The sequence below is a fragment of the Ictalurus furcatus genome, chromosome 12 (genome assembly GCF_023375685.1).
Source record: "Ictalurus furcatus strain D&B chromosome 12, Billie_1.0, whole genome shotgun sequence".
NCBI classification, from domain to species: domain Eukaryota; kingdom Metazoa; phylum Chordata; class Actinopteri; order Siluriformes; family Ictaluridae; genus Ictalurus; species Ictalurus furcatus.
In genome coordinates, this window is record NC_071266.1 from 17299650 (window position 1) to 17371738 (window position 72089).

The 72089-nt window shown below is 37.9% G+C and overlaps 1 protein-coding gene across 11 annotated transcripts; it reads right to left on the bottom strand.

Moving 5' to 3' along the window:
* Nucleotides 1-1356: 1356 nt before the first annotated feature.
* phactr4a (phosphatase and actin regulator 4a) lies at nt 1357-56636 on the bottom strand. Of its 11 annotated transcripts, XM_053637412.1 has the most exons (18): nt 56596-56636; nt 56366-56467; nt 37414-37453; nt 37042-37096; nt 20404-20448; nt 17399-17575; nt 15658-15738; nt 14269-15117; nt 13058-13522; nt 10645-10770; nt 9022-9496; nt 8686-8903; nt 7901-8057; nt 7706-7761; nt 6117-6178; nt 5884-6021; nt 3385-3461; nt 1357-3199 (listed from the first exon to the last, which is right to left on the bottom strand). In XM_053637412.1, exons 2-18 carry the CDS (start codon nt 56371-56373, stop codon nt 3184-3186), a joined length of 3045 nt encoding a protein of 1014 aa, XP_053493387.1. In that variant the 5' UTR covers nt 56374-56467; nt 56596-56636; the 3' UTR covers nt 1357-3183. The 11 variants fall into 11 exon arrangements, with proteins under 11 accessions (XP_053493387.1, XP_053493388.1, XP_053493390.1 ...); XM_053637413.1 differs by lacking the exon at nt 20404-20448 and having other exon boundaries at nt 56366-56619; XM_053637415.1 differs by lacking the exon at nt 37042-37096 and having other exon boundaries at nt 56366-56618.
* Nucleotides 56637-72089: the final 15453 nt, after the last annotated feature.

The window sequence follows — 72089 nt, forward strand, 5'->3', positions numbered from 1 at the left end:
TGAACTATTCAAATATTAGGCTCATTATTCAAATGTGTACAGTCATTTATTTTCTGCCTGTTTATTAGAGCTTTTTATTCCTGAACTTTCCATTGAGGTCCAAGTTGGCAATATTTATAGTGCTACTTGTTTTTCAGTTATTAAGCTTTGGATTAAACCTATTTAATTCAAGCCACTAGGCAGATAATCTAATAACTATAACAACATAATAATAAATACAGCTTATGATAATGATGAATTGTGATTTCAGTTGTAACAAAATTAAACAAAATCCCAGACACCCTGGATTTTCTTCCCAGATCCCAACTTGAGAGCCACGGTTTTAAACAAAAACCAGAAAACACATTTATATCAGAAGATGCAGCAGCGGCTCATGACCATAGATTTTGGTTGGGCAGGATGACTTTAATAAAGACATAGCCTCAGACAAAATTAAGTCGAGAGTCTATAAACTAGCAGTTAGTGAATTTTTGGAGTAATCCAGTAATAAGCAGTTGAGAGTTAACTACATCCAGAATACAGTACAGCTCACTGTAAGCTGTTTTAGATGTACATTTGTTTGAGGTAATATCATTGACCAAGTGTGACAGGTTTTCCAGCCCAACTACATTACAAGAAATAAATAAATAAAAAAAAATCAAACAAAATGCCTGAAACTATCTCTTTTTTTCCAGTGTGATGTACTTTCCCCCCCACACATTTCTGATGTACAGACATTACTAACTATCCCCATTTCCCTCTCTAGGTGTTTGCAATATATCTTACAACAGAAATGGTTCTGTGCATCATAGACACACTGTCTGCAATTAATCTTTATTTGTTTTGTGAAAATGTATAATATTTTTTTTCTGATTATTTGTTATGAGACAAGATATTGGCATCATGGAGTATTTTAAAACTTGCCCAATTTGGCAACCTTGTCATTAACCATCTAGTACCGCTGATCCTCCTCCAGTGAAAAGCAACTGTGGGGCAGCGTGATTCCCTCCCCAATGGACCTCTATTGCAACAAGTTGCAGTAATAACTTTATGGAGCTAAATAGGGCAGTGAGTACGCTGCCCTGTGACTGCACAACATCTAGAAAGTTTAATATAATGTCAGCCAAACAGAATGTCTGTCAAACAGTGGCACTTTTGCAAATCGTTGGTCATGCAAAAAGACTTAAGTATTTAATGGGAGTTCAAAATGTATGGAGAACGTCATAAAGAGTAGTGGACATGCTGCCACTAAGTAGAAGTCTACATGAATAAACAAGTTTGAAGAAGAAATTTGCCCACCAGACGGCACAAAAACTCAGATATACCAATTTAAGTGCACTTTCTCAAAGACTAATAAACACAATTTGACAAAAAAGGTATCAGAAATTAAGAGTTTTAATCAACTTATGAAGTGAATTATGAACATCAGTCTTTTTTCACCATAAAAAATTACTAGAATAAAAGTTTGAGTACCATTTCGCACTACTTACATATACGTATATACGTACACACACAATATAACCTTTGTGCCTTATACACAATCTTTTAGTAATACCGTAATTACAATTAAAACATCTTTTAAACATTTGGAAGACAAAATTATACAATTATCAGAACAGTATATATCTGTACAAAAGAGGCCTACTAACAGCCTTGAACAGTGTCATAAAATCAACTTGGACCAAAAAAAGCATATAAATGTACAAAAAAACAAAAAGTGTGCATCATTTTGTCATTTTTAGGTTCACGAACAGTTTGCTTGTAACAACAATTTTAACAGTTCTCTTTACACTAAAGATCTATATTGCATTTAAGCTCATTTCATCTCTGGAGAAGTGCCATGTTGCTGTTTGGAAGCAAAGACAAAAAAATGAACACCCTTGTCAGACAGTGTTACACAAATATGAAATAAAAGGAATAACAGTAAAATGCACATTGAGAGAAGATGGTACCCTTGAGTACTAATCCTGAGATTCATATGGATGTATGTATGATAAACAGCAGTGGTAAATATAATGTCATTATTTTACATAACTTTCTCTCTATTGATTTTTTTTTTTTTTGTGGGCACCAGTATTTATCTCAGCATTTATAAGGCAGAATGTTACAGCATGTGCAGATACACACTCGTCTCACACATGTACACACATACACACATGCACACACACACCTAAGGGACTGCATAAAGTAGCTGACTAATACATTCAATAGTCACACTGTAGGGATGCCAATTAGTCAAGAAAAACCACATCACTAATATCAAATGTATATTTAAATGTAGAGCTGTGTGCAGGATTATTTAATCCCACACCGTTGTCCTTTAAATCTAATTAAAATTTAAACAAAATATCTGTATCCCACTTAACTATTGCATCATCCAGACTCTTCTTTGAACGTTACTTTGAACTTGTGCATCACTGTGAGACTGGAAAGCTGCTGTATGCTCTGGTGATGGACATGAGCTTCAGTGCTACGTGCTCTCAATTTCAGAATCAACAATTCAGCTGAACAGACAGGTTGGTCCTAAAAAGCTGGGAATTGAATTTATAGCCCATGTATGGCTGTTAACTGAAGCTCAGTTTATAACACATTCTTCTTGGGTTTTTTTTTAGCATCTAACTGCACTAATAAAATAAAAAAAATCACTAGTCAACTTTTTTTTTAAATTACCAGGCGACTAGCAAAAATGAATCATCATGCAAGCCCTAACACACACAATGCCATGATGTCACCGTCACATTTTGTTCATAGTACAAAGATCACAGTGCCATCCTTAACATAAATTAAAAAAAAAATCTCGATATATTGCATATAGATACCGGATTACGAAAAAAAAAAACAGTGCTGCTTCTGTTTCTGCATCACCAAAACCACCAATAAAGGCTGTTTGGGTGGTGCAATCAGCAGACAGGGACCAGGAGCTGTGTGCACCATGAGGCCAGTCAGAATTCCAGAGAGCTCTGTGCAGCTCATGCCTGGATGCCTGCTGTCTTAAGGCCTAGCACCAACTGATATGAACTCAGCAGAAATCAAAGAGCCCATGGTAGCTTAGTTCCTACTGGATTGGCACTGCACTCCAATCCTCAACAAACAAAAATTAGATACATCAGCGTCTTGTACAGCTTGTATGGCTTCCATGGCTCCACTGGATTTCCAAAACTTTGTACTCTCGCTTCCGCGTTGTCTTCTCTCTGGCGGTGTCGACTAAGGACGATGAAACCTGTAACATAGAGGAGTCAAGGGATCAATTAAAAAAAACTGAACAGAGAATCAAGTGGATGAACTAAACAAAAGACGGTTTCTAATGTTAATGGCGCACAGTGTTGCTTCTGAAGCAAGAAAAAAAAAAGCTCACTTTTGTATTACAAATAGGATTGAATGTAAATATATGTGTAGATGATTTACCTGGTGTACATCCTGCTGTCCTCATGAACGTCCATCTCCGAACTCTTAAACTCATTCAGCTCCTTTCTGATGGCAGCCTGCAGTAAAAAAAAAAAAAAAAAAAAAAAAAAAAAAAAGGGGGGGGGGTTGGGGGGCAAAAACAAAGTGAAAAAACAAATATCCTAAGTAAACAAACTGACACGCAAACCAAGAGACATATTAAGAAAAGTAAAGATTCATATTCAGTGGAGAGTTCAGCCTGGCTTATCCTATGTTCACACAAGCACGCGACTAAGTCATTATCTATACGAAAGTGCATGGATCTTTGATTTCAGCGACAGGTTTTCTCAATTCTACATATGATTCCTCAGACCAATCCTGTGACGCATGTGGTCCAACATTTCTTCATTTTCACTCTCAAACCTTCAGCTCCTACAGCAGATTAGCTCCCATTTACTGTTTGATGCACAGAAGAACTCCCATTAAATGCAGACTTTACAAAGAAATATATAGCTTGGAAGGAAGAGATCTGGGCTGACTCAGGTACATAGCATATGTAGCTAGTACATTTAGTTTGCTTTGATAATCTGCCAACAATGATAGTACAAAGCCTGACACGTTACATTTAAAACAAACAAGCAATTCTCACACTGATTAGTGCTTCATATGTGCTTAACAGAGCCTTAGAAGATATATGTCACTACTATAGTTTCTCATCGAATCTAAAACACCCCAAAGAAACCAAAAAAAAAACAACAACAACTACTATGGACTCCTGTGACTAATTAGCGCACAACACTATTTTAAATTTATTTACTTATTATAATAAGTGTAAGTAAGAATTTGTGCCACAAGTTCTATGTATAATGACTAATACAACAATAACTACTGTGATACACAGTCCCCTCTGAAAGTATTGGAACAGCAAGGCCAATTCAATTTTTTTCACTATACATTGAAGGCATTTCGGTTTTGAGATAAAAGATGAATACGAGACAACTGATCAGAATTTCTGCTTTCATTTCTTCATATTTACATCTAGATGTGCTAAACCTTTTGTTTGAACCCACCCTTTATTTTGTCCTCAAGCAATCAAAAATACTGGAACATGCGAATGACAGATGTTTCTTGCTGCCCAGGTGTACCCTGTTAAATTGACTTTCAAGAATTAATAGCTCTGAATCTCTACTTTTGGTTTGAGCCCTAGGTTTCAGCTGTGAAGACTGCAATAGTAGTTAAAAAGTATAAACCAACATGAAGACCAGAGAGCTGTCTATGGGAGAAATACAAGCCATTTTGAAGCTGAGGGGAAAAAAAAAAAAGGAAAATCTATCAGAGCCATTGCACAAGCATTGGGTGTAGCCAATATAACAATTTGCAATGTCCTGAAAAAGCTGTGGTCTGATATGCAACCAAATATTAAGCGTCATTTACTTTAAGACTATCTGTTCCTATACGTTTGCTCACCTAAAAATTGGATGGTTTGCCATCAAAGGTGCCATGTTTTAAGTCAACACATAGATAAACATGAGGAAATGAAAGCTGAAATTATGATCCATCGTCTCATGCTCATTTTTTGATCTCAAACCCAAATGTATTCAGTGTATAGTGAAAACAACAGAATTGCCGCTGCTGTTCAAAGACTTTCAGAGGGGACTGTAACTGGGAATATGTGCAATAACCATGTGATACAACAATAACTTATATATATATATATATATATATATATATATATATATATATATATATACACACACATACACACACATAAAAATAATGGACGGAATAGAGCAACAATACAGAACGTGGAATAACAAAAAATCTTGCATGTGCAATATATGGGCAATATGCGCAAAAAATATAATATATTGTGATGAGACATATGAATGCATGCAAGACATGTCGTTATTCAACTCAAATGCCAGACAAGTCTCCAATTTCTGTTTGAAATGTGCCTGTGGCTCGTAGAATGAACTTGAGTATGTATGGGGAGGCTACTGTGTTTTGTTGGCCACTGAAAGTAGGTCTGACAGAGATGAGCTAAATCTGCGCTAGTCACACGAAATCAACTTATGAGCCACTGATGATCACAAGTTCCTGCGCTCCTTAAAAACACATTCCTCCCTGCATAAAGCCATGTGTGCAAAATCTTCAAGCAAGACATCACGGCAAACGACCTGCAGAGGCACCTTTAATGGGATTTTACTTCACACTATAATCTCTTAACTGTCTGCACCTTTTAGAATCAGCTTGGAGTGAATGAGCTTTTCTACCACTAGGCATGTCTGTATGCACACGAATACAAGTAATTCTAAACATACACACATCCTCACACACAAGAATAACCCGCTAAAGTACATACTACAAGTAGAAATGTGCCTACGTACTGTTTACACACAAAACTACGAATAAGAACCGATGATATACGAGAGCCCTAGATGAACTGCATCTGATAAGCGTTAAAACTAAACTGTGCAAATTGGGAATCCCTGGACAATTGTGATGTGAACTGTTCTGTACCTTATCAGCAGGTGTAAGTTTAGTCCAGGGTTTATCTGCACGCCGGTCATAGTCTTCAGCGTGTGTGCACTCCACATACTCGTGGAAGCGTAGAATCTTTCTCGCCTGGAGCTCAGCTACTGTGGGCCTCTGAGACAACTGCAGCAACAAAAAAAGTTACATGAATACACTCCTCTAGCAATATACATGAAAGGGACTTTTTTTTTGAGAGAGAGAGAATGAGAATGTCCAACCTTTCTTGTAAGTCTGCGTTTGATCTCGCTTCTCTCAGCTCGTCTGTCTGCCTCATTCTTGGCTAGAACAAGAAGCAAATAGTTTGTTTAGCTGAGAAACATGTGAATGGTCTCCCCTCTCTCTCTCATATACACACAAAAAGAGCTCTGCAGAGATTCATCTAAAGAGCTGTCTGCCATACAGGTGTGTGTATTTAGACTCCACACAAGGCATCTTTTCCACTAGCCATTTTCTCCCACTATCGAGTGAAATGATTCTGAGCTAGAAGAAACTAAAATTCAGATGGAATTTCCACATGCTGAATGGAAATGTTTTATCTAACTGTACTCGACTTGCCAAAACCATACTGATGAGATGGTGTGTACTGGTAGGTTTGCTAGGCAAGACCGTAACTACTGTGAATGATGAGCATTAACCTTTAATCATTCGGCTTTTCGGTTGACCGCTGCCTCAAAAGGATGCCTATATTCTGCTATTAATTTTAGAGGAACTATGCTAATCAATCTCAAGAAAATCAGACCCTACCTCACCGAACAGGCTCTTGTTATCTCAAAACTAGACTACTGCAATGCACTACTCTCGGGTCTCCCAGCCAGCTCCATCAAACCCCTTCAGATGATTCAGAATGTAGCAGCACGTCTCGTCTTCAACCAGCTCAAAAGAGCCCATGTCACACCCCTCTTCATCTCCCTCCACTGGCTTCCTGTAGCCGCCCGCATCAAATTCAAGGCCTTGATGTTCACCTACAAGACCTTGTCTGGAACAGCACCCTCCTACCTCAACTCTCTCCTGAAGGCTTATGTTCCCTTACGCAATCTGCAATCAATTAATGACCGACGCTCAGTAGTGCCTACTCAGCGTGGCTCAAGGTCCCTTTCCAGAACCTTCACACTAACTGTCCCTCAGTGGTGGAAAAAACTTCCAACCTCAATCCGGACCGCAGAATCTGTCACTATCTTCAAAAAACAGCTAAAGACCCACCTATTCCGTGAGCACTTAACTAACCCCTAAAATGCCAACCCCACATTATCCTTAAAAAACAAACAAAAAAACCCCACATACTCTGGCACTTACACCTCTACTCTGCGCACTTGGCTTTTCTAGAACTCAATTAATGGATCTTGTATGGTAGCACTACTTGCATTGTTCTCCACTTGATATATCACTTTGCTTGCATTTCCTCATTTGTAAGTCGCTTTGGATAAAAGCGTCTGCTAAATGAATAAATGTAAAATGAATAAATGTAAAATGAATAAATGTAAATGAGCAGCACGTAACACAGAAAAAGCAACTGTAATCATGTTTTCACAAGCCGGCACCTTTCAAACATGGCAGCTCTAAGTATTTGGCCATACAGTGCAAAAACAGGCTTTTATTTCACTTACGCAACTCTCCTTACGGAGTATGGATATAAAAAAAGGCTTTTTTTGTGAAGCTTTATAAATAATCAAAGCACATTATGAAAATGTATAGCTGGAAAGGTGGAGGTGTGGTATTTTTACGATGCACTTTAAAAGGGCAAAAAAAGAAGTGTGTTTTCTTTGAGGAAATTATAAGTCTGGCACTGGAGCGTGTTGTAAATACTGACCTTGCAGAATGTTTCTTTGTTCAAGTTCTTCTGGTGTTGGTCTCTGACTCAATCTCCTAAAATGATACAATATCAAACTTTTAATGTGTAATAGTGCTGTTGATTGACTCGGACAGGTAAAAAATAAATAAATAAAATAAAATAAAAAAAAAAGATTACAAAAAACACTACACACACACACACACACACACACACCGTGTGAGGGTGGTGCCAATCTTGTTGCGCATGGCCTCCCACTGTTCCCGGTTCCTCCAGGTGCTGTTCTCTTGTCCCTGCTTCTCCTCTCTTTCCTGCTGTTTCTCCAGCTTTAGAGCCAGAGTGTCCTTCCGTTTCACTTTGCCGGCCAGACCAGCTAAAAGAGATAAAAATTATTATTTTTTTTTAAATCAGGAAAAAAATAACTATTTTCCATCTTCATTAAGTCTGGTACAATCCATCCCACACCTCATAGCTTTGTTGTGTTTCACTCATCCAGTGTGTCATTCCCTAACAGATGGTGAAGCTTTTCAGATATTCAGATCACTAAGAATGGTCATCTCTCCACTCATAAGAGCGCTTACACACCTATTAGTCCATTTGCGGAGTCTGAATTAAAGCAAAATTGATAATTTTTTGTTCGGGTTGTTTTCACACTGCATATATTTACACAAACAAATAATAATAATAAAAAAACACCCATTGGTTAGGGGGCATGTATTGCTGAAAATGTACTCGCAAAACTCTTTCATTCATTTGTGCACAAAAAATCACCCAAGCATGGAGCCCACTGACCTAACTCTCAATAAATTACTTGATATAAATAACTACTATATAGCATAACATTTTGTCCATGCATCCACAATTTATCTTCTCTTTTTGTCCGTTGGTCCAAATATCCAGAACACGTGGCATTTCTGCAGTACTACAGCTGTCTTTTGGCATGAAAAAATGTGTAATGCAATCTACTCAAAAGTTAATAAAGTCGAATTAGAGCGTCATACTTAAGGGCACATCCTCTTCATCATCCTCATCAGCATCATCTCTGTAGAGAATAGGTCCATCTGAGTCGTTATCCTCCTCTTGCTCACTGTCCGAGTCCTCAAAGATAACCATGGGGTCTCCCACAAATCCCCACCTGCTCCCGGCCTCCAGCTCTTGCCGAGGAGGAGGGTGCAGCTTTTGCAGCTCTTCCTCCATGTCAAAATCATCATCCTCAGGCCTAAGAGAACCAGAAAGACAGTGTGTGATAAAGAAAGTCTTCAGCTTATAAGTGTAATAGATAAAATACTGCTTCAATTCAAATTTTTTTATGCATAAAGTTAATAAAAAGGTCTCACAGTCTGAGCGGCTCGATGGTGACAGGAAGCGAATGTCGTCCACTCGTCTCGACCTCTGTGACCTCTGGGGGCATCTCAAACAGCATAGAGTGAGCTCTATGATTGCCATCTGGGTTGGGCTCTACAGGGCCAGGGCTGTTGAGTGCACGCTGGATCAGGATGTGCAAAGGTATGGATGGAGGATGGCTCGGAGGCTCAGTGGTGGGGCTCGAAGGCTCCACAGTAATACCTGGTGGAGACGGAGGGATATGGCTAGGTGGTGGAGAGACCGTTCCAGCCGTAGAGCTGGGGTGTTTGCTGTCTTCTGACTGGGAGGGGGGAGGGTTGGGGGAAGAACTTCTGGCAGGAGGCTCAGCCTGATTGGATGAGGGGTCCCCCAAGTTGCGTTTAGTGACTGGCGTCATCCTTGCAGGAGGAATCGGAGGAGAGCGCTTTGAAGGAACTGGGTTCGAGACTACCAGGGGCGGGGGTACATCTGCTATGATAAAGCAAATAGGAATCAAATAAAGATATATTAGATATTTTAAAGGAAGGTACGAAAATACGACTTGACATCGATGACACTGGGTCACACCATTAGGGCTGCAACGATTAGTCAACACAAAGCAGGAACACATTTCGTGGCATCAGATCTGTGAAAACATTTTAAACAAAAGATCCTGCTTGGTAAGTGAAAGATGACACGCATCAAGCTCATGTTACAAAAAGTTTTATGGACGTGGTTTGGTATTTTTGAGTAGCAGTAAAATACGTAAATAGTAAACAGTAAATAATTAATGGCAAGGTTATGTCCATGTGTAGGATACTGATTTACCAGCATTTAGATACAGATCCATTTCAACCTTAACTTGCTTTAAAGTTTCGTTTGAAATTAGAACAGCAAAAGATCTTAGATATTTGTTGCAGCCCTAACTGACATCATAACTACTGTTAAGTAATGAACAAAACATTCTAGCTAAATAATTAACAATGTACATGTTAGTACCTAGGATATGTATTCAAATGCAAATAACAAACAAACAGAGCAATGATTTATGCAGTAAATAAAGTTTATGTAGTGGTGTACTGTACTCTTTAGTCAATGTCGATTACATGGGATTAAAGTAGAAGTGAACATTATGGTCTAGCATATTTTTAGGTTTCATTTACATTTATTCACTTAGCAGACGCTTTTATCCAAAGCGACTTACAAATGAGAAAGATACAAGCAAAAGGTTTCATGCATGAAACTGATTGGTATCATACCATGCCGGGCACATCCGATGACAAATAATGAGGCACAGAATTACATAAAATGTAGTGATGAGGGTAAATATGGGTGCAGTTTCAGCTGTGGATGATCATGGTGTGTTAGTTCAGTCTCACATCTAGGTCTTATTCCAATGCAAAAGAAGTTCCTGGCACCTGTCCTGTACAAGCTTTCTGCAAATTCATATGAAAATGATCCAACCCTATGCAACTATTTAAAACTGCATGAATTTCGCAAGAATTAACAGAACTTCTTGTGCGTTTTGGAACAGGACCACAGAGACAAACCACATGCATGATCCAGGTCTGGATATGAGTATTGCACTTTTAGGTGTTAATTAACTGGCATGGGGAGGCACAGAGGACAGGGGGCACCTGGATAAGGCTGGGGGCGACAGAGATAGCTGGGTAGACAGGGGTAAGCACCATGTTCAGTCTGCCATCTCCTGCTGGTCCAGTGCAGAGGAGTCTGAGAGTTAGCATGCCTGGGTAATGTTGTGACTAAGAGAAATACATCAAGGCAGTTCAATTAACTTCTAAGCTGCGCACTACTCACTTACAGGTAACACGGGCTTCACAAAGTTTCACATTATATTTGTATTTTCAACCAATTTGACAATGGGCCATCAACTCCCCTATCTCCCAGGAAACCTTCTCACCACACCCAGTCCCACTGTACACGATCACCTCCATATGACAGTGACCATCAGCAGATCCCAGCAGATCTACACTGGTCCCCACAGACAGTCCTTCACACCTGACTAGGTGAAAAGTGTCCAGCTGTGTGAAGTCTTACAGTACAGCCAGTTGAAAGGGTCTTGTTGCTTTGGTTCCTGTACCCATGAACAAGAACTCTAGGGATCCAAATAGCTACATACCTGTAGCATTAACATCCCAGCTGACAAAGTCCCTTCAAAGACTTGTTCTAGGTCACCTCAGGCACATGTGGTCATGGTAATAGAGCCCTTACAGTTTGCATACCAACCATGTGGGGGTGGAAGACACAGTTATGTACCTGGTGTACAAAGCATATCACAGGGAGGTCTGTGAGAGTCATGTTATTTGACTTCTCAAGTGGTTCTGGCACCATACAGCCCATACTGGTGGGTGATACTGCCCTGGTGTCCTGGATCACTGAATACCAGACAAAGAACTGCATGCCTCAGTAGACTGTGACGCATGGGCTGTTCACAGGGACTGTTCTTGCTCCTTTCCTTTTCACCTTGTACATCTCTGCTTCAGGTATAAATCTGAGAAATGGCATCTACAACATGATGTAAAAAAATGTGATTCATCAGACCAGGCCACCTTCTTCCATGCTCCAGTTCTGATGCTCATGTGCCCATCACCCCGTTGCTGGTTCAGGGGTTGTCCTTCCTTTGACCAATTTTGTTAGGTACTAACCACTGCATACCGGGAACACCTCACAAGCTGCTCTGACCCAGTCATCTAGCCATCACAATTTGGCCCTTATCGAAGTCGCTCAGATCCTTACGCCTGCCCATTGAGAGACAGTTTCCAACACATCAACATCGAGAACTGACTGTTCAATTGCTGCCTAATATATCCCATCCCTTGACCAGTGCCATTGAGCTAATCAATTTTATTCACTCCACTTGAATTTTACCTATGCTGACTGGTGGATTTTGGAGGTTTTTGTGTTTGAATTTCGACTGGGCATTGTTTGTGTGTAAGCAAAACTATTTTTGCAGCTGTCCTGGTTTCAACCTCCTGTATGACACGCTCACATGCACACAATTAGCAGGTGTATATAAAAGATGTGTGCTTCTCTGTGAGAGCTATGCCAATCGTTCATCAGCACAAACATGCCAGAGACAAGCCCATACCTGCCCTCACACACACACACACACACACACACACACACACACACACACACACCTGTATTGTTCTCTGCAGATGGTTAACTATGCATTCATGCCTTGTAGAAATATGCATCCTATGTCTCAAGCAAGCATTTCCAGTTCTGGAGAGCCTCTAATGAATCATCAAAGAACAAGTTACATTGTCTGTACAAGTGGAACTCAACAACACATTTCTGTGATGTGTACTTAAAGATTAAAGAGCAAGAATCAGTGTTCACAGAAAGCCTGAATTAATCACAAGAATTCTAATGAACACACACTACACTGGAAAAACACACAACAATAATTAACCGGACGTTTTCAAAGACAGGAAGGAACGAGAGAGTGTGTATTCATCCTGACAGCACTAGCAGACAAGAATATCTAGGCTAATGCTGGATTCACTTTATTTCAACATCAGAGTGGGAATTACTACTAGGAATTTTGGGAGCATTCACACAGACAATGGGAGTTAACTGCCTACATAAGCATGTGATGGAAATAGTCCTAAAATAGGAATTTGTGTGTATATTTCAGCATCTAACAAATTACAGCTGCATCCAAGTCAGTTCTAATTAATGTTAAGGAAAATATTTGGCCAAATGTTTAACGTGAACACAGCCAGCTAGCAAATATTAAATAAAAAAAACCCCAAATTTTTATTTAGTAAACACAATGGCGATGTGTGAATACTTTTACTATTCTGACTGTTTTATGTCGGAATAACATTATGTGATTATCCCGTCCTCCTGTATTCTCCAGGGCCTGAATGTAGTGCTAGTTCCTCAAAAGAACATAGCCTTAAGGTCATCTTAAGTGCTCTAACCTCTTACATTGGTTTTAGTACACACTGGAAGAAAAATTTCATCATTTGTAGGTTTTGAGCAACCCCTGAGGGAATGCAGCATAAAGCAGACATGGCTCACCTTGCAGTATTAATGTACTATTACGGTTGGTGGGTTTGGGAGGGGGAACAGGTGGCATTTTAGCAGGTACAGGGGCATCAGAGGTGGTGGGAGGTGCAGCAGGAGCAGGTGTGGGAGCAGCAGCAGCAGGAGCAGGAGTGTGAGCAGGAGCAGGGGCGGGAGGGGCAGAATGATCCGGAACAACAGGCGGGTTGTCCTGGTTTCTTATTGAAACCACGGGTACAGAACTCTGACGAGACGAGTCATCCACCAATAGAGAGGCAGTGCGAGGAGGGGGCTTAGCAATGGGTGGAGCTGAGGATGAGGAGGATGACGATAGTGAGGAGGAGGAGGAGGAGGATGATGATGAGGCCTGACCAGATTCGGTGGAGGACATCAGCCATTTTGGGGGAAGTATGGCCTGTTTGGGTGGAGGCTGCTGCTCCTTTGACTCAGGGGCAGGAGTGAAGCGCACGCCCACAGAGCCTAATTAGTTAATGCACAAACACACAAACATGTACACAGACACATGGACAGGTAACAAAAATTAGTGAGCTACATTAACTATGCATTAATAATTCATTTAATTAAATTTATTAGGTTTGTTTGGTACTATTGCATGAAAATATGCATCAAACGAAAAATGTGCAACGTAATGTGACGTGAAACATTATGAAAGTGATGCATATGCTCGGCACAAAGATGATTATTATTAACAAATACCAAATTGTGGGGGATCGCATACAAACTGGAAACCCAGAGAAAGTTGCTGCTACCCTAACATGGTTAGAGACGATTTCTGAAGGAAACTTCTTGTTTTTTTTGTTGTTGTTGTTTTAACCATTATATCTAAATTTTATTTAAATTTAAGTGATTGATGATCAAGTAGTATGTTTTGAAACGTATATCCAATTTTCATTATACTTCTAACATTTGGTGCATTCCTAAAAACATAATACAAATGAGCAGCATGTGTAGCACATTGAAAAGAGAAAGCGTAACAGTAGATATGTAAGCAGTGTGTTAATATAGAGAATGCATGCGTCTGAGAGCATATACACACACATGTACACAAACATGTCGTTCTTCATGATCATATAATCTAGTCTGCACTATTGCCTGGTTTGCTAAGTAATACATTTTTGCTCCATCGCCTGTGTAAAATAATAGAGGCATGGAAAAAAAGAAAAAAAAACCCCACAAAAAACAAAACATTGTGTGTGGTGCTTCACCTGTGCGTGCCCTGGGGTCATCCTGAGTGTGTGAATATCGCGGCAGTGTGCTCCTGTGGTCAATTTCAGAGACAGGCCGGATTTTCTGGCCCACGTCAGACGAACTGCTTCTCATATCCATCTCAGATTGAGGCCTGATCAGCTTTGGCAGCTCAAGCTTCCTCCCGGCTTTCCTCGCAATGTCATCTCTGTTTCTTTCTCGGTCCTCCCTTCTCACCTTGTCATCTTTCCTTTCTCTGTCATCCCTCCTCTCGCTTTCAGGCCTCCTCTCTCTATCGTCGCGGCGAAGAGGTTCTTCCTTTTTGTTGTGATCATCCCTTCGCTCTTTTATATCTTTCCTTTCCCTGTCCTCTCGCTTTTCTCTTTCATCCCGGTCATCCCGTTTTTGGTCCCTGTCCACTTTCCCGTCTTTATCTACTCTGACGTCTCGTCTCTCTTCTCTCCTGTCCTTCCGTTCTCTTTCTTCTCGCCAATCTGCTCTCGAATCCCGCTCCTCTCGCCTATCTCGCTTCTCCCGGTCCTCTTTGTCATCCCTTCTCCCGCGTTCGTCTCTCTCGTCCCTGCGTTCTCTGTTCTCATCCCTCCGTTCGCGGTGTCTTGCATCGTCTCGCTCTCGTTTCTCGGAGTCTGATGGGATGCGTGTGCGGGCATCCACGTCCAGAGGCTGCCGGTTACGGGTCACATCTGACGGTATCCGGCTTCGCCGCTCAGGCTCGGGTGCCAATAAGCTCTTTCGTTCCTCGCCGTGTGGCCTGCTCTTGACCTCTGACCCTGCTTCTGACCCCTGGTCCCCGGATACAGGCAGCGTGTGGCCATTCTTTACTGAGGGAGCTTTCACATTATTACTCTCTGCAACACACAGAGTAAAACATGAGTGAATATTAAACAATACTGTCTGATATTTACTGTAGATTCTACAGTACACAAGGTTACAATTAGTGGATAAGAGTGAAAAAATGATCAGAATGAATAAATTCTGTATCTGAAGTCTATCATTAAAGTTATTATTATATAGAATTATCAAACTAATATGCCTTTCCCGCCAAGAGAATCTTATTTATGTTCGGTCTGACTGCTGCTTTAGTTGAGAAAGCATAAACATGTAGCATGGCACTGCATTTTTCCCCACATGGAGCATGGCAGTTATTTATTTATTTATTTTTACATGTAGCATGGCTAGGTAAAAACAGAAATACTTATGAAAAACTGCAAATTATTAAAGCCTCGAGTGTCTACTTTCTATCGTGGGGTGTGACATCTCAAATATCTTCAATGCTGAATACGGCCACCCCCGAAACAGGAGGAAATTCCATTTTTTTAACCACTGGTAAAAAGAGTATGAATGATCTTATGGTCATGTATATGCGTGTCTCCTGAAAGCTGCTGTACCATTCTCAGAGATTTCCTTTAGTACTCCTTTGTCTATCAGCTCCTGCCGGGGTCTCCTCAATGAAATTTTCCTCTCCAGGACTGATAACACAGACAAGACAAATAAGATAAATAAGATAGGAGCAAGTGAGAGAGAGAGCACACCTTTTGAACTTAACCTGTGAAAGACATTGTTCCATCAATGAACGATCGTCAGCTCAGCTAACGTGGTATTTGTGAATAACCAAATTGATTAATTTTAAAAATCTCATTTGAATATGTTTTGATACATTTAATAATATCCATCCACATACATACATACATACATACACACACACTATATTATATATATATATATATATATATATATATATATATATATATATATACACATATATATATATATATATATATATATATATACACATATACATTATATATATAAACATATACACATATACACATATAACATATACATTTTATATATTTTAAACATTTTTAAAACTTTCCTACAGACCCCCTGCAATTACATCACTGACCACCAGGGGTCTGCGGACCCCGGTTGAGAAACACTGCACTAAACGGTAGTGCATAGTGTAAGTGTAGAGTATGTCATTGGGGACACAACTTTAGTATTTACTCTCCGAAGCGTGTTTTCGGAACAGACGTAACGTAATGAGTAAATGTACCACGCAGACCAACTAACTGATAATGAGATTCGTTGACAATGATTTTCATAATCAATCATTATCGATTAGTTGTTGCAGCACTAATTTGATTGCATATTTTCATTTGTTTGATGGCATTATTATTTTTACTTATCCGATATTTTGGGTACAATTTTATTTATATTTTGCTTCTACAAGATGATGCACTTTAAGGACCAGTCTAATCTGATGCAAAGATTTGTACATTAGCAGGGATGTAGCACAACATGGAGGTGAAAGCAGCTGTCTCTTTATTTAAATGTGAAAGTGCAATAAATATATGTTGTCCCTAAAATCAATAAATAATCGTGATATTTGTGATCTCAATATTGATCAAAAATAATCGTGATATCATTTTGACCATAATCGTGCAGCCCTACCTGTTCTTTAAATAAAACAGGGTGCTCACCTCACACCTGATTGTCAACCCCTTGATTGAAAACACCTGATTCTAATTTCACTTTCAAATTAACTGCTAATTCTAGAGGTTCACATACTTTGGCCACTCACCAGATATGTATATTGGATTATTTTTCCTCAGTAAATTAATTACCAAGTATAATCTTTTTGTCTCATTTGTTTAATTGGGTTCTCTTTATCTACTTTTAGGAAAATCTGATGTTTTAGGTCATATTTTTGCAGATATACAGAAAACTTTCACGCACCACTGTACACTAAGAGAAAATGTATAATGATGTATACTAAGAGAAGATGTATAAGTAAAGGATAATCCACAGCTAGCTGTGCATTACTTGATTTTAATGGTTCTTGGCCTCAGATCCTCTAAATGTTGTTCTTTCTTTGAAAAATATTTTTGAGAACCACTTTGGATATTTTTAGCTAGCTTGTTAACAGACCAGTGTGCGAATAAGCTATGGTGCTAACAAGCTAACATAAAGCAATGAAGTTTATTGGCACAGTGGTGGATTCAGGGCACTGCGGCATTCTTTAAGACAGCGATGGCGAAATGGTGAGAGAGCTGCAAAGTATTGGAAACCTAGGAAAATCTAAAGGGTTTAAGTAGTTAGGTTTGAACTACAATAAGAAATCCATACCCTCCGACGTCTCCTTGAACTTCTCGCTGCTTTCCTTCTTCTTCCTCCATTTCCAGGGCTTGAAGATCTTACCCAGGTTGGAGAACTTCCCCTTCTGTTTGGACGGAGGCGTGTCTCTGCCAGAGCTTGGGTTGTCATTCCCTATCGTGCTGTTCTGCTGGTTGTCAACGTCATCATCTAGAGAGGAAGAATGTGAAAGATGGAGCGTTATCAGAAGTAAATTCTGACAAGGAAAATAGTTTTATCTCCATCTCTGTAAGCTTGTAGAAGGGAATGTTCTACATGGCTTTCAACACTGGAAAAGTGTGTGTTCTATGTGTATGAGTGAAACTATAATAGTATGAAACTATCATACTATCAGTAGACTGAATCAGTAGCTACACAGATTGCAAAGTATCCATCAGAATTAGGAGACAGTCTTGACTGAGTTTAACTTAGTGCTACATTCATCTCATACAGTAAAAACACATGTTAAATCACATAAGCATCACAACTGTAGCACTGGGATTAATTACGGTAAAGAAATTTGCTTTGTCTGGCTAATATAAACCACTACTTCATTTCTTTTACAGAGACCAAACACTGACCAAACCTAGCAAAATAAAATGCAGCACAACATGCAGTCACCACATGGTTACACATAAGAGAAAATAAAAACAAGACAGATTTATAGTTTTTATGTGCGATTTCAGGACAGAACACCACAGCTCATAACTGAAAAGCTTCACCTTTTTGTGTTACGACGTGCTGTATCTATGAATGCATTTAACTAGCAACCTTGCCATATGTTTTTATACTATGTTAGCTACCACTTTGTCACCTAGTTCATTAGGTTTCTGGTAGGCTTGAGTTTGTGTGTAATATCGTGCCACTAACGGTCTCCGGTTGCTGACAGGATTCGCCTGTGGATGCTGAGGGAAGGAAAAAAGGGGTGTGGCCAGACATACACAATGCGTGTTTTGTAAGTATTGCATGATTACAGCAAAAAAAAAAAATAAATCAGAAGCTCGTTACAAGCTGGCTGTAGATGCTAGTATTGCTGCTATGCGTGCATGTGAACAGCAGCAGAGTACTTATTGAATTCTTGCATAGTGAAGTCGCCCTGATAAACAACTCACTGTTTCAATGTCTTAATCTGAACCCCCGTTCATGTTCTGTTAGTCTAAGACATTCACAACTTTATCAGTTCAACAGCACGGACAAGGGAAGATAAGCTGCATCAGCAAAAGATGCTTTGTTGCGCTGCTCTGACGTCAGACGGCGGGTTATTAGGAGTTCGTATAAGACTACAAAACAAACGAAAAGCTTTTACAGACACCATGTTTTCAAACAGACATTTAAAACTTGATAGCAGTCAATCGATAGATTCAATCATCCCAAGCCTAGTTTCCAGGCAGCTGAAACATGGGACTGTGCAGCACACAGGAAGTTAACTAAATAATTTATGATTTGTTCACCCCTGCACTGTGAACAATTTTGACTAATTTTCTTTTTCCCCGCTCAAGTTTTTCCTAGATGGCGCATTTTCAAAACAACAGCCGACAAGCCAATTTTTAAGAAAACATTGGAAAAAGCACACAGTCTACATGTCGGCGGACCATTCTGGATTCGGAGAGCAAAAATATAAGTGTGTAGTAGTGGGAAAAGGTCAGTTGTATCTCTTACAGGCAACGGAGCCAAAATAAAAACAGCAGCACATTACAGTCATAACAATCTCTCGCTCTCTCTCTTTTCATTTATAAAAAGACAGATTGTTTTGGCAAGGAAGCCAATGAAAATGGAGTTGACTTACAGCAACTTTTTTAAAACTTTATATTTACAATAATGTGGCACTGTGCCTCCATGTACTCCGGTTTCCACCCCCCCCAGTCTAAATACATGCGTTGTAGGTATTTCCAAACTGTCGATAGTGTACCCCCACCCCCAGGGTGTCCCCCACCTTGTGCCCAGAGTTTCCTGGGATAGTCTCTGTATAGGACAAGTAGTACAGGAGATGGACGGATGACCTTTTCTTGCCTATTCTGGCTAGCTGTAATTTGGTATTAGTCTGTATTGTACAAATACTGACCATTTGTATTGTGCACTGTCCAATTATATCATTTCCATGTTTATTAGAATAAATTTGACCTAGGCTCCTGAGTGGCGCAAAAGAAAAGCGTTCTCCTTATTGTCCGGAGATGGCAATTTCCAATCTAAAAGACGATGCCGCAACGATTTATGGCTGGGAGTCCAAGCGAGAGCAAAATTGGGCATGCTGTCTGGGTGGGAGGGATGGCATACTCTCTCTACTTTATCAATCACAGCAACACTATTCAATCACAGGCTCATGCATGCCGAAAATGCATTACACCACCCCGTGATGGAGCAGTTTGAATAGATGATGTTATGACGTTCTTGGAGAAAGCTTTTGTTAGCCTTTTGGTAGCCATTTGGAGGTGGGGAGAGCTGGCTGGTGGGTTGGAATTGGCTAAGACTAAATTTTTGAGGGAAAAACAAACTTTACTGGCAATTTCCTATACTATCCATCTCAGTCACACATTTGTAACTCGTCAGCTAATGAGGCTGAAACCACAGTACTAGAGCAAATATAACAAATGTTCACTACAGAGCACGTTGCACGGCTTTGAAATGAAGGCAGAGCAGTAAGAAGTCGGAAAAGGTTTCTGTTTTCCTTCTTCTCGCCGTGTGACAGATTGTATACGCCACAAAGGGAAACACACAGGATTTTGGAAGCAGTCCTGCTTAACTGTGCAGTGTAGTACGCAAGCTGTGCCGTTCACTTTGCAAAGGGCATTTGCTTTAAATAAATTAATAATGCACAAAAGAGGGGAAGAGAGTGAGAGAGAAGCCAAACTGGTCTGAGACACATGATGAGGCAAGTCTTGCAGGACCGCTCCAGCAAGGTGTGTGTGTGTTGATATCCGGGAAATGGAGTTGCTTCAGTGTTTACCCTAGGCAAAAGAGCTTCAGGAAGAGTAGTAAGACATGTGCAAAAAAGCACTCACCGTTAGCAAATTGAGAATTCTTGGCACCTTTTATTTTCTTTTGTCCTGAATATGTAGACAAAACAATGAGAAAGTTACATGGACACTTCAGCAGAGCCTACATAATACAGCTTTACTTTTAACAGAATGGATTAGTCATAGTGTAAAATGGCCTATGGCGTGATGGAAAGTTGGTTGTTCGTAAATGTACTATGAGCGGACTGGATTAGATGTAGAGTGTGTATAGACTGCTGATGGATTGAAGCCAGTGCTAGCTCATTGGTTAAGATGGTGATCGTTGATCGGAAGGTCATGAGTTCAAATCAAAGCCATTAACCCTCAAGTGCACAGTTGTATAAATGAGACAAATGTAAGTGGCTCTGGATAAGGGTATCCGCCAAATGCCATAAAATGTAATGTAATGTAAATGAAGCCTTTATGGGTGCAAGGTACAGTGTTGCTCTCTACATTAATGGCTGCCCACATGTTTACCAGGCACACGTGTGTGTGGGGGAATAAAGGAAGGCGTGATGTCAGAGACTACAGTGCAGCCTGTTTCCATGGCACCATTACAGGATGTGTTACAACAGAGAGCGTGGCATGTGACCAGGTGAGTATCGGTGTACACACGCAGTAGAGTACATTCATAGATCCTTAATCAAGTGAGGACAGAGATACATGCAGTTGGCATGATTGATAGAAGCACACAAATACCATTTTAAGTGTTCATGCACACAAGATACCAAACTATGGCTGTTGCAAACATACTCAAAGTGGCTCAAAGTTAAAGACTGGCACACGCCAACAGGAAGCTAACTACAAGACCTCAAATAGCCACTCTTTACGACCGTGGTGAGCAGAAAATCTTCTCAGAACGCATGACAAGCTGAGCCTTGAGGTGGATGTTCTACAACAGCAGGATACCACATCGGGATGCACTCCTATCAGCCAAGAACAGCAATCTGAGGCTACAATGGTGCCTGAAACTTGACAGTTGAACATAAAAAAACTAGGTGATGTTTTCCTCATTTTCTTTCCACTTTCAGTGAGTCTACATATAGACAATATTTTAAAAGAGATGTGGACGCTTCTGGATGTTTTAGGCAAGTTATTGTAGCCATAGCACAGGTAACACCTACATACAGTGCATGTTATGATCATGTGACCTACTAATGATCTCGCAACTTTCAGGGCCATGTGCAACTTCAACAAGCACTTATAATAAAGGTCAAAGCGATCAGCTTGTATTAAAATGAGGTTCATGAAGCCTGGAATTTTTAATGTGACATCCATGCATACATCATTAAGACACAAAGACATCCCTTATCCGGTGCAAATCCTACAGACATTCTAAAGGAACGTTGCATTGTCAGAAATTTGATTACAACAGAGTTACAACTGATATGCTACAAAATATATTACTGGGCATAACAATTATTAGAGAAAGTGTACTAAATAATTAACTATGTGTACTAAGTGATAACGTAATACAATTTTTGGTATTGTTCTGAAAATGTAAAAATCCTAAATTTGTGATATCTAATACACCCAGTCCCTGATTTCCTGACGGTTTGCATCTGTGAAACCTCTCAAAACCTACTATAAACTTGCAAGCTGATCAGTCCCTTCAGGCTTTCGCGATGTCGTGATCGTAGAAATTAATGCAAAATCAAGCAAACTCCACAATATTCGGGGGAGCCTGTGATTTGGAAAAAAGCGCTATATAAGTGCAGACCATTCTCAAAATTACCGCAGATTTTCCCCAGACTTGGGCCAAGATGTGTCATGTGACATCATCACAACTTACATTCAGCCAAAGCCCTCTTTGATGAGTACAGCTAAAAGGTCTCATTTACCAACAAACATCACTGCAAAAGACAGTACAAAGCAATATCGTGCAATTAAAATAGTTTTCCATCACAAATTTTGAACAAAGCCGCAAAAAATCAAGCATTTTTGGCCTTAACAATCACAAAAAAAACCTTCACGAAACCCTGTACGGACTGATTTTCTAACAGGTCTATAAAGAATTCCATATTTTAACAGGGGACTGTTTTCATGCAACTAAAGGAGCAAAACAGATAAAAAAAAATAATAATAATTTTATATATATATATATATATATATATATATATATATATATATATATATATATATATATATATTACTGTTATAACACTATGTGACTAAATATGCCTGTAACAATAATAGCGTGTTAAATTTATATCATGGAAGGGCAAGTATTAAAATGGACTGTAAAAGAAATGTGTTGCTTAACAAAGATGTATAACATTTGAAATGGTGAAGCTTTCTGTAATGAGACATTTAGTTATCATTTATGGAAGGAGTCTGCCTTCAGACACAGGAATGTCATCAGGATGGAGGACTTTGTACGTCCCGGTTTCTCAGTAACTTACTGCTTCTTTTTTTTCCCTTATTAACTACAAACGAGAGGAAAAAAAGTGACTAGTGAATGAATCTTATGTAATTATAACTGAATAAACATGCAATGTCACAAGATTATTTTCCTTTAATAGTACACCCTGCCATGATTAATTCCTTTATTACCTAATTAACAGAACATACATTTTATTCATATTGTACTGTATTTTATACAGGGTTATTTATTTATTTTTTAAAATCTACTTAAAATCAGCACACAATTATACATATGTGTGACAAGTTTCACTCATAAGAAATCTCTGAGATCTCTGGCATCTATACCAATTAACATTAAAAAAAGTAAGTTGCTATACATTGACTTCCTTGGTATTCCTCATTTTGAAGGGTTGATACCTGTTTGAAATGATTTAGTGCCTATTTTTAAAAATAAAGATGCTATTCAATAAAATAATGTGTACAAATGGTATTAACTGTATCTGTGAGATTCTGTAATGCTGTTAATGCTACAAACTTTGTAGCTATTGGTGGGTGATATCATCATGTTTCTCAAAGACATTTCTACGATATAGAATGCATCTTGAAATCTAACTGGGATTGCTTCCCAAACTGCCAGAAACACAGTAGTGTTGCATTAAAAAAACTGCAGTAAGTAATAATAAATGTGGTTATTATTAATCAGTCCATACAGGATTTCGGGGAGATTTTTTGTGATTGTTTTGGACAAAAATGCTCAATTTTGCTGCGGCTTACAAATGTTTCATTTTTTTGTGCGTTTTTTGTGGAAAACTACTTGAATTGGCAAAATCTCAATTGCAGTTTTTCGCAGTGATGTTTGTTGGTAAATGAGACCTTTTAGCTAGACTCATGTGATGCATGTGAATCAAAAAGATTCACAGCTTTGGCTGAATGCATGAATGTGTGTTGTGATGACATCACATGACACGTCTTGGCCCAGAACTGTGGAAAATCTGAGGTGATTTTGAAAAATTGCAGGCTCCTCCAAATACTGCAGAGTTTCCTTGATTTTGCTTTAATTTCTGCTATCGCAAAATCCTGGAGGGACTGATTAATAAACACATATACACACACACATACACTTATTACTATTATTATTAATGTTATTATTCTTATTAACTTTTATAATGTTTTATTTTTTCTGTGTATTGCTTATTTTGTGTACAGTGCATTGAGAAGCTGCTTTTAAAGGCGCTTTATAAAATAAAGATTATATATACAGTACATCTGGAAAGTATTCACAGCGCTTCACTTTTTCTACATTTTGTTATGTCACAGCCTTATTCCAAAATGGATTAAATTCATTATTTTCCTCAAAATTCTACAAACAATACCCAATAATGACAACATGAAAGAAGTTTGTTTGAAATCTTTGCAGATTTATTAAAAATGAAAAACAAAAAACCACATGTACATAAGTATTCACAACCTTTGCTCAATACTTTGTTGAAGCACCTTTGGCACCAATTACAGCCTCAACTCTTTCTGAGTATGATGCTACAAGCTTGGCACACCTATTTTTGGGCAGTTTCTCCCATTCTTCTTTGCAGGACATCTCAAGTCTGGGCTCTGGCTGGGCCACTCAAGGACATTCACGGAGTTGTCCTGTAGCCACTCCTTTGTTATCTTGGCTGTGTGCTTAGGGTCATTGTCCTGTTGGAAGATGAACCTTCGCCCCAGTCTGAGGTCCAGAGCACTCTGGCGCAGGTTTTCATCAAGGATGTCTCTGTACATTGCTGCATTCATCTTTCCCTCGAGCCTGACTAGTCTCCCAGTTCCTGCCACTGAAAAACATCCCCACAGCATGATGCTGCCACCCCCATGCTTCCCTGTAGGGATGGCATTGACCAGGTGATTGGTGCCTGGTTTCCTCCAGACATGATGCTTGCCATTCAGGCCAAAGAGCTCAATCTTTGTTTCATCAGACCAGAGAATTTTGTTTCTCATGGCCTGGGAGTCCTTCAGGTGCCTTTTGGCAAACTCCAGGCGGGCTGTGGCTTCCATCTGGCCACTCTACCATACAGGCCTGATTGGTGGAGTGCTGCAGAGATGGTTGTTCTTCTGGAAGGTTCTCCTCTCTCCACAAAGACACGCTGGAGCTCTGTCAGAGTGACCAACGGGTTTTTGGTCACCTCCCTGACTAAGGCCCTTCTCCCCCGATCGCTCAGTTTGGCCGGGCGTCCAGCTCTAGGAAGAGTCCTGCTGGTTCCAGATTTCTTCCATTTACGGATGATGGAGGGACCTTCAGTGGTGCAAAAATGTTTCTGTACACTTCCCCAGATCTGTGCCTCGATACAATCCTGTCTTGGAGATCTACAGACAATTCCTTGGACTTCATGGCTTAGTTTGTGCTCTGACATGCATTGTTACCTGTGGGACCTTATATAGACAGGTGTGTGCCTTTCCAAATCATGTGCAATCAACTGAATTTACCACAGGTGGACTCCAATCAAGTTGTAGAAACATCTCAAGGATGATCAGTGGAAACAGGATGCACCTGAGCTCAATTTTGAGTGTCATGGCAAAGGCTGTGAATACTTATGTACATGTGCTTTTTTGTTTTTTATTTTTAATAAATTGGCAAAGATTTCAAACAAACTTCTTTCATGTTGTCATTATGGGGTACTGTTTGTAGAATTTTGAGAAAAATAATGAATTTAATCCATTTTGGAATAAGGCTGTAACATAACAAAACGTGGAAAAAGTGAAGCGCTGTGAATACTTTCCGGATGCACTAATATATATTTATATATAAAATATAGTATAATATAAATATATATATATATATATATATATATATATAGATAGATAGATAGATAGATATTTTAAATAACATTCATTTATATATATATATATATATATATATATATATATATATATATATATATATATATATATATATATATATATATAAAAAATTAGTAAATATTTAACACTGAAATAAAACAATTTTTCTAATCCTTTGAGTTTGATTTTTTTTTACCATTTTAAAAATTAAGCACAACATTTTTTTTATCACAGCTGCTTCAATTCAAGTTGTAATTACTTAAATAAAAAGTAAAAAAAACATGTATAAAAGATATCACAATATCCACAAGCAAGAGCGCACTGTGACAATTTATCACACTTGTAGAAGACATCAAATAGGCCAAGTCAGCAAATGAATATACAGTTTGCTATTATGAGAATATCTGAAAGAAGGGATGATACTATTTAGCAATTAAAAGAGCACCAGGAAAACGTGCTGGCTATGACCAAAACCACATACTTCCGATATTTCCGCTCTGGTTTTCATATAGGCAAATTACAAATTAAAAGCAGTGAGCAGTCTATAAGTGACTATGAGCTCAATGTAATCGAGATGTTCTATAGGCTCCAGCCAACACCCTTACACAATATGGACTACATTTTCTCCAACAAATGCAGCAGTTTTAGGAACGAGGTCATACAGAATATTAATGATTTTAAAAAAAGAATAATGATCGATATACATACAATTTTGAGGAAGAGAAATCAAACCTCACTTACTGAGTGTCATGTTAATCGTTACTAATCAATGCTAGGGGGTTTATTATTGCGCTGTATGCAACAGAAGGATATCATCTTAATAAAAACAACTCTGTGAGTAACAGCTTGAGAACATTTAATACACTAGTGTGAAGAAGCACAACTTTAAAAAAAAATTAAATAAAAAAAACCTAAAACACAACACGAATACTACATTCTGTGCTATGTTCCACAATGTCAGTGAGCTATTAATTGCGTGTGTTCTCACCTGTATTAGGAGTGGAGTGGAGTGTGTGATCATGAGTGCTATCTCCCTGGCCCATGCTCCCAGGCCCAAGGCAGGGAGGGCAAAACACGGTCTCGCTTCTCTTCCTTGCTCCTTTTCTCTAGTCAGTGAGCGAATCTAAAGAGTAACTCAAGCCTGCTTGGCTTGCCCACAGTCCTCTGTTTGTCTCCTTATCCGGCCCGCCTTCACACACAGTACAAGTATAACTCCCTCTATCTCTCTCTCTCTCGCTCTCTCTCCCCCTCTCCGTGTTGGTCCCTCCCTCAGAGCACCTCTGACTTAGTAAATAAGTTACTCCGCAAGCCTGAGGTATTCCAGCAGGTTCAGATGCCTGTCATTCTCATGCTAGATTTTTCAGTGCCCAAGCTCCTAAGTGCCACATAGGAGTGAAACGGCCACATAAATAAATTTCGAGTTGCTATAAGGGCAGTGAAGGCCCTCGAGACGTCACATGTCGCACTACAGGGACGAGGTAACCCAAGCACTCACTGCAAGATGAACTGCTGGTGAGGTGGAATTTGCAGCAGCAGGAAGTGACATCAGACAAGCATCTGATTACACCAAGAGGCACAGAGAATGGCAGGTGTGTGAGAAATATGCCTCCCCCTTGACCTGCGCAGTGGTGAACATTCTCGACCTCTAATGAGCCAATATAAATCTTTTAATGCTTTACTGCAGCTGTAAATTTGTTGCTCTGTTTAGACTTTTGCAACATTTATAACAACATCTAGATCATATGTCTAATCAGCAAATAAGTTATACTGGAATTATCAGTGTCTTGAAGATTTAAGGTGTTTTCTTCCATATGTTTTGTGCAAATAAAGTGTCATGTGATCTCAATCGCTCTCTCTCTCTCCACACACAGAGAGAGAGAGATCAGCCATAACATTGAATCCACCTGCCTAATATTGTGTAGGTCCCCCATGTGTAAGTTATGAGCTGGGACTTCATGGATCGGATTTGTCTGTCCAGTGCATCCCACAGATGCTCAATTGGATTGAGGTCAGGGGAATCTGGAGGCCAAGTCAACACCTTGAACTCTTTGTTATGTTCCTCAAACCTTTTCTGAACAATTTGTGCAGTGTGGCAAGGGGGATTATGCTTTGGAAAGATGTCACTGCCTTTAGGGAATACCTTTGCTATGAAGGAGTATATTGTATTTGGTCTGTAGCAATGTTTAGGTACAGTAGGTGGTAAGTGTTAAAGTAACATCCACATGAACCGAGGATTCCCAGCAGGATATTGCCCAAAACATCACACTTCCTCCACCGGCTTTCCTTCTTCCCATAGTGCATCCTGGTGCTATCTCTTCCCCAGGTGACAACACATGTGCCCAGCCATCCACATGATGTAAAACAAAACGTGATTCATCAAACTAGGTTACCTCTTTCCATTGCTCCATGGTTCGGTTCTAATGCTTTTGTACCCATTTTAGGAGCTTTCGGCAGTGGACAGGAGTCAGCATGGGCACTCTGACCGGTCTGCAGCTACGCAGCACCATACACAGCAAGCTGTGATGCACTGTGTGTTCTGACACCTTTCTATCATAGCCAGCATTAGCATTTTCAGCAATTTGTGCTATAGTAGCTCTTCTGTGGGATCGGACCAGACGGGCTAGCCTTCGCTACCAACGTGCATCATTGAGCCTTGGGCGCCCATGATCCTGTCGCCGGTTCACTGGTTGTCCTTCCTTGGGCCATTTTTGCTAGGTACTAACCACTGCACACCTGCAGAACCATACTATGGCTCCGGCTCTGACACAGTCATGTAGCCATCACAATTTGGCCCTCGTGACATTACCATAAGAGCAACACATAATTCTCTTAAGCCCAAAGTATACTTCACTTTTTACGGGTATGCTAGGAACAGCATACAGTACAGTACATGTGACACAAATTTAGTCATCAGCAGAGTACACACATACTATGCGTACATCGCCAGATTTTTCTAACAGGTCGCACATGAGCTTTTCATTATTTTGCACTACTTAGCTGTTTCACAAGGTGGCAACAATGACCCAGGGTCGTTGTTTCTCAAGGTAATTGAAAAGAAGAAGAAAAAAAACAACAACGGAATAAACGGAAATGAGTGCAAGATCTTTTCTGGTTGACTGGTCGCACAGACCATATTCTCTCTCTTTATTTTATTTTCTCCCTCTAGTAAGAAGTGAAGCAGCATGTCTTTCTCCTCTATTATTCTTCGCTGTTGTCCTTCACACCACAAGACCTGCTTTACTGCGCTGTACTCTTGTAGGCAGGAGTGGTTGTGCAAGTTTTCATAATGCGAATGCGTCGACCACCTGTGCACGCATACATGTCAAATGGAGTATACTTTGAAAGGCTATGCGTACGATTGTGCGCATACATTAGTGAACGCGTAAAAAAAAAAAAAAAAAAAAAAAGTATACCAGAGACTTTAGTCAACTGATCTAAAAACCTGATACAAAAACATGACCATTAACGCTACATAAAATATTCATGATTATGTAAAGAAAGATCATCAGGTGAAGACATAAATTCATAAGTTATTGCTGTTATACGCTGGGATTGCAATATGCACTGCAATTTACTTTAAACAATGTGGTGATGTTTAAATGTTCTGTGTCCAGGTTCAACATCAGCAGGGATTGGTTTCACCTTTTTTTTTTTTTTTTGACAAAACTATCTAATGATTTATGTAAACTTATCTGGGAGGATTAGGATGGGAACAGAAATACCATCATAATAATTAATAATAATATTTTTAAAATGTCGAGAAGAAAAACAGAAGAGACAGAAGTATGTGTATTCTCCCTGCGTCAAATCCAAAACACTAGTCTGTTGAGTCTGCAGGCAAAATTGTAACATGAAGCGCTCTATAAAACAAAATCATCCTTACTAAACCAATCATCCCAACTAATCCTTAATAGATAAACATTAAATGTTAACCATTGTCACTATTCAGTCATGTTTATCTGCTTTTCTGGATGTTTCCAAATAAGGAATTTCATGTAGCTTGACATTTTCAAATTTAACACCCTGGCTGTAGACAATCTGTGAACTGAGCCAATATCTTTATTCAGGCAGGTTATATAAAACACACCCATGGAACATTAACACGAACAACTTGAATGGATCAGGCAAATAAAATCTGCAATTAACATATCAAAAGTGCTGTCAACTCTAGTGTGATTAGGTTCATAATGTAAACAATGTTTTGGGACAAATTTGATCTAATGCTAAAGATCATTTCTTAAAAGTGTATATGGAGAGATTGAGGAGGAGAGAATAGCAGCATGGTCTGTGTCTCGTGCCAGCCAGAGACAGCACAATTTATACATGTGCACACACACACACACACACACACACACACACACACACACACACACACACACACAGATAAGCAACACACACTCACAGACAGAGAGAGAACACACACACACACACACTTAACAGAAAGAATGAACAAAACAACTGAATGCTTTTCTGAAACGGATTATACTTGTACTTCATTTTCAATTTCAATCATTCAATCGTAACAAACATTACAAGCTTCCATATAACCTATATTATTATTGTTGCAATGTCGGCATTAATAACCCTATTAACGCTCCTTAATCCTTTTTACTGCTCACTCTGAAGAAACTGAATATTTGTGTAAAGGCTGTATCATATAATGGATAATTATACCATATCCAGCCTAAATACCAACAGAATAGTGCACTCAGATCGAGATACACTTGAACATGTAAATATATGAATAAAGTAGACTTTGTTTCAAACTGTCGTCTGTGCTGCACGATGGGATGGTGTAACACACTCGGAGGAAGGAGATATCAGCCCTCTTCCAAATACGTGAGCTCACAGAAGCCTATGATTGGCTAGTGTTGCTGTGACTGACATGAGTATGAGTACGGCCAATTTTGCTCTCTTTGAGTTCAGGCCACGGATGGCTGTGGGATATAGTGACCTAATCTTTAGGTTTATCAAGCTGCCGAAAGATGTGTACAATGAACCGTTGACAGTCTCGCATCTTTAAAAGGCACCACAATAAACAATCTGACCTGGGAGCTGAAAAATAAAAACCAGTGTAGTCAACACTAAATCTGAGGTCAAACTCTCCCCTACTTGTGCTGTTACACAAGCAATAACCAAGGCCATAGTGTGGCTCATGGCGTTGGATATGAGCCTGTACTGAATTGGCAAGAATGATGAATCCCCGTTAAATGTGCTTGAGCTGTACTTCTGGGTCTTTAACAACAAACAACAATAACATTATCAATTTATACTTGTTCAATTATACTTCAAATTGAATTAATAACAATACCTTCAGGACTGTATCGCTGAGTATTTGTTCATTATGGAACTCGTTTAGCATTTGAAAGCTTCATCTTTACTTTCCTACTTACTATATAAATGCAACAAAGTATTGGTTTCTTTACTCTCTGCTACAGTAATGCACTGTATGTCCAAATTGTGAGCCATCTGGCATTCACCCAATGCACACAACATCCAGGAAAACAAATGTCAGACCTGAATCTGTACGTGGCTCTGAATCATAGTCTAGTGTTTGGGATTTGACACACAGAGAATACACATATACTTCTACATCCATTCTGTTTTTCTTCTTGACTTTGTGGACATGCCATGTCATCAGTTTTCTAATCAGACAGCAGCAAGTGAACAGTCAGTTCTCAAAGCTGATGTGTTGGAAGCAGAAAAAAATGGGCAAGCATATTTATTATCTGAGCGACTTTGACGAGGGCCAAACTGTGATGGCTAGATGATGACTGGGTCAGAGCATCTCGAAAACAGCAGGTCTTGTGGGGTGTTCGAGGTATGCAGTGGTATGTACCTGCTAAAAGTGGTCCAAAGAATGCCAATCAGCGAACTGGCAAGAGGGTCATGAGCATCAAAGACTAATCCGTCTGGTCTGATGACACAGAAGAGCTACTGTAGCACAAATTGCTGAAAATGTCCATGTTAGCTATAATAGAAAGGTGTCAGAACACACAGTGCATTGCAGTGTGGCAGGGTGCATTATCTTGCTGAAAGAGGCCACTGCCATTAGGGAATACCATTGTCTTGAAGGGGTGTATATTGTCTGCAGCAATGTTTAGGTAGGTGGTATGTGTCAGATTGGTCACACAGTGCATTGCAGCTTGCTGTGTATGGTGCTATGTACCTGCTGACTCCTGTACACCGCAGAAGCACTGACAAGACACGTGAGTATCAGAACTGGACCATGGAATAATGGAAGAAGGTGGCCTGGTCTAAGCAATCACATTTTCTTTTACATCATGTGGACGGCCGGGTACATCACTTACCTGGGGAAGAGATGGCACCAGGATGCACTACTATAGGAAGAAGGCAAGCTGGTGAAGACAGTGTGATGCTCTGTGCAATGTTCTGCTGGGAAACCTTGGGTCCTGGTATTCATGTGGATGTTACTTTGACACGTACCACCTACCTAAACATTGCTGCAGACCAAGTAAACCCCTTCTTGGCAATGGTATTCCCTAATGGCAGTGGCCTCTTTTAGCAGGATAATGCTCCCTGCCACACCGCAAAAATTGTTCAGGAACATGATAGAGAGTTCAAGGTGTTGATTTGGCCTCCAAATGTTTGGGTTACAGAATATAGGGAATCATGGACTGCAAAGGATTTGCAACTAAGTATTAAAAATGCCCATTTAAATTTATGATTGCGATTTTGATCAATTACTTCTGGTCCCTTAAAAAAGGGCAGGAACACATGTATAACGTGATGTAATTATTACACCGTTCACCTGACTTCGATGTTAAGAACACTTCATTAAAGCTGAGAGTCTGCACGTTGAGCTCATATTTATTATTTAATTCAATTAACGCCAATGTCCTTTGGTAGACAGCTAAAACAATAACTTTGTCAAAGTCCAAATATGTATGAACCTGACTGTGTGTGCGTGTTCGTGGATGTAAATTATCTTATATAATATTTTATCTCACCACATCATTCTGTACGTATGAAAAGATTTCAAATGTTTAAACAACCTAATAAAAATATATTAATAACAAGAAATTTTGCCAACAGAACGAAATAGACTGAATTAACCAACAATTAATCAACGTTTCCCCAACTGATGTCAGCATGTACGTATGAACAGAGGCCAGTGAAGTGCAGAGATGATGATGCTGATGATCAAAATGATTATAAATGTGTGACAGTAAACTGCATTATCAATTTATAATTATTTAAAATTTGGCATTAACGTTGTTGTTTCTTAAGTAGGTTGATGTTATAAATGGTGCAAAAGAGAAACATTTAAGTTCAGGGGTAAAAAAAAAAAAAAACTTTCATAACTATATATATATATATATATATATATATGTGTCAGAATGTGAATGGTTTTCACAAACAATTCTTGTACTTTCATATGCAAGTGTGATTTCAGTTCAATTCAATTGCACCATCGCCTGTATACACAATTAACGCATAGTCAAGGATTAAAATGTTTTATTTGGTTAGTTATGATATGTAAATATGTGTAGGGTGGATTTGAGAATGAGTATTCAAATGCTGTTATGGACATACTCAAAGAAATGAATTCATCCACCTTATAATGAATTAGTAACTGGTTTACCTGGTCTAAAGTGGATCAAGAGAGCATTCTCTGAACATAGCACGAATACACCCTTTTTAGAATGCCAGGGCATCACACACACACACACCTAGAAGGCAATGTAGTGTAGCTAATCCACCTAGTGGCAAGTTTGAGGACACTGACTTCAGCCCAAAGAATTTTGGATCACTGTACTGGATTATAATAATACTACAAAATAATATATTTTTTAAAAATTTTACCACAAAAATGTTCCAATACCAACATTTCATAGAACATGATACTATGTGACGAAAGTCTAATGCACGCGGCATTAAATGCTGGCTCGGTGATAAAAACGTCTACAGAAAACACTAGGTGAGTAAAAATAACAGCTCTTACTCTGTAATGTATCGTGCTGCCTTATTGAGCATCAGTGAAGGTTTGCACCTTTTGTAATAGTTGTGTACGAGTCTCTCAGTTATAGCCACAGTTGGAAAGGGGTCAAATATGCAGATGATGCTGGAAAAGCAAAGAATGTGCAGGACCTGGAGGATTTTTCTGAAGAACAGTATACAGTTTTACTGCTCAGGAAAAACAAGGAACTCATGAACAACTATCACAAAACAAACACAGTCGATGATCATCTAGGTAACAACACACGGTATTAATAATCAAGTGTATGTAAACTTTTGAACTGGTTCATTTCTGTAACTTCAGTTATTACTGTGTCTTTTGGACTAGATGTAAACATCTGTTACATGAAATAGCTTATTCAGGGCAGAACTAAATAAACAAAATGCAATGTTTATGATCACTTTTTTAAAATTATTATTAACAACTTGCAGATTCTGCAAGACGTATGTAAACTTATGACCTCAACTGTTATAATCTTACGACTACTGTTTAGAAGAATATATAAATTAAACAAGATTTAGAGAATAAAGTCATAAGATTTTGAGAGGGGGAAAAAAGTCATAAAATTATAAGAGAAAAGCTGCAGGTTTTTTGAGAATAAAGTTGTAATATTGAGACATTAAAGTCATTATATATTACAAATACACTTCTTTACAAATAAAGAAATACTTAATAGTATTAAAATACATAGTTAGTATAAGGACTATGAATCTAAGTGGTCATCTTCAAGCCTATGGATGGTTACAGCTGCAGCGTAACATACAACTCCGGCACGATCAGTACAGCAGTCAGGCCCCGATGTGTAACGGCACATTAACTCTCCGTTAGGCTTAAGTTTATTGCACGAGTCCAGATGGCAGAACGTGCTGGGCACTTAGCATGTCAGAGTTCTACTCCTTCAGGGTCAATCATTCGGATTATCATTCACATACACAGCCTCTCTGAAACCATCGGTAGCCTTGAAGATGAAAACTGCCTGTGATTTTTAATTCAATAATAGAGACAATAACGGCACCAAATCCTCAACGTCCCTCATTTTAACACACAAACATTGTATGCAGCATTTTGTCACAGTATTATGACTTTATTCTTGAAACACTGCAACTATTTTATTGCACTAGTCACTTTTTTCCCCTCACAATTTTATTTCTTGATTCTCGTGATATTATTTTATTCTCAAAATCTTTTTTTGTTGTGTTTTTTTTTTTTTTTTTTAAAACAGTGTCCCTAAAACACCTTCATACAATCTAGAACTGAAAAGATATATCTATAAACTAGAATACCTCTGTATAATAAGGAAGTCATTACTTAAACCAGACAACGGAAAACTGCAACTTTATTCTCGAAATATTACAACTTTATTCTCATATTATTCACTTTTCTCCTTGAAATATTACACAGTCTTATTTTCTAAATACTGTGACTTTTTTCCACATACTAGGACTTTTTTTTAATATTAGGAATATTCTCAAAATCTTGCCTTTTGTTGTTGCAAACGTTTATGATAAGAACATAGTTGTGTCTCCTTGGACAAAAAAGTGTGAGGAGGAAGTTCATCGTGAAGATAAAAATGCACACAATTTATTTTGGAAGAAACTGTTACTTCTTCAAAACTAGAACATTATACTGTTCAGCTTTTTGTGTAAAAGAAATCTCCAGACTGCACTGGGCAAATTCAAAAGCTCCCTCTGCAGTACAAACTGATTACTGTGACTTCAACTAGCAACAACATGGAGAAGTGGAACTAAAAAGTGAAAGTTTTTTTTTTTTTTTTTAATGTAAACTAAAATTAATTAATAAAAAAAATCTTTAAAACATCACTATCGGTTTTTCATTTATTTCATTCATTTTCGGTCTAAAAGTTGACTCAAATAAGCCTTTTATGATGAAAAGAAGCTCAGATACAAATACTTGCTGGTTTATTTTTTGATCAGCCATCAGCATGTGTGGGAAGGAACAGGAGTAGCAGATGTTCAATAAAAGCACACACGCACTTTGTGGGCATGTATGGCTGCATGTGTTCTCTCTCTTCATGACTCTTACTGTATTAGCAACATTCTCTTGTTCCCTCCATCCCTTACTCATGTCCAGATATATACTAAAAGGTTAGTATACGGATAGAGTTAAGGTAGATCACAACAACATTTTTGTTAAAACAAAATTAAATTTTGTATTAATTATTTTTTTGATAGTTGATGGTACTCTAGCTGAGAAACAAGAAAGCCCCATGTTAATGACAATGGAAAGTGTAAAAGGGTGCAGAAGATGTGTCTTGTACTACCACTATGTAGTACTACCACTATCGCTACCAGTACTACTACGACTACTATTACTGCTACTAGCACTCATTAATAAAACTACTAGTACAACTACTACTACTACAACAACTGCTACTATTACCACTACTACTATTGTTATTAGTACTAATACTACTGCTACTACAACTATTAGAACTACGACCAACAGCACAATTACTACTACATCTGTATTACTGTTACTCCTACTACACCGATTACAATTACTCCAACTAGTACTATTGCTATTATTAATACAGCCATTACTAGTAGTAGTACTGGTGCAACTACTATTACTACAACTATTAATGCCAGTACTACTGCAACTACTAGTACTACTACCAACACCACCATTACTATTATTTCTGTATTACAGTTACTATGACTACAACTGCGTCTATTACCATTACAACCACCTATAACAATTACTACTACTTCTGTATTACTGTTATTACTGCTACCACTGCAAACTACTGAGTATTACAATCAATAAATCAATACATTTTATTATTATGTATTATATTATTGTTGTTGTCAGAGATGGCACTGGTCTGATACACATGATTGGATTCAGACCGATACCCAGATAAAATGGTGGCTCGGGTGGCAAAGGGGAAAAAAATAAATAAATGAATTTGCTTTGATCCTGTAACTACTGGAAAAAGATTTGGAAAATACGTTTTAGGAACTGGAAATGTTTACATATAAAGAGACAATAATGGCACTAAACACAACACTGTTGTTGACCAGAAGCTTAATGAAGAAACCGGAATGATAGCAATTAGCATTTTAACCATCAGGCTGGCTGTGAAAACTAAAAGGTCTTATTCTCTTAATCTCCATCCTGCCTCTGTTATGTCCATTTTCTCATGTAGGTCATGATGAATGCAGATTTAGCTTCAAACTTAAAGCGTGTAACAAAAAAGAAAGAAAGGTACTCGCTGGTATAAACTACAACAAAGAATAGCTTGGCAATTTCCTGCTTCAACTCTCACCACTTAATTAATCAGGTGTGCTGAAACAGACAAAGCACTCAGGCATGAAAAGACTACAAAGTCATGTGGCCCTTCAGACCTGGGAGTGGAAAACACACACACAGACAGGCATAAACAGCGTAGAAACAAATTCAAAACGCTCTCAGCATTCAAACCCTGAGCTTCTAAACAGGATTTATCCTACCTGAGATATTTTCCTGGTCTACAGCGTGATTCTCTTCATCCATAGAGTCTGCTATCTGAGACATATACATACAAACAGATACAAAAGTACAAAGAGCCAGGGAACGGCACACCTGAAGGTGTGTATGCTGTGCACCGTGAGATCAGATATCGCCTACTGAACAGACGCTGGAGTCACATGGTCAGCTGTAACAAATCACATCCCTACCCAGTGCACATATTTGCATTTCGATGATGTCACCGATGACTGTACGTTTCACTTTGATGACTTGCTGCCAAGAAGGAAAGGCCTGACAGTTTCATTGATATAGGTTTGACAGTTTGGAAAAAAACTAGTCATGCTGAAGAAATAGAAAAACAAACGTTGTCTTACCTTGTCTTTCCATTCCAGTATCGCAGCAGCACTGAGGTATCTACAATGAGAGGAAGGAAATTAGTGGAGTATTAGTAGTTACAAAAGCTTAATTTAAGTTAAAGTACATTCCTCTTTGCAGTGGTATACAGGAATACAGTGGAAATGTTTTTAAAATTGAAAAAAAAAAATGTGGACGTGTAAAAAAAATAAATGAAATGAGCATTTTAGATACTAATGTGTCACCTTAATTACTAGCATTACTATTCCAACTATTAATAATACTACTACTACTGTAATGTCAAATACTATTAATACTGCAACTGTCTACTACTACTGTTATTACTTCAACCACTATTACTACTACTACTACTATTTTTATTACTTCAACTACTGCAGCTATTACTACCATTACCACAACTATTACTACCATTACTTCACCTACCATTACTACTACCACAACTAATACTGTTATTACTTCAACCACTATTTTTACTACTACTACCAGTACTATTATTACAACCACTAATTCTTCTACAACTACTACTATTAGTTTTATTAATTTATAAATAAATTATCATTATCATTACAAAAACATTATTGCTTATATAGTAACAACTATAGAAATTTTTTTCCCCACTAAATAGTAACTGTTTGCAAATGACTGTGATATAAGAGGAATGAGTAATAATCAACCTCGGGGTGGTAACAGCTTCCCGCTCAGCGTCACACCACCATAACATTAACTGTATCAGTTATAACAGCATGCTCGTATCATGTTTTATTCCTTGCATGTTAATTTGTGATTTTGTTTGTGGGGAAGCACACAAGAATGCTCTGTTTTTTCACCTTGTAAAAAAAAACACTGGAAACGAAGCTTGGAAGGAAGTAGCAGAGATTACTGGTGTCTGTGAAGAGTGTATAGCTAGGAGAGTTAGCTTCTGGTGCTAATACACAATGCAAATTAAATGACAAATTTTCACCCTTATTAGCTGTTTAATTTGTGCTTTAATAGTTAAAAGAAGATATAATAGTATATAGAGATAAGAATATAGTAGTGTCTCTGGTGAGAGTATGTAGCTACTCAGTTAGCTCACGCTGCTAGTCTGCTAACAAAAGCTAATACAAAGCCTGGCATGTAACAATAAATAAATAAATAAATAGTGGAATTTATTTGAAATTGTATACTGTAGTAAATAGTGTGCTGGACACTATACATTTTGGTTACCATCCTTTTCATTGGAACTAAAAACACTGTATGGCAGTACATGCCCACAAAACGCAACAGTAGCACTCGTGCCATACCCACAGGACACAAACTGCAGACTATGTTGCAGGTAGTCACTCTCTAGTGTGAGCGCAGGTTAAAAAGTCACATGGTCCTCCAGACAAAAAACAAAAAAAACAATAGAAACCCTCATAGAATTTGTAATGGTCATAATGGGAATTGTACTGGTTTTAATGGAAACTGTAATGGTCCCTGAGGGTCTCCAATGGTAATTTGTTGCCTTCTATTGGTGGCATGTTATGTCTAGCAGATACAATTAAAGGATCAATAATGGTCACAGTAATGGTTTTACTGGTTAGCTAATGGTTTGTAATGGTATTTGTGATCACATTTCTGTGATGGTTTCTATTGCTTTTTTCCCCAGTAGAGATGTTCTGTGAACCTAAGAACTAACTATATAGAATCAATAATGTTTATTTATATAGACCAAAAATTGTTTGTTATTGTTTATGATTAAAATTCAAATCTGAACAGAAACATATCTAAAGAGCATGTCGCTCATGTCTCTCTTGTTCTTTATTATTCCTTAAGGACAGATTCCTGAAATCTCTACCTGGTGCACTTTAAAAAGGGTGTTTGAATAGCCCTGTGCCGCGCCCAAAGCACTTTATTCATGACTCACACACTTGCCTGAGAAAGAGTGCTGAGTGTGGACACACAGAGATGGACAAGGTATCAAGCTGCACTTTGGAATGCAGTAACGAAAACCAATTGAAACACACATGGCAATTGCTCCTCTGCCCGGTCCCCATCTCTGACGTTCAGGATAGAACGTAAAATGGCATGACTGATAAAGAAAGTGTTACACTAGTACTGTTTACACTTAAAGGGTTTTGAGTCAGTTTCATTGAACACAGAAACAATGAGTTCTCTTTATAAGGATTAAAATCTTAATCAGTTAAATAACTGCTTTGTATGGTTTTCATTGCTTTGGTTTTGTGTTTTCTTTTCTGTTTTGAGTGGGTTTTCTTCTCATTAGTTTTGTGTTGTATTCTTTAGTTTGGGTTACTTTTGTTTTCTCTTGTTTGTGTTTTATTTTATATAGTTTTCTTTAGTGGTTGTTTAATGTTGGATTTTCTTTAGTTTTGTGTTTTCCTTTGTGTTTTGCTTTCTGTTGTTTTCCTTTTGTGTTTTGCTTTGAATATTGTCCATGTGCCTGATTCTCAATTTTTGCCTCAGTCACTTAAAGTGTCAAAAACTGTAAGGTTTTACTACCTTCTCATTCTATATCTCAGTTCAATATCTATTCAATAAATAAAAAAAATTACACTGCCAAAAAACCCACTATTTTATTCAACTACTCATCTGCACCAATTCACATTGCACTCCAGCTGCTATAAACATCATGCCGTGTGTGAAAACCATTATTTATTCTCCAAATTTTATCATGTTGTTCTATTTTTATCTTGTACTATTCAATCATGCGGCAACCATATTCAACATTTGACTTGCGATATTAGTAACAGCTGATGTAGAAGAACTGGTCTTGAACTAATTGTTCTTTCTGTTAATAGGGGTATGACTCATAGCAGGGTCTGTGTCATACCATGTGTTACATTAAAGTCTACTGAGAAAACACAGAAGCACAAACTGTCCAGGCTGTGAAACTTTAATGGAGTTGCAACCATCATAACATTTATCGATTCATTTTATGTTCATAATCAAAATCCTCAACAAAATATTGTTTATTCCATCGGAAGCACATCCAATACTCTAAACAGCCTTATCATGTCAATCCCACAGGCCTGGCATGATAGCAATATCTCCAAAATGAACATTTCAAATAAGGATACATCAATAATATTTTTCAGACTGAGTTTTTGATAAACACAAATACTGATACCAATACCAGCATGAGTAATCTATGCAAGTATTATGCAATAAGGACATCAATGAACACTTTATTCAGCTTTGTTTATGTTGGTTGCTGGCATGTGCTGTTAGCAATAAACTCCTCAGGCTGAGTATTATGTTTAAGATGTTAATGGAGGTCATATAATGCTTTTTAATGTTTTCTTTTAGGGTGTAATGGATCTGTTTTGCATGTATAAGATCTGCAAAATTACAAAGCTCACAGTCTCCCACAAAGGGATTTAATCTATCTAACAGAGAACACTGCTCCAGACCTACCTAAAACACCTTCGACTGAAGTCCAGATATTACTTCCGCACATGTCTACGTCACTATTTGAAATATTATTGATCTGCTTGATCATCCGCATTTTCAGAATCTGGCTCAGGCTCAAACTGATATGGTAAAACCGACGATATTATTAACTGTGTTTAGAATTGCTTTAGAAGCCTTGGAAGTTGAAGCTCGCGATGGCCAATCACAATACAATGGGTCAGCTGGCCAATCAGAGCACTCTGGGCTCTGGAGAAACCCGAACTCAAGAGCTTTTCAGACAGACTGGGAATAGAGGTACTGCAATAATGTACAATACATGAAAAATAATGTGGTTTTTAAACATTAAAGCATGTTAACATATTCTATTACACCCAATAAACAAAATAATGAACTTTTAAAATCATATGACCCCTTTAAAGGGTTTAAACAGTATCTTTCACGGAGATCATGTGGATTGATTGTCAACCCGAGTGTGCAGAGCAGTATCAACGAGCATGGTCATTAAAAATAAGTGCAAGTTGCCTTGACCACATCTTTTCGAACTGCTGCTCATGCTGCATCACAAGGAGGTGTAATGCACTCGAAGGAAAGCGCTGTCCGCCATTCCTTTTCTTTTGTGTTTTCCTTTCTTTAGTTTTGTGTCTTCCTTTCTTTAGTTTTGTGTTGTGTTTTCTGTTTTGTTTTCATTTATGTTGTTTTGTGGTTTGGTTTCTGTTGTTTGGTTTTCCCTTGTTTTGTTTGATCTTATTTGGGTTTCTTTTGTTTGGTTTTCTTTTCTATAGAGTTGTGTTGCATTTTCTTTAGTTTTGTGTTGTTTTCTTTTAGGGATGCACCGAAATGAAAATTCTTGGCCAAGGCCGAAGCCGATACCGAATATAATGAAAAACTTGGCCGAAAGCCGAAGGCCAAATACCGAACACGTTTTTTCCATTTATTTTACCATTTTTTTCACCGTTAAATAAATTAAATAGTCAAAATGTGCTTTTCACTATTTTGTCTTGCTTTTCAAAGAAAAAAATCAATTACAAAAACTACAATTTCAAAATATTTATTTAACATTGAACATTTTTTTTTCATTCCAGCAGGCATAGGCTACCAACAAGCACAATATAACTTTAAATAAATAAATGAGTAAAATAAAAATATTTTGATGTGGTCATCTTTGAGCCCCCCTTGAATAGCCGATGTTAGGCCTATAACTGACTGCTGAAAGAATGGAACACTCTGTAGCCTACAACAAAAAAGTGCATTAAAAAGTGCATTGACAAGAGTGCAAAAAATGGTTATATTCGGTTCTGTACAGCTGATTATATTGGGGATATGTACCGCTCGCGTCCCTGTACACCTCGCGGAGTATTAAAGTAGATATAGTATAGTTAGATACGTTGTTAATGTTATGTTACCTTAAACAAATACGTCTTTACCTGCTTCTGTACTCTACTCCCTTACGTCTCGTGACATGGCAGAATACTCCGGAACAGAAACAAAACAAACGCACGTGTCCACAGTAAACAATGTCACGGTTGTCAACATCCGAAGAGCATGCGCTCGTGCACGTAGCTTGTGCATGCGCGTGCCCCCTCATCGCTCCGAGCACGCTGCCGGAAGTGGAGGTCGTGAAATTCGCACATCTCACTCTGGTTGCTAGGCTATTTGGTTGCGTCATCAAACCCGTCATTGTTCGGTCAAATTTATTCTGTCTTTTCACTTATTCGGCCGAACACCGAAAGTGCTTTTTTTTGCTATTTTTGGCCGAATAATTTCGGTTGCTGAACATTCGGTGCATCCCTATTATCTTTTGCTTTGTGCACATAACACAAAGGAAAGCCCCGTCCACCCTCTTCCTCATACATGACCTTACAGATGTCCACAATTGGCTAGTGTTGCTCTGACTGACATGGGAGATCGAATATATCCTTTTTGTTTTGTGTTTGGATTTCTTTTCTTTTGTTTGGATTTCTTTTGATTTATCTTCTTCTTTGTTTGTGTAGTATTTTCTTTAGTTTTGTTTTATTTTACTGTGCTTTGTGCACAGCGCTATGTAACACTTGGAGGAAATCTGCCCTCTTCCTCATACATGAGCTCACAGATGTCCACGATTGGCTAGCGTCACGGTAATTGACAGGGGGGAGAGAGAGAGAAACACGTCATCCTTCCCACCTAGAGAACGAGACAATTTTGCTCTCTTAGCTCCCAGTCATTGATGGCTCTCCTGACGATATGGCACTCTTCAATAAAGATACTATTTAAAAGACATATCTGTTTTATCAGGTTACTGATATTGTAGAGCCTGCAGTCTCTCTAGTTCTTAGTCTGCCCCAGGGTCTTCTCCTCATCAGACATGCCCGAAACACCTCCCCAGGGAGGCATCCTGGAGGTATCCTAGCCAGATGCCCGAAACACCTCAACTGGCTCCGTTCGAGCCATGTATGATAATGTTATATCAAAATGTTTATAATCATAAGCTACATAAGATGCTGGTTTTTGTCTAGGGTGAAAACACAATATGCAGGAACTTTTAGAACAGGATATAGACAGTTAATTTAAGCTACCTTGTCATAATTATTGTCATTATTACATTATGTTACAGTAGCTACCATTTTAACCTAGTTAATTAGGATTCCGAGGTAACCAAAACATAAGCCTGAGTAGCACACTAGAGCTTTCAGTTTAGGGTGTGCAAACATTTGAATTTATGATTTGTCCACACCTGTTGGACAAAATATGGATGGTAAGGCCTCCTGGAAAATTAGACATTCAGGCCCTCTAATTACAACCACACCCTCGAGTACACCTTAGGGTTGTGACTGGACAGTGACTGCATTTCATTGTTTCACGAGTGCAACGCATTGGTAAAAGTGACATGCAATGCAACTGAGAAGTACATTTACTTCAGCATTGAGGAAAAAAAAAGGGAGAAAACCTGCTGTTTTTCCACTAAAGAGATTGCACTACATAAGAGCAACACAATGAAGGTTTTGCTTTTCAGTATAAATTGTTTTCTGAATATCATTAATGAAAAGCAATGCAATGTGTGTATTCACATGATTGATTTTCTATCTGGCATCTCCAGCACTGGCAAAACCAGGTTCTGTAAAACAAATCTTTACTAAATATAGACCTAATATTTTTTTTAAACCGATAAACCTATCCTCGTCCCCTTCCCCAGTCACTAACACCACTCTGTCCTATCCGTCTTAAGGGTTGCCTTTCAGGAATAAGCAGCTCTAATTTAGCCTATTTCTGAGCCAGGAAAACAGTAAACAGAATTATACATCTAGAAACACTTTCAAATGTACCTTTAATAATTGAAAGATGTTCTGTGGAAGAAAGCTAGGCCATGATTTTATTACTGCTGAAGTTGTCATGACTCTGTTAAACCAGTTTAGCTGCTGTGTACCATTTATAACGTGAACCTATGGAGTAGATGAGCCATTAACGGTGTTCTGTGAGCACACCGAGCACAACCTACCTATATATCAAACAAGTTAAAACACATTATATTGGAAACAGTTGAAGCGTCACTGACGAGACTGTCAATCCGAATGGAGGCTAGGGAGCATTTTAAGGAAGTGAAAGATGAGGGAACAACATTTCATAACTTAGAAATAGGGTGTAAAAATATATCCAAGAGGTTGGACAGCCCAGTAAGCACTGTTGGATCAGTTGTGAGGTAGCAGAATCTGTATCACACCACCCGAGCACTGCCTAAACAAAGCTGTCTAGGGCTGTCCCCTAATAGTCGACTAATCGTTAGTGGACTAGAAGAGGCTTGGCCGACTAAATTTTCAGTGGTCATAAGAAAATAAAAATTCCACAGGAAGTGGCAAAGTCATGCGGTCAGTGACAGAAAGTTCGCTAACATGGCTGGCCTGGCTGATCCACCTGCTAATAATTATGTCAGGAAGAAAATCAAAAGTGTGGGATCATTTTGAAAGGATAAAGGATGACCTCAAGAATATTGCCTGTTAACTCTGCAGGGAAACGTTTGTCCATCATTCATCGACATCGACCATATCTGATCGTTTAAAACATGCAAGTAGCAGCCTAGCATTAGCCACTTTACATGGCCGCTTGTTTCAACGTTAAGGTTAACCAAGTTAACTTAACTTAGATAAACGTGCGCCACTACATTAGATTATCCAAATGTTCGAGCCGAGTGTGGAAGTTAAAACATACTGGCATGTTTAACTTAACATACATTTCTCTCTAGGCTCATCTACTATACTGCAGAGACATCTCTGCAGCCGACACTGTAAATAAATGAATATAATAAGCATTCGATTAGTCGAATAATGGCCTTAATGAATGACTACTAGTCGACTAAGAAAATCTTTAGTTGGGGCAGCCCTAAATCAGGATAGAGTCTGGTGAGGGAAGCCATAGTGTGGCCAACAGTCACTCTGAACGAGTTACTGTGGCTGAGAGTGCAGTGAAGGTGTACCAGACAACCATTTCAAGAGCTCTGCATAACTGAGAACTGTATGGGAAGCTGGATAGAAAGCACAAAACTGACCCAGTGAAATGTGGCTTTCTGGTGAGATGAGACTAAGCTCGAGATTCTGTATTTGGGAAAGTCATTATACAGATAATGTGCAAATACAGATATTTGCACATTAGATTTACTAGGGGTGTCACAATACGCATATGTGGTGTGATATACACTGAATCGAATACAGGTAGATTTTATCATATATAATGTGCGATATCGGACATCGAAATGTATTTGAATGGTTTGTACGGTTGTGTGTTGCTTTCAAATTGCTAGGGGAAAAAAAAGTCATGTGACTGTCTCAACAAACCATTGGATAATTGGGTCAGAAATGTGTTTTTCTGTGGGAACCGTGGCACGGTGGTTCGGCATAACTGGAATAACCAGCGGACCAATCTCGTTGCACATCATCTCAAATGTTGTTTTCGTCATTCTGAAATGCCTGAGACAAAGTCGGTCATCGAAATGATTTGGTTTAATTACCTCCCAGAAGAGTCTTACATGATTCCATTCCCAAATATCAGACATGCGCCTCCGATCACACGATATCATGAGGTTAGTGACAGCGTTTCGTCTGCGCTGGCTTGTTACATTGGCTTCCCCGGTTGTAACATTTGTACTGACCCTAATCTCCCCGTAAGCAACAATTTTGTTCTCTTGAATACATGGGATGGAAATGGTGATTTATTTGCAAATGTTTTACACGATATTCCAATTTCTCGCACAAGTTAAATTCGGCACTTGGATGGAAACATGGCTAGTTACTTAAACGAGAAGAAAACACGGGGCACGGCAAACGTTTCTCCGCACAGCACATAAACAGCCTCCAAGTGTCGTTTCGGAACAAGCAAATCAAATAACTTGCACCATTATGGGTTGTTTATAACTCCTGATTTCCAGTCCTACTTTGTTGGTGAGAATCCTGGATCCAGCAGTTTACCAGGGGTGCTTGAGCTACATTATAAAATACCCTCTCTCACCCTTTTCAGCTAAAAGGTAACAGCGAAAAGAAACACAAGATCAGATTGTAAAGTAATTGGCTGACGCAAGTGTAATTTTTTTTTTGTCTTCTAAGAAAACTACTTGTGCGAGTTTTCCATTCAACAATGTTGCCTTTTTTGTTGGAATTAGAAAAAAATCAAGCAATAATAATAAAAAGCCAAATTTATGTCACAATTTCTTTTCCATTTCTGTATCAAAAACTTATGAATGTGGAGCAGAAACAGCAATACGTATTAGTGTTGTATTCTGAAATTTGTGTATCGTTACAGCCGTAGTTTTTGCTAAACCAGTGAATGATTAAATTGAATAACTGTAATAAAAAAATCTCGTATGGTATCAGATAATTTGCGGATACATGTGCTAGGCAACAGAGTGAGTACCAGAAGACAAAAATCTTTTCTCCCCCAGATCATTATACAACACATGCGAGACAGGCTACACTCTTAAAAATAAAGATTCCAATTAGAATCAAAAAGGGTTTTTCAGCTTGATGCAATAGAAGAAGCCTTTTAAGTCACGCAAAGAACCTTTAACTCTCAAGTTCTTTAGAGAACCATAGGGGTGCATTAAAGAACCCATATTAAAGAACCCATCCGAAATGGTTCTTCACAGCAGTGCCACAAGGAACCATGCTATAAGTTCTAAAAACCCTTAGTTAGTGCTTTAAGGAAACAAAGTTAGACTTTTAAGAGTGATGCCAGGAGAACCTTTTCAAGTCTCACAAAGAATCTTATAGGTTTCTTTAACCAGTTAAGGGATGATACCTTGAAGAACCAATATACCGCTCTGAAGAACCTAAAATGAAACAAAGAACATCTTTACTCTCCAAAGAACCATATAACTCAACTCAAGAACCCTATACAATGAAAAATTTGTTCTTGACAAGAAGAAGGTTCTTTGCAGAACCTGAGATGCTGTAAAGAACCTATACTTTTAAGAGTGTACATCCCAAAAAGTTCTAAATAGTACCTCACTACATTAAACTAATTACCAACTCATGGCGTACTATTTTGGCTCAATATTTAGCACACTAGTATGTGGTTTGGGATTCACCTGCAGGTTTCTCAACAATGTTTTACATGACAGGTAAAAAGAGCCTGGAGAAATGCACCAAGTTAAAAATAAAAAGACTCTTTCCATAATTAGTGGGTAAAGTTTACTGCTAAGGGGCCGTTATTTTCTCACTAACAAAGAATTAGCTTTAGAGAAAAAGAAAAAAAAAACCCATCAAGTTAAGTTCACAATAGTGCTAAATTTGACTGTAAAATTCACATCTCACAGATAAACACATCTGGACTTGAGACAGCATTCTTAACTTTTAAGCTTGTGTAACGAGCGGAGCTCCCACAATGCACTAGTGTTCATTCCTCCCTGCAGGCAAAGCAAGTGAACACAAGAACCAGAAACATTTTGGGCTGCCATGTTACTGTTTAAAAGACGCACAAGACCTTCACTGTGTGCTAAAGCATGAATAAAGATCAAAGCGTGTGAACGTGTGTTTTTCTAGCTCTGTAGCGCCCTGTGCCGATTTAGAAAAAAAAATAATAATACAAGGAAGTAGAAAGATGGAGCTGGACTGACAGGTTTGGTAAAGTGACCTGATCCCGCTGTGGTGTATTTACATAGCTCGGCGAGGTGAAAGTACACACAGGGCTTGCAACAAAAGAATATATGCGCTAGTAACCTCAAAGAAGCGTTAGCATTAAACTAGCAAAAAGCAAGAGTACTTCGTGTTCTTGTCATCCTCAAGCACCTTCCTACTGAAGTTTACAATAATAAAATCTCATTTTCTGCACATTAGTCCAATGTGAAAACAAACTTCCATTTGACCAAAGGTAGAAGCTTGGAAAAGCCAGAAACACTGAATGTCCATGACTGCCCATCAGAGGCATGAACTAAAGCAATATAATTACTTTCCTACTGTATTTAAAGTACTTCATAAACACCAACTGGTGTTTCAGAGGTTTATGGACATGTCCCTTGGTGTTATGGACAACAATATGATACTAAAGCTGAAAAAAAAGTGTACACATTTGTTTTGGAGTCTCATTTTAATTTCATACTTCATTACTTCTGGGAAAACTATCAAACCCTATGTTTTTAATGATTTATATGTAGGAATTTAACTTCATGATCATCCAATTGAATGATCTCTGGAAGTATATATGTCCCGTCCCCGGAGGAATGTCTACATCTAAACATGGTTTGTTTTTGGTTCTGTTTCTTGCCACACGCTTCAATTTTCCAATGACTGCTTGGGTGAGGAAAACAATGATTGGAGTTTCTTCATTTTGAAGATGGAAGAATTTGAACTAGGTTGCGGTTTTCTGGGGTGTTTTTGGTTGTTTGTTTGATTTTACCAACTTTGGGAATCTTCCAAGCAGTCATGCCATGCCCTCAAAGTGAACAATAACGTGATTTGGTATTAATAAGCCATCAGGGCTTCTTTATCTCTCAAATCAATTATACAGTCCCTCCACAGAAATAAACATAAGACCAAGGAAACTCCACAATATTTGCGGGAGCTTGCAATTTTTGTAAATTAACGCAGATTTTCCACAGATTTGGGCCAAGATGCGTCATGTGAGATCACATCGTGCATTCAGCTGAAACCCTCTTTGATTTACATATGTCGAACATGAGTACAGCTAAAAAGGTTTCATTTACCAACAAACATCATGCAAAACAATTTTGCGCAATTGCAATTTCGCCAATTCAAGCAGTTTTCCGCAAAAAAAGCACAAGTTCTCCGCAAATGCTATCATATTTTGTGCAGGTGATTAGCTTGCTTTATTGCAAATAAAAAAGGGCTGACAATAACTTGCTGCATATACCAAAACACACAACTGAAATCTGCTTCTGAGGCGAGTAAACATTAAATTTCAACAAATTTACTTGTAAATACGATCTTTCCGACATGACTTGAACACATCATAAGCCCTAATAACCATCACCGCAATCCAGTTGTTGCTAAATACCTTGCTTTTATCATCACACCAGTTTGTATCATGACAGCTAGCTTTCAGCATTCAGCTACAACATCAGAGTTGTTATAATGCTAGCTAAAATGTAAGAGATTAGGAATAAATCTGTTAATACTGTAGCCTCAGCTAATGTTTTCCCAACTTGCTTGGTTCCTTGGTGTGATCTGAGGCAGATGTTTTTCTTTGGTGAACTTTTCTTGCCCTCTAATGTTCAAAACCAGATTTGTGAAACTAGAGTGGTGCAACAGAAAAGAGTTCACCCTATCATAAAAAGATCGTGAGTACAAATCTCAGCAATGCCACGACCATCCATGGGCAGGAGTCCAAGAGCACAGAAAAACTGGCCACGTTCTCTGGGTTGGAGGCACGGCTTACTCTCTCTCCCCTGTCAATCACAGTGTCACTAGCCAATCAGGGGCGTCTGTGAGCAAAAATAAACAGAACATTTTGCCATGTTGTGCCTGAAATGTTGCCTCACTTACACCTTATTACTTTCTTGTTTATAGAACTATTATATAAAAGCAATACAGCTAATAATTTGTTAGGTTTACTTAAAGTCCTGAAGTCAGGCTCGCAGTGTTGCTTCCGGCAATTTTTCTTCTGTAACAATGTGTACACAACACGTGTCACATATCTGGCCACACCCCCTTCTTTTCCTAATAACAACTCCATACGGGATTTCATGGAGTTTTTTTTGTGATTTTTGTGGCCAAAAATGCTTGATATTACTGCAATCTTTTTCAAAATTTGTGATGCTATTTGCGGAGTTTTTGTGCTTTTTTTGTGGTAAACTACTCGAGTTGGCGAAATGTACAACTGTACAAATTGTTTTGCACAGCTCTTTCCCAGTGATATTGTTGGTAAATGACACCTTTTAGCTGTACTCATGTTCGACACATGTGAATCAAAGAGGGCTTTGGCTGAATGTCTTGTCTTGGCCCAAATCTGCGTAAACTTAGCAAAATCGCAAGCTTCCCCGAATATTGTGGAGTTTGCTTGATTTTGTGTTGATTTCTGCGATCGAAAAATTGCGAAATCCTGGAGGGACTGATTATCCGCAATCGGTAACAAGTTAGGTGCCATGATTGGACAATGTCATATTACACACGATCTCACCAGCCTGACACATGAGCAGCTGTTCCTCAGGTAACCGTTTCTTCAGATTATCATCAAGAACTACCTTTAACAGCTACACAGGAATCGATTTTTAAATTAGTGTCACAGTGCATTCCAAAGATGACTGAGCAAGCATCACTGCAAATCAGTGAACTTATTCTGACTCATCGCCTTTATCCTTACAATCAGTATGTTTACATGGACAACAATAATCTGATATTAACCCGATTAAGACGATACTCTGATTAAGAAACTAGCACGTAAACAGTGATTTTTTATTACCTTAATCCGACTAAAGTCATACTCGAAGTGAACACAAATCGAAGTAAGACATGTGGAGTATTCCTATTTTAGTCGCATTATTGACGTATAGTACAGACATGTACACACCTTAACCACACTATTAACGTTGTGTAGTAGTTTTCACCGCATTTTGCGACAGGACACGTACACACACGGCAGCGCTCAACCGTTTGATGGCAAACAAGAGAGCACGGCTGCATCCCAATCCGTGTACTTACCTACTATATAGTAGGCGAGATACATGCATTTCAGCTACTATATAGAAGGTAAGTACGTGGTTTCGGACGCAGCCCACGGCTTCAAGCAGTTCTCTATTTGCACATATAGCATGACAAATTATTAACTGCACTTGAAGCTTTCGTAAAATTAAAAATGAAAACTGTATATAGTACGATAACAAAGACGAACTGTATGTCGATATGTGAAATTCTGGAGGGAACGTTGGACAGCGTGGCATGGGGACGTAATGACGTGCCGTTAATTGATCTATGTTCTAGAACATGTAAAATGGGAACATGAAAGGAATATTCTAAAAGCGACTCATGTAAACACCTTAATCACAATATTGTCTTATTCAGAATTAGGTCAATAATTACATTACGGCTGTCCATGAAACATTTATATCCTGAGATATGTGATCTCTTCAGAATGACTCCGCCCCCACCCATCCACATGACACAAGGGCTCACTGAATGGTTTGACTACTGCACACTTACGTCATGTGACTGTTTTTATGACCAGCATTTGCTTCCCTCTTTGTACCCGAGACTGAAGCTGCTTAGCAAGTTCGACTGGGGTGTTCGACAGGCCTTGCACCATAACTAACTGAGATTTTGAAATGCTTTTTTCGGTTCCTGCTTGGCCTTAAACAGTTCTGTTGATGGTTTGGATGTTTTGGTTTTTGTAGTGCTGACATGTCATATGTTTTGAAAACAAAACCACTTCATCACTTTGTCCATCTATCCATCATGTAGTTGTAACCCCAACAGCTAACAAATGGCTGACCGAGAACAAGAATGAGACAGCATGCATTACGATGTGGAAACTTGCTTCTGGTGTGATCACCGTTTGCAGAACTACCAGACAGATAAAATATACAACTTTTTGGCTATCTAACACGAGACTAGGCTAGTTTGGTGTCACTAGCCAAGGGCAGGCCCAACTAAGCTATCATTGTCTGGGTTTAGCAGCTACAGTGCCATGCAAAGTACATTATCTGTCCTTATGCTCTGCTCATATCATGTTCACATAACTCGTATAAAAATTTACACACCTTGTTGCAGTTTCAACCCCTTTACCGGTAAAATAAAAAAAATAATAATAATTTTTTTTCCCATCCATTTTCTCCTTACACTTACTGACTGAGCTAGCATTTGGCAGACTTGAGAGCTGTCAGCCAATAAGACACGAGTATGTCCACGTATTTTCCGGTAAACCCTGTCTGATTGGCCTCGCCTCCGTTCACTGAAGATAAAATACAACACTCCTTTCGGCAAAGCTACAAAATTACAACACTGCCGTCTTCTTTTACTGACGTTCAGTTACGTCTTGTCAAACTGCTTCAAGTGGAGAATTATTCGGGGCTAAAGAAAAAATCCTCGGGGCTACAGCCCGGAATGCCCAGGACAGGTTGCGACCTGATTTTCACACACAACAGTCTTGTAGAGTTTACAGAATCGTGTGAGCCGCAGTTCTACAATCAATGTTGATAAGAGAAGTCATAGTAGAACGGACAGACAGATTTGAGCTGACAAGAAGGCTACAATAACTCAAATAACCACTCTTTACAACCACAGTGAGCAGAAAAGCATCTTGGAACACATTTAACATTAAAGCGGACGGTCTACAATAGCAGAAGACCTTCGCTTCAGTTGCACTCCTCTGAGCAAATAACAGGAACTTGAGGCTACAAGTGGTGGTCATTTTAACCAAGTTGCTGTATGCTGCATGAAAACTGAAAAGGTATACCAAATACAATTTGAATAGCACTATAAATAAAGAAAAATTATACTCCTTAAAAAAGGCAGACATTGTTCTTTACGGTGCGAGATGCTACATATTCTGAAGTCCTAAAATTCCTTATGAGCAAGTACTGTGCTAACGCACGCATGGTAGTGAAGACCAATCAGGGAGTGTCTCAGTTAGTAAACACGTTTGCTCATTCTTTCATCCACGATCTGAAACGTGTTTTATGTGAACCTTTCGTAAAGTTTGAAAACATAATTGCCCAATAACAATAAGAAATACTACAAATGTAACAGAAGACTGGTGACATTTTATTTTTGCCTGAAATTATATGCCTATTAGGAATGTGCGAATTTAGCTGCTGTTATCTCAAGAATGCACACCAATTCCTTAAAGAGAGACGTGGGGAGGAAAAGAGATAATGATTATATATTTTTGGGGAAACAACAGTGTATAGTAGATAATGGCTTGAGGAGATTTATTAAAGTCCTCCATTTGTTCACCTTGGAAATCAAAACAGAAAAAAGTCCTGATTTCCCCATTTGCTTTCTACTGCACCGGACTGTCACACACCTCGCTGCACTGGCAAATCACTTGAGTAAACTGCTAATAACTATAAACTATACAAATCAGAGGACAGTTAATGTGTTCACCGATGCACTGCAAGGAAATGCAGCCATAGGACTTAAAGAAAACACACCAAGAATATACTAGATGTGGTAAACAGACACGTGGTGTTTAACTGTAACATATTCCTGAACTGAAAACTGACTATACTTGAACTTGAGAAAATCTACAATAAAATCTCTACAGGGCTTTTTTTTTTTTTTGGGGGGGGGGGGGGGTGTTGGATCAGATCAGCACAGCAAGCTTTTCTGTAATGATTAACTTTTTGTCTGCCGAGTTTATATTTGTTGACAATTATCCCAAGGCTCTGGGAATGCTCTGTGAAAATGCAACTACTTCCTGTCCAGATCAGCAGAAACACGATAAGCAAGACAGCGCAGACACACAGATACTAAATTCCCAACAGCCATGTCCTTATGTCCTTACATCTCTCCTACTCTTTCAGAACTAACATCACTAGCCTTGTTTTGTCCACAAATCAGGAGGTCGCTCGAAATAAATCGCTTACCTTCACTGCAGGTTTTCTCGATAAACAAATCTGTATTTAATGAGAATCTGGTACATTTCTCTAGGTTGTATTTTAAAAGAAGAGCCTCGGGTAAGTCCCGAGTTACTCCTGCAGTTAAACCTGTGCATATCAGCACCCATCAGGCACTGCGCTTGTCCTGACTCGCTGGTGACACACATGAGGAATGTACAGGAATCTACAGAGCAGGAGGCTGGCTTGGGTTTAAGTCCAAACCACAAGCTGAATGACTCTCACCAAGAAAAACTTCAGAGCCCAAAGATATCAAGCTGCAATAGGCTCTAATTTTAAATCAGTAATTTATTTTCAAATCATCATCATTTATTTTCAAATATGTTGTACTAGAATGCAGTTTCAAATCAGTGGGTTGCTTTACATATTATAATTATACAAATCTTTGATCTGGACTATCCTGTAGTTTCAAACAGCACTATATTATACCATATTGGAGGTTCCCATTACAACTTGTTGGCCTTCAGAACTATATATCCTGGGTCTGTGAAGGCCACCAAAACAATAAAAACTCAATGTTATGTTTGGAGGACCATTTGGCAACAGTACATTCCCTGTGACATGGTACAAGGGGAATAAAACATGACAAAGTGTGCTATCATAGGAGAAAATAATAATAATCGTGACACAGGGTTGCTGTAATCACCCTGACGTTGATTATTTTCTGACAACAGCATGTCTCATCAGGGTTTACTCCTCACTGACTATGTTTACATGGACAGCAGTAATCTAATTATTGACCTTACTCGGAGTAAGATAATAATGTGCTTAAGGTGTTTACATGAGTCGCTTTTAGAATACTCCTGTCATGTACCCGTTTTACATGTTATAGAACATAATTAGATTAACGTCACACATCATTACGTCACCGCGCCACAACGTCCCTCCAGAATTTCACACATCAACATACAGTTTGTCTTCGTTATAGCACCGTATACAGTTTTGGGTGTTTAATTTAATTTTTTACAAACGCTTTAAGTGCAATTAATTATTTGTCATGCTGTAAGTGCAAATAGACAACTGCTTGAAGCCGTGGGCTGCGTCCCAAACCACGTACTTACCGTCTATATAGTAGCCAAGATACATGTATTTTTCCCCACTACAGGCCTATAGTAGGCAAGTATGCGGTTTGGGACGCAGCTGTACTCCCTTGTTCGCCATAAAATGTTGAGCACTGCCGTGTGTGATCGTGTCCTGTCGCAAAATGTGGTGAAAACTCTCACATGACGTTAATAATGTGATTAAGGAGTTTACATGTCTGTAATACACGTCAATAATGCGACTAAAACAAGAGTACTCCATATGTCTTAATTCGATTAGTGCTTACTTCAAGTATGACCTTAGTCAGATTAAGGTAATTAAAAATTGCTGTTTACATGGTAGTTTCTTAATCAAAGTATCGTCTTAATCGGGTTAAAAGTGGATTATTGTTGTCCATGTAAACGCTCTGACTGACCACTGTTCCCATCAGCCAGTCGCTCATCGCCACTGTTTCCATCAGCCAGTCGCTCATCGCCACTGTTCCCATCAACGAATCGCTCTTCCCCACTTTTTTTCCCCCCTACTCTAGCACTTCTTCATTTTAAGCTCACAACTACTCACTATCACTGTTTCTTTTTTCTGCAGTCTCTATAGAAAGTACAGTATTTTCTAAATATGTAAAAGTTTATTTTGGGCAAAGATGACTAATTTCTATAAGAAGAAGAAATTATTTAAGAAATTGCAATCTATTATATTCTATTCAGATTTTTTGTTAAAAACTACTCTATTTTATTATATTAGAAGTGGAATTTTGTTGCCTTGGTCCCGCACCATAATTTGTATCAGGATGAATTAAAAATAAAAATAATAATAAAAAAAACTATATGCAAATTAGTGTGACGTCATCCAATGACTTCTAGCAACTTTATAGGTACCCCCCCCGAAAAGAGTTCACTTTGGGGCTTACTCTATGAAACATGGGAATATCCAAGTAAATGTCGAAGTCCAGTATGACAGGTGCATACAGTTCTACGAGTTATAACAGAGCCGTTAACTCACAAAACGTGTTCAGTTGACTTGTGTTACTTGGTAGTCATATCAGCTGGGACACCTAATAATAACAGAGCTTATTAAGGAACCGTTTAGGGGGAAATACGCGACCTACTATACAGTATAAACAAGCTGGCTGGCTAACTTGCTAACTAGCTAGCAACTTACCTGTGCCATCAAATCAAGCTATTCTCCATGCTAGCTACCATTATAACCACTGCTATTTCTCTTATTTGATACAACATACGAGCATGAACCCGTGATATACTGCTTTGTGTAACTGGCTAAAGTTGAAAAGTTTGAAAATCCTGTTAGCGGGTTAGCTTAGCAAATAACCTTGTATAAGCAACAGGTTGCACTCAAGTCTCTTGGTTAGTGCATGGCAACCACAGAACGTGTAAAACAAAATGTCAGTAAGAGTTTTTGTTTCTTTGTTTTTGTTTGTTTCTTTGTTTGTTTGGGGTTTGTTTTTATGTGGGAGAAACTTTTCGGCGTCTTACCTGCTCATAGAATGTGTTTGGGAGGCGCTTCCATAAATTAAGCCCAGCTTCAGTTTTTTGTAGCTGACGACAGGTTAAACCTTGAGCTACGCAGCAAACACCCTGTTAAAGCAATCTGTGTAAAGATCCAGAAACTCAAAACACAACAGAAAACCGGACAAAACACGGGCTAGTGCTGGTAACCAAAAGCAGACATTATGCACGTTTACTAGAATATACACTCAACCTACCTCGCCTGTTTCTTACATACAGTGCGACAAGATTTGGCAAGGGTTGCCAAGTTGTTCAAAAACTCCCCCCTTTTGCTGTGAGGCAGATCACCTGGGAAATGTTGGAGGGGGATGTGCAGAGTGGATAAAAGACAGTTTTATACCGTGTTATACAATATTTAAAATATATACACTAAAATTTTATTTATTTGTTTGCTTGTTTGTTTGTTTGTTTGTTTGTTTAAAAGCAACAACATACCATATTTAGTACTTGAGTCATGTCTGCCATCTGGTGGATTGTTTTTGTACTATCCCCCCATAAATTCACACAAGTCGACCTGGCTGCAGCCTGCAGAAAGGGGCGTGGCTGCACTTTTGGGTGGGGCTACATGTGTCACTCCGCCCATAGCTGGTCTTATTGGTTAGTGGCAATGTAATGACGTTGACGCTTAAACCCTAATCCTGAAGTTATATGGAAGCATGTAATGTTTGTTACGATTTAATAATTGAAAATAAAAATGAAGTGCATGTATAATCAGTTTATAATCATCGGGGTTTTTTTTTGTTGTTTTTTTTTTGTAGATATTCACTTTTCTATCCACAACTATCTCATGATCTTGGGGTGTTTTCCCTGTTAGAAACACAGAGTAATGTTTGTGAAACTTTAATCTAATAATAGACAATTAATCTACTATTATTAACAATGCATTGGAACACAAAGTCAGATACAAAAATTTATAAAAAGCAGTTTGCTAACATCAATCAATAAACCCTTCTGTTCAGTGTGGGTGTATATGAGCAAAACAATATTTACAATACAATAAAGGAAGTAACAACAGAAACCAGGTTAATTGCATCTTATGAAATGCAATAGTGGTTTATTGGGATATAATCTACATCCTCAGACTGTTAAGTGAATAGCACCTGTACTATAAAATCACACATCTTTCATGGTAGTCACTGAGTGCATATTTGTCTTTTATGTCTTCTGATTATGCAACATCTGCCCACTCTGTAGTAGTATTGCTTTATAATTTTGTTTAGACTTACTGATTCCAACTCTGTCTACAACTTGCGTAATGTGTCTGCCATGGTTATGGCCTAAATTATGTGTAATCCATTCCTGCCTGAAATCTTGCATTAAAAAAAAAAGGTTCTTCCAAAGGAACACCTGTACACCTGAACAATCCTGCCATTATCCAATTATGCAGCAGCAGTGCAGTGCATAAAATCCTGCAGATACAGGTCAAGTGCTTCTGTTAATGTTCACATCAAACGTTAGAATCTGAGAAAAATTTGATCCCAGTACCTTTGACTTTCACATGAGCATTTTAGAAAGTGCTTATCTGCTGGGAATTTCATGCACAAACAACCTCCAATGTGTGGAAGTTCTGCATCAGAAGTGCTTTGTTGATGAGAGAGGTTAGAGGAGTATGACCCAACTGGTTTGAGTGGACAGGAAGGCAATGGTAAAGGCAATAAAGTGGCTGTTGATTGTATGTTTTATTTTGTGTTACCATTACATAATATTACTGCTAGATTTATATAATAAACATTTGACCTTGATAGCAGAATTACAGCTTCACTGTTATGCAGATACATCATTTATCTTTATGGTATCTCATTAAGTTGTATTTATTGATATGTTGAACAATACACTTTTGTACTCGGTGGCTGTACAGGGGTGTAGAAGCTTCACGACCTTAACTGTAATATAGCATGCATCTTAGCATAAATCATTTGAGTTGTTCTTCAATAATAGAATAATATAGAATTAAAAGATAATAAAGAAGATAATTAATTTATTTTTGTCAACATTATTGTATACAAATATAAAGAAATTGCCTGCAATAACAAGAAAGAACAAGGTCAGTGATCATGACAGAAAAGGAATTGTATAGTGTTCCAAGGAAGGCTTTATTCTTTATACTTTAATTCCCAAAGAGGGAGTCAAATCACTAAACAGTGTTTTAGTAGCCCTGCCTGAAAAGAAAAAAAAAACAATAGAAACCATTACATAAATTCTAATAGTGTCCACTACAAATACCATTAAAACCTTTAACAAATTGTGTTTTGGGCCATATTATATTAGGATGTGATGGTTTGTATTGGTTTCCACTAGACATAAACATGCCACCAATAGAACCTAACACATTAACAGTATAGACCCACAGGAACCATTATGTTTTCCATTAAAACCAATAGAATTTCTTTTATGGTTTCTATTGATTTTTCAGCAGATTTTTCAGTACATTGCAGCTACCACTAAATAATTTTACTACAACATATACACTAAAAATAAGATGCATTCCCCCAGTAAAATGAATACATATAGTAAATAAATAGTCAACACTGTCATACAAAACAGAAATGTTAAGGCAAATAGTATTGGCACTCGATATTTTCTGTAAACAGTGAAGATTACTGTTTACAGATTAATATGGCTTAATAGATAAGTGTTTATAAGTATTTAATCCCTAATAGAGGGTTTATCAAATGAAGTTGCAAAACAAAGTATAAAAAGTATACAATATAAGCATTAGCCAAGTTGATAGAACACTTATACACTCCATCCTCTGTTACCCTTATATATATATAAAAAAGTAATGCTAATAAGCCTGCCCATTTATTATTATATTTATTGGTGATATTTTTAGGCTACACACATTTCAACACAGCAGACAATCCTGTAGTATGAACAGACAGATATCTTTATTTGATTTATATAAATAATAATTAAGATACATAAAAAAAAATAAACATTTACAGTATTTGGCAGACACCCTTATGCGACTTACATTTATGTCATTTTTTTTTTATTACAACTGAGCAATTGAGGGTTACGGGTCTTGTTCAAGGGCCCTGCAGTGGCAGCTTGGTGGTGCTGGGATTGAAACTTACAACCTCGCAATCAGGAGTCCACTGTCTTACCCACTGAGCTACCACTACCCTACATCTACCTGCTAGCTAACAAACTCATCTGCCTTTGCTGTTAGCATCATGATGTTTTTCTTGCTGCCTTCTGAGGTAACTAGCTACAGTGTTTGCTGTTTACATTAAGAGAATAGCCAAGAAGCTCTTCTGCTGCTGTTGTTAATATGATTATGTTTATGTTTTTCTTGCTAATTAGCTGCTTGGCCATTTGAGGTAACCAGCCAGATTGTTAGTTATCATGGCTGACTAGAGGACATAATTCTGTCAGCAAACCAGACAGATTTGGACAATTTCTGCCTGTATTTTTTATTTATTTATTTATTTATTTATTTATTTTATTTTTTTAAACCAAAGTTCAGGTATTAATATCAACAGATCTACATAATGCATAACTTAAACGGAAAAACAGGCACATCATATATACTGAGGTACACTGTTTAATCATCTTAATACATATTAATCCTGAAAACAGTAAACACAAGCATAATGTTAAATGGAAAGAACATCAGTTATAGTGTATAGTTCTGAAGAAATGTCTGTAAATCTCAATAAAGTTGTTCAAAACATGTTTGAAAAATGGGGTAGATATCTAAAGTCATTAAGTTTCTACACAGCAATAAAAAGCTTACCAAACATATCCAAATTGAATATTTAAAAACACATTTAATTTATGTCCGAATGCTACAAATGAGTGGGTTTATTATTATTATTATTATTATTATTATTATTATTATTATTATTATTATTATTAAAATATAGACAATGTTTCCAGCCACTAGATGGCGGTAGCAGATTAGAAATAACGTGGCGGGTTTTCTGTTTGTTGTATTTTTTTTTTGTTTTGTTTTTGTTTGTTTTGTTTTTTTCTTATTAAATTAAACACAACAGTCCATCACAGGGCTCCATACACACATTTACACACTCCCCTAGGGGTATATTTTTGGGAGGTGGGAAGAAATCAGAGAACCTGGAGGAAACAAGTATGGAGAGAACATGCACAAAAATTCCACACACACAGTCGCACAAGCTCAGGTTCAAACCAGGGACTGAATTGCATTTAAATTAGTGCATTTAGTGCATTAGTGCATTAGTTCTAGCTCTGATTTAGATCTATATAATGAAAATGTGCCCATTTTAGGATGATCTAATCTCATACTCTGCATTGTTTATGTAAGCAGCCCCCTCAGAGAGATGTGAAATTTCACAGCCGGAAGCTCGCACAGGTGGATTGATCATGTGGCAAAGAAGCTGAGTGAAGAGTGGGACACATTAGTGTGGGATATTAATTTCAGGCTTTTGACAAAACAATAAAAGACTATGTAAGGTTTTTTTTTTGTAACCAAACACAATACTGTGCTGCTGCCGTATAAAAAAGAACAAGGTTAAAGGGTAAAGACTGACCACTAATATGTTCCTTTGATTGAATAAGAATTTTTGATAACAAAAACACAGTTATGACAACATAAATATTTTCAGATATTTCATATGCAGAAAGCATAGTTGTTATTAAGAAAAAGCAAATGAATTTTTTTTATGATAACACTAATATTTTATGAGTATTCACTCTTAATTTCTGACTGAACTGAAAATAGGACCCTGGTGTCTAAACCACAATGGGGCGATTGTGAAGAAGCTACACAATTTTTCTTTCAGATGGAACCTTATAATACTACTAATAATACTACTAATGACAACACATTTACAATAGGGACAGTTTAGTAAACATTTTTATTATTATTTTATAATTAGTAGTAGTAGTAGTAGTAGTAGTAGTAGTAGTAATAATAATAATAATAATAATAATAATAATAAACAATTCTTCATGGCATATGCCTACACTATATATTTGTGGGTAAAACCTAGGCATTCATTAAAAAAAACAGCATTAATTATTAATTTATATATATATATATATATATATATATATATATATATATATATATATATATATACAGTATCTCACAAAAGTGAGTACACCCCTCACATTTTTGTAAATATTTGATTATATCTTTTCATGTGACAACACTGAAGAAATGACACTTTGCTACAATGTAAAGTAGTGAGTGTACAGCTTGTGTAACAGTGTAAATGTGCTGTCCCCTCAAAATAACTCAACACACAGCCATTAATGTCTAAACCGCTGGCAACAAAAGTGAGTACACCCCTAAGTGAAAATGTCCAAATTGGGCCCAATTAGCCATTTTCCCTCCCCGGTGTCATGTGACTTGTTAGTGTTACAAGGTCTCAGGTGTGAATGGGGAGCAGGTGTGTTAAATTTGGTGTCATCGCTCTCACACTCCCTCATACTGGTCACCGGAAGTTCAACATGGCACCTCATGGCAAAGAACTCTCTGAGGATCTGAAAAAAAGAATTGTTGCTCTACATAAAGATGGCCTAGGCTATAAGAAGATTGCCAAGACCCTGACACTGAGCTGCAGCATGGTGGCCAAGACCATACAGCGGTTTAACAGGGCAGGTTCCACTCAGAACAGGCCTCGCCATGGTCCACCAAAGAAGTTGAGTGCACGTGCTCAGCGTCATATCCAGAGGTTGTGTTTGGGAAATAGACGTATGAGTGCTGCCAGCATTGCTGCAGAGGTTGAAGGGGTAGGGGGTCAGCCTGTCAGTGCTCAGACCATACGCCGCACACTGCATCAAATTGGTCTGCATGGCTGTCGTCCCAGAAGGAAGCCTCTTCTAAAGATGATGCACAAGAAAGCCCGCAAACAGTTTGCTGAAGACAAGCAGACTAAGGACATGGATTACTGGAACCAAGATAATCTTGTTTGGTTCAGATGGTGTCAAGCGTGTGTGGCAGCAACCAGGTGAGTAGTACAAAGACAAGTGTGTCTTGCCTACAGTCAAGCATGGTGGTGGGAGAGTCATGGTCTGGGGCTGCATGAGTGCTGCCGGCACTGGGGAGCTACAGTTCATTGAGGGAACTATGAATGCCAACATATACTGTGACATACTGAAGCAGACCATGATCCCAGCATGTATTCCAGCATGATAACGACCCCAAACACACCTCCAAGACGACCACTGCCTTGCTAAAGAAGCTGAGGGTGAAGGTGATGGACTGGCCAAGCATGTCTCCAGACCTAAACCCTATTGAGCATCTGTGGGGCATCCTCAAACGGAAGGTGGAGGAGCACAAGGTCTCTAACATCCACCAACTCTGTGATGTGGTCATGGAGGAGTTGAAGAGGACTCCACTGGCAACCTGTGAAGCTCTGGTGAACTCCATGCCCAAGAGGGTTAAGGCAGTGCTGGAAAATAATGGTGGCCACACAAAATATTGACACTTTGGGCCCAGTTTGGACATTTTCACTTAGGGGTGTACTCACTTTTGTTGCCAGCGGTTTAGACATTAATGGCTGTGTGGTGAGTTATTTTGAGGGGACAGCAAATTTACACTGTTACACAAGCTGTACACTCACTACTTTACATTGTAGCAAAGTGTCATTTCTTCAGTGTTGCCACATGAAAAGATATCATCAAATATTTACAAACGTGAGGGGTGTACTCACTTTTGTGAGATACTGTGTATATATATATATATATATATATATATATATATATATATATATATATATATATATATATATGTACTATAATGTGCCTTGGTATAGATTCCACAAGTCTCTGAAAATGTCCTAGAAAGATTAACTTTATTCTTACAAAAGCTGTTCCCTCAACTAGTGTTTTAGTGATGTTGGTGGAGAGCACTGTCTAAGATCTCCATCAAAAACCTTTCAAATGCTACAAGTGTATGATTGACATCATTTTCATGCTCATCAAACCATTCAGTGAGCCCTTGTGCCCTATGGATGTGGGTGGAGTCATCCTGGAAGAGACCACTCCAATCATGATTGAAATGTATCATCATAAGGATAAAGGTAATCAGTCAGAATACAGTAAGCTTGCATTGATTTGCAGTGACGCTTCCCTCTAAGAGGACAAGTGGAGCCAAGGTTTGATAACAAAACACCTTCTATAGCACAATAAAGCCACCACACCCTATCATTGTAGAGTTCAAACATTCAATCCTGTTGTTACACCATTCTCTTGGTGTATGCCACACATGTACTCATGCATTTGTCAAGAACATTGTTAAGGATGACCCATAGAGTTTGAGACCAAATTGAAAATCTGGGATTTATTTTGATTTTTTTTTTCATTTAAAGTTGGAAATAAACAGAAGGTTTTAGAATTGTTAAATATTTAAAACAAAGAAAGTAAATGCTCAATATCTCTAATATATAATATTCAAGATTCTGCACTATTTCTAGGTCCCTGTATACTGTAAATGTAAGCAAACGTGTGACCATGTTAAGTGTTTTGTACAAAAGGTCAGATTTTCCGTATGTCTAATCTCATTTACTGAGGCATGTGTTCAGACAGCACTCCAATGGATTTGATTTTAAATGGAGCATAAGGTTTTACACAAGTTTGTGGAGTCCATGCCAGCATGAATTGTTGTCAAGTTGTTCTTCACTCAATTTGTTGTCAGTCATATCATTTGTGATGAAAATTATTGTATTAAATTAGACAAGAATGCAAAATAGAAGCATTTTCACTATTGATTTTGGACCCCACTGTATGACCATTTCACTTTTTTTCCCACTTCTTTGTTTTTCCTTTTTTATTGCATTTAATCTCAAACAAGATCGTTGAATGTGTGATTTCCCATACATCAAAATGTCACTTAAGTCACTGTTTTTTGACACGCATCCAGTTGAGAAGTCTGTGAAATTTGTCACTAGTCTATATTTAATGTAAGATGCTGTACAAATACAGTACATAGTTAAATAAATTATTATAAGTTAATATTTAATATTAGGGGCGCATGGTGGCTTTACTGGTTAGCACGTTCGCCTCACACCTCCAGGGTCCGGGGTTCGAGTCCCGCCGGGGCCATGTGTTTGCTGAGTTTGCATGTTCTCCCTGTGCTGTGGGGTTTTCCTCCGGGTACTCCGGTTTCCTCCCCCAGTCCAAAGACATGCATGGTAGGCTGATTGGCATGTCTAAAGTGTCCATAGTGTATGAATGGGTGTGTGAGTGTGTATGTGATTGTGCCTTACGATGGACTGGCACCCTGTCCAGGGTGTACCCCGCCTTGTGCCCCATGCTCCCTGGGATAGGCTCCAGGTTCCCCGTGACCCTGAAAAGGAGTAAGCAGTAGAAGATGGATGGATGGATGGAATATTTAATATTACAGCTTCTATGCTTAGGGAAAGAAGCTTCCTGAACTGTCCTCCTTATGTGTTGCATTTTATGTAGTTTATGAATGTTTTCCTGTCAGAGAGAGTTTGAAGTATAACCCCTTTTCGAATCTAAGAACATTTAACTATTCAAAGAACCATTGAGGAGCACTTTTTTCAACTAAGAACGTAGACTTGGTTTAAATATGCACTCACTTAGAGGACACAATAGCCTTTGCCCCACTCCTGCTTTTATCTGTATAAATCAGCACAGACCTGAACAAATATAAAAGAATGCAGGGCATACAAATGTTGCTATAATTATGTCTTTATCTGACAGCACTAACAGTGGGAGGAAAAAGATTTCCTCCCACTGGTATTTGACTCTATAAATATTCCATTAATTTGCTGCATGAAAGCGACAGAAAATTCCTGTTAACTAATACAGATTTGCAGAGTTAGGTTAGCCATGTAATCGAATTCCCTTCCTTAAGTGATTTGTTAAATGAGCCACAGCAGGTGTACAATCTGAATGAAGTGTATTTATTATCCACTCTTATACAAGAGCAAGTTTGTTAGAAATAATTTGAGTAGCAGAGCTAAAAAAAAAAAAAATAAAAAAAAAACCAACAGGGAGAACTGAAAAGTGAGAATAATAACAGACAAGCAGGAAAAAGTAGAAAGACAATAATCACACCCTTTTAATCACATCCGGTATATTCTTTACTAAAACTAAAACACTGAAAACCAGATGTTATATTCACAAAGAAACTTATCTTAACCTTTTCTTGCATAGATTTTTATTGACCCTGACCCCTTCTGCTCTACGGACCTGCCTGATCCATCCTGATGCCTTACATCTGGTTGGAGTTCTCATCACCTGAAAATCATTCGCTGCTGCTGAGGATGGCCCCACATGTACAGCCTAAAGATCACCATGAGATTACTGTGGATGGTAGCACATAGAAACCATAAAGATAGCTGTGGATGTTCTTTCTTGGATAAACTTACATGCTTAAAAATAAAGGTTCCAATTAGAACCAAAAAGGGTTTTTCAGCCTGATGACATCGGAAAACACTTTTAAGTTGCACCAAAAACCTTATACTCTCAAGTTCTTTAGAGAACCATCTATTTAATGGTGCTTTAAAGAACCCAGAAATAGTTATTTACAGCAGCGCCACGAGGAACCGTGTTATCATACATTCTCTAAAAACCCTTAGTTAGTGCTTTAAGGAACCAAAGTAAGGCTCTTAAGAGTGATGCCAGGAGAACCTTTTCCAGTCCCAAAAGAACATTATAGGGTTATTTAACCTGTTATGGGATGATACCTTGAAGAACCAATACACTGCTCTGAAGAACTTATAATGAACCATAAAGAACTTTTTTAGTCTCCAAAGACCCATATAGCTCAACTCAAGAACTTTATACAATGAAAAATGTTTCTTGACAAGTGGTGCTGTAAAGAACCATTAAAACCCTATATCTTTAAGAGTGTAGGACTGCAATTGTTAAGAAGAGTTTGCACTCAAGTCTCCATCATTGAACAGTTAATAACTTTAATTTGCTACAGTAGACTTTAAGTTAAAACTAGAAGGAATGCTCATACTCAAGTTATTGTTCACACAATTGGCATCTTTTGACTCAATAGTACACAGTTATAGAAGTGAAATGATTTATAATCGCACTGTCCGGTGTCACCCAGAGGAGGATGGGTTCCATTTTTGAGTCTGGTTCCTCTCAAAGTTTCTTCATGTTGTCTCAGGGAGTTTTTCCTTGATATTGTTGCCTCTGGCTTGCTCATTAAGAATAAATTTATACATTTAAAATTTATATTTGGAATTTATATATTGCTGTAAAGCATGCTTTGTGACAATGCCCATTGTTAAAAGTGCTATACAAATACAAATGAATTTAATTGAATAGTTTCCACACTTATGTACAATTAATTTAAGGCTCCTTTTTTATATTTTAGGAAAATATAAGATGTAAATCACCTCCAAATCACCTGAAAACACGGTTGTAAATTACCATAAACCTCTGTAGATGTTTTGTCATTCTCAAGACTATTTGTCATTCTCAAAACTAAAGTTGTACACAAATTTCATAAAAAAATTTCATATTTAGATTTTTACACAGAATAAAATGGGTGCCAACCCAATGCAGGGCACAGTCACACAAACACTCACACACTACAGACAATTTGGAAATGCCAATCAGCCTACAACACATGTCTTTGGACTGGGGGATGCAAATATGCAAGCCCCACGCACACAGTGCCAAAGTAAGATTCAAACTCCCAACCCCAGAGGTGCAAGGCAAGTGTGCTAACCGCTAATCCACTGTGCCCCCCTCTATAAAATCTTGATATGCCTATATATACTTTATGCATGAAAGGGTAATACTAAGAGCTCTTAAGTAGCACTACAAGTCCCTAAATAATAGTTTCTCTTTAAAGCATATTCAAGCAACTGCTGAGAGAAATCATTACTAAGAAATTCTAAATGTCAGACGACGACTTGTTTCATGAATGAACATTGACGGTGATTGAAAATCCCAATACACAATGTTATAAAATAAAACAAATCGGTTTTGCTGATTATATACATGAAGAAAAAAAATCTAAATCATGGGTGTCAAACTCATAGGTAAAAAAAAAATCAGTTTAGTGAATAATAACTAAAATGTGTTAATTTATCTGAGAACATTATAAATGCACAAACAAATATATCTCCTACAAAACAGATGAACAGACTGCCAAAAATTTCCAAATGATAGATTATGGTTGAAAATTAATAACTACTTCCCCAAACTACCCCCATAATTTCCACCAGGAAAACATATTTGACATGACAGCATTTGATTTTGCTTAAAAGTTTAGATTTTTTTATTGTAATATGACCATGAGTCACATGAGTTATAAGACCTCTATATCAGCTAATCAGTGGAGATATTAGGATAGCAAAAACAATGTCAGCAATGATTCCTAATAGCAGTAGAAAGGGCTGTTATTGTTTGATACAGTTGCAGTTCATCGTCATTGTTTCATGTGGCTAAGTACAGTAGCTAAGTACAGAGATTTGGGTAAACTTTAATCTCCAGTGGTGTTTAAAGGGTGAAGTGACTGCATTCTTTACAACTCCACAATCATTTAAACTCTTCCACAAGAAACATTGGCATGAAACATTTATAAAGCTCCTTGCTGTCATCAATACAGGAAAATTATTTGTGTTATTGATCACCGGTAGCAGTGCTGAAATGGTTTGTGAATTACACTTAGGAAAAAATATAACAGTCTTAGTGGCATTACAGTAAATCTTTGTGTATACTGCTTTATACCAGAGCATGGTTGAATTATTGAATCTGATTGGTCATACAATGTGTGTTATTTTTGCATAACAGCATGGCTCAGACAATTGTTCCGACTATAACATGAAAGATAGGTTTATATTGATGTGCTCTTTCTAATATATTATTGTTTCCATAGAAACAACTCATTCACAGGGATTCGTATGGCGGGCGTGGCATATAATTTAATATTAATAAATTGTTCTAGAGAAGTTCCTAAAAAAGAAAATCATGTAATCGTTCATGTGGTGAAGTTCTTTGTTAGGAGATGTTTATGTAATATTTATGAAAGGAGTCCCAGATATCAACGCTTTTTACTGGTCTACTGGTCAGCTTTGCAAAGTTTCGGAGCTCAGGAGTGTCTTCAGGACAGCAGTTTTCTGGTGAAGTGACAATCTGCATTTTTGTGTTAGACAAAGAAAAGAGACAGGGATCAAGGAAGGACTGTTTATTGTTGCTATAATATAAGTAATAACAGGAATTAACTTGTCTCATGGACTTCCCACAACATTAAATCTAACTATAAATGCCCAGACAGAAATTTCTTTTTAATATTTTCTTTTTTCTTTTCCCTTTCACCTGTTCCTGTTACTGGAAGGCCCCATGTTTTTGTTAGACAACATTCACAAAACATATAGCATCATGAAGAACAAGGAGCTATAAAAACAAGTCCAGTATGAAGGGGGATGAAAACATACAATATATATAAGACGTAAACCACCCAGATAACCACCAATTATTCTCAGCTCATACAAGTTAAAAGAGAGAAAACTTCCTAAGGTAATATCAAGTTTTTTATACATCAATCTTTTTAGACAATTGCATTTTAAGAATGATTGGGACTGCTGGTAAATCTTTTTGCCTCTATCAGTTTATAATTTCCAGTAGGTACTAAATTATAGTTTCATTTTATGATAATACAAAAAAAGAATCATATCACCTCTATCTCTTAAACCACACATGCACATTCTTGGCCTGAATGAATGAATGTTGTAGTGTTGTATTGTTGAAGAATCATACCAGCCTTATCAGAGAACTGTTTAGTGTAAACAATGCATTCCTTTGAATTGGGGCAATACGGGTTATTTGGAACATCACAAGGCTCCTAAAACACCTTCTCTTTCACTTATCCACAGAGGAATGTGTTTTAACAAATGCATTGTTTGAAAGGGTAGAAATTTCAGATATCATACCACTATACATTCACATAAACATGCGAGTCTGAGCTGAGTAAGAAAGTTAAGCTGAACTCTTAAGGACCCTCCTATATACTCTCCATATGGTATTGTCTCTCAAATATTTTCTCATGACCTTTTTCATTGTTCATGAGCAAGTTTGGTAGTGTGAATAACCCAACTTTTTTATAAACCTGCATCACATTGCATTGGTTTGAAAAGCAAATCTTATGTGACTAGTTAAACATGATGGCAAAACAGCAGATACTGTTATCCTATTCAGTCCAGTTTTGTTTTTTTTCACTTCCTAATTGTTACAAACAAGTAGAACTTGACACCAACGGCGCCGACGCAGATTCCGCTGCCGCCAACAAGTCTAGTCCTTTTTGTTACTCATTTCTATGCCTGAAATACCCTTAAAATATATTTTGAACAGGAAGGAAGCTTCTAAAGAAAAACTATCTTATACATTTGACCTTGCTGTGATCCTATTTGGATCAATTCCAAAATCTGCGATAATTCCATATAAACCCTAAAAACATTCAACCGCTTGTTCTTCAGATATCTCTCTAACAAAAATCTCATATCTCATATCATTCACACCAAGGAGCATTTTAGCATAGCCAATCCACACCAATTTACATGCATGTTTTTTGAGACATGGGAGGAAAGAACCTGAAACCTTTATGGACATACAGGTTCTCCAGAACATATAGGCAGAGACTGAGTACAGGATTAAATTGGGGTCCTGGAGCTGTGAGGCAGCAACATTACCCTCTGTCCCATCATGCCACAAAGAAATGACACATTCCATCCATCTTCTGTATTGCGTATCCTACACAGGGTCGTGGGGAGCCTTAAGTCTATCCCAGGGAACTCGGGAAACATGGCAAGGGACACCCTGGTCGGGGTGCCAAGCCATCACAGGGGCAAAAACACATTTTATTTTTAAATTACACAGACTATGGTCGAAAAAAATGGCACTGGGGGTCTAGGTTAACCAGGAGAACCAACAAGAATAATAATGGAAAAACTCAAACTGCATTCAAATAAGGAAAGATTACACCAATAGTATTGTTTATTTATGACAACACTGTGACCTTTCAGTGGAGAGATTATTCACCCACAGAGTGATAAGAAGTGGTTTACAAGACAGAGGAAAGAATGAACAGTGATGATTACATTTAAGAGAAGGAGGGACGCTGCTAGTCCTTTAAAGCGTAGGATGGAGATACAGCTGAAACAATAAGACTGACGAAAGACTAAACCACTTTGTTATGTCACTATTGCCCCAGATAACCACGATGACTCTTTAGTAATATATATATATATATATATATATATATATATATATATATATATATATATATATATATAAAATGGAATCCACTGTTTTCTCAGAAAGTACCTGCAATGTCTAGGGTGAATTGACGCACAGAAAGAACAGTCCCTATCATCTTATCATTTCACAGCCACAGAGGTCGTGGCTTTTTTTTTTTTTTTGAGAAAATTGTGCAAATTATATAAAAATGCTATTCAATGTATCATGTATGATATTTAATTAAAATATACTGAAACTCCAAATTATTTTGACAGTCTTGTAACTTTCATTTTGTAATGTTGTAGAATGAAGATAATAATTGCAGTGCAGTATAATCCATAAGGATTATAATCCATAATATATAAGGAATTTAACAGTGATATAGAAATACTTATAGTGAGGAGAAATACTTATGTGGACACTTTTGTTTTTGTTATTTAATATGCTTTCTGTGCATATATCTACATCAAATCATGTCACTGACTTTGTACTTATATGTACTTATATAATATGAACAAAAAGTATATATGTATAAATATGTTTTAATGTTTAAAAAAAAACTAAATTAATTAAGGAAAATGTAATCAGACACTACAATATATTGAAAATAAACACAGGTAAAAGTTACATAAAAATAAATCAAGTACTGCAATTGATTGGCATGCTTATAAAAGAAATTTCCATTGGCTGGGAAGATTTCACACAAAAAGTAGCAGTCATGGCAAAGGTGATGGAGCTTCTACAAAATTCTCAGGGACAACATTATAAAGCAACACGTGAGTGGAAAAAACTACAGAGCCATAGCAAATACATTAAACATCCCTATCAGTACAATAAATGCAGGTGGAAAGGTCATGGAACCACAAGTAACCAAAACTTTTCAACATTCAAGATTTCACAAATGTTCTCAGACTAATGATAAGGATAGTAAGAGTGGAGCCAGCAGTCACTTGAAAAGAGTTGCAGGATGACCTGAAAGCATCAGGAACACAGAGAATAATAAGTAATAAACTGTAGTCATCTTTGTTCCTACACTTAAAGCAAAACTCCTCTGCTAAAAAAAAAAAAAAAATACAAAAAAAATTAATATATGAACAGAGATGCATGTCTAAAAGCATTCAGACAAATCAGAACTCTTTTTAAAATCTTTGGCAATAATTAAGCTTGTCATGTTTGGAGAAAGAAGGGTTGCACATATTATTCCAAGAACACCATACCCACAGTGAAGTATGCAAGTGGGAGTATCATGATACAGGGCTGCTTCTCTGCTTACAGTACTGGGGCATTACATGTCCCAGAAGGAAACATGAATGGAGCAATGCACCGGGACATATTAGAGAATTTAATCTCCTCTATCCTGATTTGAATCCAACTGAAAATTCATGAAGGATTTTTAAACTGCAGATCCACCCTTGTAACCTCGGGGAAGACTACTGCCAAGAGGAATCGCTAGAATTGAACCAGAATTTAAGTAGAAGTTAACCAGAAGTTAAGTACTTCTTACTGTAGACATCTCGAAGTTATAATTGTACTA

Excerpts from the sequence above, each read along its gene's own strand:
- phactr4a (XM_053637412.1), bottom strand. Across the intron at positions 15,739-17,398 it reads GTTCAAGGAGACGTCGGAGG|TCCTGGAGAGGAAAATTTCA; the intron begins GTATGGATTTCT and ends CTGTGTTATCAG. Across the intron at positions 7,762-7,900 it reads ATTGGCACCACCCTCACACG|GAGATTGAGTCAGAGACCAA; the intron begins GTGTGTGTGTGT and ends GTATCATTTTAG.